The following is a 72089-nucleotide window of genomic DNA, read 5'->3' as shown; positions in this document are numbered from 1 at the left end:
AAAGAAAAACGAGAAGAAGAAATAACAATAAAGGTGTAAAGAAGAAGAAGAAATATACACACATATTAAGTCAATTTATGAGCCAAACGAATTGAATCTATTTTTATTCAAGTTCTACTTACATGAGCCTAACTTTTTAAACTATTAATGAGTTGAGTTTAAACTAGTTCACAAATGCAGTTTCAATAAATCAAACTTATAACTTAGCTAAACTTGTGAGAATAAATGTATTAAAGTAATTTTATATTTTATAGTAGAGTAAAGTCTTTTCTATATATGTTAGTTGAATTTATATATGATGCAAATCTTTTCAAAAGTTCCAATGCTATTTATTTTAAGTAATGGAAGATTAGATATAAAAACATAGTCGGCTTCAACCTCGTTATATCGTAGATAGATAAGATACTTCTTAAAATACTTTATGAAATCAACCAAATTATATTGCGATTTAACATACTTCGCAATAATAGAGTGCGAACCTTTATATCAAAAATTTGTCTTAAATTCTGCAAAAAAAATTTGCCTCGAATATGTGCAGTAGTCCATATATACCATATATACCTTTTCTCATATATGCCAATAATCCAATTTCTTTTAGCTACACAAAATTTCTCAACCATTTTAAACTACTTCTGCTCGAAGACATTAATCCTGTAATCGCCTAGCATGCACTTTTTAAACATAAATATGAAATTTGAGTTTCCAACATTACTTGTGGCATTTCGAGTGAAGTGTCAGACACATAATATATAATGGGCATTTGAAAATACCATCTCAATGAGAAATTTCAATAATGGAGCACCATCTGTAATCATAGATACATGTATTTTTCTTTTATAGCTGTCAATAATTATTATAATAACCACACATGGACATCTTTATTCTCATTAGTGACTAAAGCACTTTCAAATACCATTGTTCAGTTGTGATGATTTTCACTGAAAAATACTACTATCGGATACAAGTATTTGTTCTTATTGTATGTTGCATTAAAAGCTAGCACATCTCAAATACTTCATATTCTAACGGGCTTCTTCCATCACATTAAAATTGAGTTTGCAACACCCCTTTAACATCAATCATGTGCTCATAATAGAGGTAAGGATTTTCAATTTTCTGGTTTTTGAAGTATTGCAATACTGCTCTAATATCACTTAGGAGATGATGCCTTCACCTAACAATTTTATTATACATATCTCTTAAGGTATAATTAACATTCTCATCAGAGACGGACTCACGTTAATTTATGTGGGAATAATTATCCTTATTAATTTATAAAAAAAAAATAATAAATATATATGTATATAGATAATTGCCCTCATCGTTATAATTCATTTGCCTTCCGTACTTTAAAAAAATGTAAAAAAAAAATTGTTATTAAATATTAATACAATGATAAGAATTATTATATCATATATATTTAAAACAAATAATAACAAAAATAATAATAATTCAATTAGCTAATTACTTAAAATCAAATATAGCTTTTTAAATATAAATGAGATTATTGGTATTTAATAGTTTATATATATATTAATTACTTATATATTTTTTATTATTTTATTTAATTTAGTTTTGGTCTTACATATAATAATTATTTTTGTCGAAAATTTTTTATCATAAGTATTAAAAAATATCAATTTTGCAATTAAATGCTAATAAATTATTTGAATATTTGTATAATATAAAAAGAGACATTATCTTATCTATACTTATATATAAAAAAAATGTGGTTATTTGATTTAAATTTTTATTTTTCTCACAATTTTTTGTCTCTCACAATTTTCATAAAAAATTAAAATTAGTTAATTCGAGTTATATTCCTAATAGATTCTTTAATTATTGAATTATATTTTTTTTGTATTAGATAAAAAAAATCAATAAAAATATAATTTGACGAATATAAAATACTTAACAAGGCACTGATATTAATAATAAACATATCACGCAATAATACCAAAACATTGAAATGAAAAAAAATACTTTTAATATAAATTAATCTTTTTTTTAATGTGTTAATTATATTTATTAAAAATTTGATTAACTAACATATTCCCAAATTTAAATATCTAAATATATTGATATTACTTTTTATTATTTTTATATATTATTTTATTTTTACTATTATAATTTTCTGGATCCATTATTAATTTTCATAACCACCTATTTGATTAGCTAATATATATATATATATATATATATATATATATATATATATATATATAAGGTGTGCTAATGTCTGCTTTTTTTTTCTATTGTTTGTTTTATCAGCATCAACTTTTGTCATTTTTCTGTGTAAGAAGAAAATCAATTAACCTAAGATCAAAACAATTATGATTGTGCGATTCAACAAACAAAAGTATATGCCATCTTCCAGTGTAAACCACAAAACGAACAACAAAAGCACATGCCATCTTTTATTTTTATGTTTGGCAACCACAACAAGTCTTAGATTTTAGCTCCCTTTTCTTATTTTTCATATTATAATATTTTTTTGTTCTAAATTTCTCACGAAAACATATAAATAATTGTTTCACATATATATTCTCTTTTATTATTTTTTTAAGTATTATATTTTTTAGCACCAAAACCAGCAAACTTTGCATTATCATTGTAGAAATCAAATGCTATTTAAAGATGAAGAAAATAAAAATATTCCATCTCTCAAAAATATATATTTAAAAATTCAGCCATGATAATACTTTTAATATTATTTATTTGATATACTTAATTCACCTGATATGAAAATTCATTTTCATTAAACATTGTTTAAAATTCTTGCTCCCATGAACATCAGAATTTACAATTTTCTGCTCAATTTTATCTTGATACATTTTTTAAAATTGTTCTGTATCAACTGACCAACTGCCTCTTCTATCATCTCATTAAAAAAATATTATTCACTTCAAGATTCTACTCACTAATTTCATTTGCAATCGAATTATTTATTATTTGCCTCTGGCTCTCTGCAGTAATAAATTCAAATCATTTAGATTTTTTTATGTTCTTAATTTAATATTAACAAAAAGATAAAACAAATTTTATATGTCTAAATACTAATACTATTATTTCTAGCTCAACAAATAGTACTCTAATTAAAAAAAAAAGTCCACAAACCAATAACAAAAAAATAATAATACCGTTTTGGCTCTTTAAGGTTTTCTGTTTCTAGTTTTTTAAGTTTTGAAAAAAATAAATAAAGAAAGCGTTGAATCTTAATTATATGCCTTGTAGAAAACAATTTTTCTTATGCTATGAAACACTAATGTTGATTAACTTTGAAAAAAGTAAAATGTGAACTATACAAAATAAGTGGGAAAAATATCAATAACAAAATCACAGAAAAAGAAAATTTGTGAAAAAATAACACAGAACCATTAATGTGCAAAGAAAAAAATATTATATGATAAAATATAAAATTCATACATTAAAAAAGATTTAATAGTTATTTTTTTTTTTCTAAATCATCATCATCAGTTTCGGTAAAAATTGTGTTCTCCATATAAATTTTAATGGCTAATTAAAAACGGTCACATACGTTTCTATTGTCTTTAAATTTGAGAAGACATATTATTTTATTTTATTTTATTTTTAAATTAGTATTTAATATAGACTTAAATAACACAATAAAATATTAAAAATATAATCATAAATGATCCAATATTGAGTTATTATTGTAATTAAGAAAAATGTAATACTAATATTGCAATAATAAGCTAACGATTCTTTTGCAAATGAACAAATTTAATTATGTTAGACAAAATAGTAAGAACTAAGGAAAATACTACCGTCGAAGACAGTTGAGTTATTCAATATTGAGTATTTTTTTTTTTTAAAGTTAATTATATATTCATTTATATTTGTAAAATGAATATACAAAATATAAGAGTCCTATCTGGACAGCCAATGAAATAAAAAGGTTGTTTATTAACTCATTATACTATTAACCCATTACAAATATTAAAATATGACAACCTGAATTTATTTACTGTAGCCACTACCTTTCATTTCTCTTCTCAAATTCTTCTAGGAGTTCCACGGCAGATGAATAGAGCACATCAATAGAAGAGTCCTTGGCTTCAAAGATTTTAAGGTTTCGTGCTATCCAGTTCTTCTAAGAGAAAATTACAGCAAGAGCAGTGTTCGTCTTTCAATCGGATCTTCTCTTCAGCGCCTCTATAAGCTTCATTCAGCGCCTCCAGAAATTTTCAGAGCTGTTGAAGGTGAGGAAATTTTCAAATTTAGCTTTTCTCCAAATTTCTCTTGCAAGCTTGCAGTCCAATATGCAATGATTTACTGTTTCCCCTAGTTTCTAGCACATCGGACAGACATCCTCGATCGTCAGCAATCTATTGTGTAATCAGTGTCGGACAGGCAGACCATCGTGGAGAGCTTTCCAGAGGAAGACTTTGACCTTTGGTGGACACCGCAGTTCCCACAAGCTATTACAAACTCTCTTCTCTCTGTACACTTCCGAGAGATGTTGAATTAGAGGGTGAGAAAATCTAAAAGCAGTATGGTACCCAAAAGCCACCGAGTAGTGTCCGTTTCGTTCCCACTTCTAGGTAATGCTATCTTCCCCATCTTCTGAAATAGATGTTTGTAGGATCTCAGTAGCAATATCGGTTTTGAATATGATTTTGACTAATTCTTCTTGCCAGTGTCTGGAGTTGTTGATGAGTTGGTTTACCCATATTATGTTTGGATTGTGATTGTTTTGCTGGTAGTCTGAAATAGGATTAAACTTCCTTAGCCATGGGTCTTCAAATATCCTAATCTGATTGTCTCTTCCCACCTTCCATTCGATTCCTTCCTCCAGGATTCTTCTTCCGTCTAGTAGACTTCTCCAGGCCCATGATGACTGCTGACTTGTTGGGGCTTGTAGAAAAGAGAAATATTTGAAATATCTGCTTTTGTAGATATTGCTTATTAGGGACTCAGGTTTGGTAAGAATCCTCCAGCTTTGCTTGACTAACATAGCTAAATTGAACGCTTTAAGATCCTTAAAACCTAGTCCCTATACTTCTTCTCTCTATAAATTATATCCTATCTCACCCACTGTAGCCTCCTTTTTTAGCCTCTCTGACCCTACCAGAAACTCAGAATTTTCTTTTGTATTTTCTCAAGCAATGAGTCAGGGAGCTTAACGCAGCTCAATGTATAAATAGGCACTGCAGTAGCTACCGTCTTCACCAAAACTTCTCTGCCACTAACAGATAGGAGAGATCTCTTCCATGTTTGTAGCTTCCTTTCCACCTTTCCTTTAATGAAATTGAAAGTCTGCCTCTTAGATCTATGTACAACTGCTGGAAGTCCCAGGTAGTTATTCTGTCTGCCCACATGTGAAATTTGTAGAGATTTGGCTAGGGCATCTCTAATCTGTGTTGGGGTGTTTTTGCTAAAGAATACTGAAGACTTCGAGAAGTTAATAAGTTGCCCACTAACTTTTTTATAGTCTTCCAAAATCTTTAGCAATCTCTGGCATTCCTGCTCATTAGTTTTGCAAAACAGGATTTAGTCGTATGCAAAGAATAAATGACTAATCGTAGGACATCTACCATTGAGTCATAGACCTAAGATCTCTCTCCTCTGTTCTTCTCTGTGGAGTAGATAGGAAAATTCTTCTGCACAAAGAATGAAAAGATAGGAAAAAAGAGGATCGCCTTGCCTCAATCCCCTGCATGGTTTAAAGTAACCATGAGGTTGACCATCCACAGTAACAGAGTAGGACACCGTGGTAACACATTCCTTGATCCAGTCAATCCATTTAGAGCAAAAGCCCAACTTCTCCATGATTTCCCAAACAAAACACCATTCAATCCAATCGTGAGCCTTGCTCATGTCAAGCTTCATTTCCATCTCATGATCACCATGGTTCTTGTTTTTAAAAGAATGCATAAACTTATGAGATATTAGTATATTATTACTGATCAGATAACCTTTAATAAATGCACTCTGGTTAGCATTTATGATTTTATCCAAAATACCCTGCATTCTGTGGACAAGAATCTTAGATATAATCTTATAGAGGACCGTGATGAGGCTAATGGGGCGGACCTGGCTCATGGTTTATGTGCCTTGCATCTTCGGGATTAGGCAAATATGAGTGTGATTGAATTCCCTTAACATCCGACATCCAGAGAAAATGCTCTTAATAGGACTACATAGATCACCTTTAACAATCTCCCAGTAATGTTGATAAAACTTTGCAGTGAATCCATCATCTCCTGGGGCTGAGAAAGGATTAATGGAGAATGTAGCTTTCTTGATCTCTTCCTTCGAAATGCTTCTAGTAAGTATTCGATTAATATCATCAATTTTCCTCTCCAAAGATTGCAATTCTGCCGAAGCAGTACAGGGGTTAGAGGAAGTGAACAACTCCTTAAAGTACTCAGTGGCAATTTGAGCAATGCCTCCAGGATCTGTGCTAAAATTACCCGAGCTGTCTTGTAGTCTGAAAATCTTATTTTTTCGATTTCTACTTTGGAATTTAGCATGAAAGAATTTTGTGTTTTGGTCACCCTATTTCAACCATTGAATTCTAGCTTTTTCCTTCCAATACCTCTCCTCCTGTAAGTAGGCTTAAGCTAATTCATCCTCCAGCTGTAAAATAATTGATCTTGTTACTTCTGTCCCCTTTTATTTTTCCAGCTCCAATTGATTTTTCATATTAGAGATTAGTTTTTGCAAATTGCTAGAGCCGAACTTCTGCCATTCTGCCAAAACATGCCTACATTTTTTAGTTTAGAGAACAGCTTGAACATTGAAGAGCCATTAAATTCAGTCCTCCATGTTTCTTTCACCATATTAAGAACTTTCTCATTGTCACACCATCTTTCTTGAAATCGGAATCTTCTTTTTGCCTTGTGTTCCTCCCTGTCCGCTAGTAGCATCAAAGGACAATGGTTCGAGCCTGTATCGTCTAAATGTAGGATTGTTGCTTGTGGGTAATTTGCTCTGAAATAATGTGTAGAAAGGTATCTATCCAGTCATTTCATAATTAGCTTGTCACCGTATTGTCTATTGCACCAAGTGAATTTTTTCCCTTCGAAACCCAAGCCCACCAAATCACCATCACTAATGAAGTTATTAAAAGTCTCTATTGATAAGGCCGACTTCATTCTTCCACTCTCTTTCTCATGATATGTGGAGATGGCATTAAAGTCACCTATCACAAGAAAATAAGGGCTGGCTATCATTTTGAGCTCAATAATTCTTTGGTATTGATTAAACCGAATGTTGTCATCACAATGTAAATAAACAGCAACTACTTTCCATTTCCTTTGTCTGGTAGGGTCTGTCCACTCAAAGAAAATAAAGAATTCATCGCTAGAAAGAATTGAGACAGCTGCATTATCCTTCCATGCCAACACTAACCCACTAGATTGATCCCTAGGATCCACACAATATGCTTGCTGAAAACCTGCTTTGTTGCATTGATTTGTAACATTTGTGGTAATATTCTTAGTTTCACATAAAAACATTACCTCGGAAGAATGAGATCTAGAGATCCCTTGTATGTTGTGAACTATCAGGGGATTCTCTATATCCTGACAGTTTCACATCATCATCTTCATGGGTCACTGGGTGTCCAGTGTGGGGTGGCACCCTCTCTCTCTTTCGCTTGCACCTTTTCCTCTGAGCATAATTTCTTCTTATTGAGTGGGACCCTTTCTCTTTGTGAACTCCTCTTAACTCCTGACACTGTGATAATTTTCCTCGTTAGTTGCTTTAACTTTTGTCTCTTATTGGTAGATTGTGTAAGTTGTTGCCCTTGTTCTCCAAACACAAAGCATGTTGTTGCTTTAATCCCCTTCGCATATTTCTTTTCGTCTCTTTCTTCAGCATTGTTTCTTTGTATTTCTGAGTCGGTACTGATTTGTGAAAAATAGTTTACTGCTTGTGTCTTCTTTTGAACGATAGCATTGCTCATAACTTCTTTTTCCTCACTACTCTCATCTCTTTCCTGAGACTGCATTGATAGATTGGCCAGTCCCTTAATTAAGTTTATTAGAGTTGGCTTTTTGACCATGTTGTGTGAGTTGTCTTCCCCTTTAGACAGATTAGTGTTAGGATTATCGTTCGTAGCACTCTTTCTTCTTCCCGTCTGGTCGGCTTTCAACCAATCCTCCCCACTTTTCTTCTTCCACCTCTCCCTTCAACGAATCTTCAATTTGAAAATTGCAAGCTCTTGTCTCATGTCCAATGAATCCACAATAATTGCAAAAAGTGCCGATCCGTTCATACTTTAGTGCAACTTCAAGTTGTTGGTTTTTGAGGCCAGCAAGCTTGCTGTATCTTCTGAGAGATTTTGTTACATCCAAGTTTACCTGGATTTTAACAATGCTATGCTCCTCGCCTCGAACGTGGAAGAGATCAACATCTAGCACCTCTCCAAATGAGCCTCCTATCTTCCTTCCTGATTCTTTAGTCTTGAATTGTTCTAGCAAACCCCTAATTTGTATCCATATTAGCACGTGGACAAAATATATTTTTGCATTATTCTCATCCTCCTTCCATCTCCTAAGATTCTGGATATAGTTTTTGAATAGCCAAGGGGCACCCCTCTCAAAACGAAGCATATCTTTCTCATCTCCAAAAAAGAATTGAAATATATTTTCTCCATGATCTACCACTTTAAAATCCTCCGGTTGTCTCCATATAGAGTACATAGCTGCCTCCACAGTACTGCTTGAAAATGGTTTATCCGTCAAAAGTCTCCCAACTAAACTTTTTGCACAACGTTCAGTCCTAACCTACATATCTTTCTCGTCAAAATTGATTATTGTGTTTTCTTCTTCAGGTTGCAGTCTTGAATTGCTAGCAGTGGTATCAACATTTGCTACCATGGTGATCAAGTTGACACAATGACGCTAAATTACTCGAATAAATCGATTAATCACAGAAAAATTATAGATAATAGAATTTCTTTGCTAAACCCTAACTGAGCACATTAAACCTCAACCTCAAAAACACAGGTTAATTGATCATAATTAGATTGACTTTTAAGTTTCAATCAATTATATTAAGAATAAATAATTATTTTTAATAATTAAAAATTTAAATACTGATAAAACTAATTATAAAATATCAAAACTAATAATATACCCAAAAAAAATATTTAACAAAAATATTACATCACTAAATTTTTGTTGACTACTTTAATTTTTTTTTTAAATTTTTAAATTATCCTTCTATCATCTTCAATCTCTTAATTCTTTAGTCCATCTCAATCCTTCAACCTCTTTCATCAATATTACCAAACTTTTTCAACCCTGACTTTCTTCTTCCTACTTCAAAAGTTCAAAACCCTGTCAGCCCAACCACCACTCACATCCCAAAATAAAAAACTTTCAGCCACCGCATGCATGAAATTTAAAACGAGATGCCCACATTTGTGAGCAATGCAAAGGGTAAGGAATCGGAAATTATACAGAGAATGAGATTGGGGCTACAGATTTCAACTGCTATGAAACAAAAACTATCCCTTTGGATCAACAATTCAGGAACTTCTCGTTGGCATATTTGGTGGAGCTACATGTAAACTCACTCTGCGACTTGGGTACTAAATCAACATGCCATATGTAAATATTAAAAAATTGAGAATTATGTAAAACCAATAGAATTAGCATAGGATTGAAGAAAAACAACAGCTTGTTCCGAAATCTACGGTCTTAAGAAATATTTTTTATTTTTTTGAGGTTGTTAGAGAAAGTTAGGGTTCAAAAAGTTGAAGGAGATGATAGAAGACAATATAATTTAGGAATTTAACATATTATTTTTGTGTAGTCAATGAAAGATTTAATTATTAGATATTTTTATCATATAAAACATATCTTTTATAGATATATTGTTAATTTTATTTTTATATAGTTAGTTTTGTGACTTTTGTCCACATTTAAATTTTTTATGATTAAAAATAATTAGTTATTAAATTTTTAAATTAGTATTTAATATAGACTTAAATGACATAATAAAAATTGGAAATATAATCATAAATTACCAATATTGAGTTGTTGACTTATTGTTGTAATTAAGAAGATTATAATACTAATATTACAATAATAAACTAATATTTTTTTTTTTTTTGCAAATAAAAAAAATTAATTGTGTTAGACAAAGAATAACAAAGACTAACGTGTAAATAAATGTCATCGTAGAAGACAGTTAGGTTACTCAATATTGAGTATTGACTGGATTGACTTTTAATCAATTTCATTAAGAGTAAATTATTGTTATGCTAATAAATATACAGATCAATGTACACCGTAAAAAATAAGTCTAACTAATAACTACGAGAGCTATTTAGATAAAGACGCTGAAAACGTTTTTTATAAAGATATTTTTTAATAATTAAAATTTAACATATATAATCAATTAAATCGTATTATTTTTGTCAAAATTAGGTTAGATAAATTGATCTAATCGAAATATGATGAATCAAATCTTGAACTGCTCTAAATTAATATTATTTTTATAGAAAATGACTAAAATACTTCTATTATATATATTAATTTTGAGAATTCTAAATTTTAGTCCTTTATTTTTCTATGGTAGAGTTAGGATTTAGAATTTTTAAAATAATAATAATAATAATAATAATAATAATAATATTTTAATCATTCTTTATAATAAGGGTATTGTAGTCATTTTTTATAAAAAATAATATTAATTTAGATCAATTCAAAATTTGATTTACCATTTTTTTGGTTAAATCAATTTATCTAACATAATTTTGACAAAAATAACATGATTTAATCGATTATATATGTTAAATTTTAATTATAAAAAATACTAAAAAAAAAAGACGTTTTAAATATTTTTATTTAAGTGATTCCAATAACCTATCCTCTTCCAATAGGCTACATCAATAATTCAATATAGTCATATACTATTTTCATTTAAAAAACAAAAAAAAAAAACAAAAACAAAAACAAAAGGAAGAATGTGATACGGAAATATCTGCAAAAGATTGACTTTTTGTTCGTGGTACAATAAATATAAATCGTCATGTCGCGTATTTATGGATGACAAAAAATAGTTGTCTTTATTAAGTATTTAATTATGAATAATGCATTATGCACCTGAGGTTTGCAAACTGAAAGCGATACAAAGCGTTGGGCAGAATCGATTGTTGACTTCTTCAAGTTTGAAACCAAGGGAGACAAGGAAGTTGCGTGCCATCTTCGTCTCACTTTCCCTTTGACTCGTGATTTTGCCGGCTTCCTTCGCTGCTTCCTCTTACGTTCACTTTCATTTTCATAACTCCACATATTGACATTGCCAATATAATTCACTTGTAAAATATTGCACAATTACTTTTATCTTTGTGACATTACTTTAAAGTTGAGATCAATGTTTTATCTTAATTCAGATGAAACCACAATATAATATAAGAAATGCTATCTAGGACAATATTTTTAGCGAAAAAACAAGAGTAGGTTAATGTTTGAATGTAAGATTAATATAAGGAAAAACATTACTTACCTAATATTTTCCATATGATATTGTACAATATTTTTAAGTTTAATCTATCCTTTATAACTCAATTAATAACTATCTTTTTATTATTTTTATGTCTTTTTAACCAAATTTTATATTATGTACATTGTGAGTCAAGTCTTAAAGTGGTCTTTGAAGTTGTACTTGAGGTTTAAAGTGGTATTTAAAGTTAATAGTTACCCAATTATGTCGTCGAACTTGCACTCCAAGACTTATAGTAGTTCCTCAGACAATTTTCGTCCATTAGGCCCTATCAAAAAGCACATGTGGCATCGGTCCTGACACGCTGACAAGCCTAACAGCTATTTGATGTAGAAGAGAAAAGTTTGTTGTGGTAATTTGGTCCCTAAATCAATTTAAAAAACCCTAATTCCTAAATTTGATTCAATAACTGCAGTCCTCCTCTTCTCTTTCCTTCTCGTCGCAGCTGTGCTGCAGACCTTCTCCTCTCTATCTTCACAGAAATTTTACAAGCTTGCAGTATTGATCACCATAATTCCTCCTCATTTGTCACCATCTCTTCTGACAACAAATTAAAACATTTCAGTCAAGAAACCTATAATCTAGAATTGTCTTAATGCTTATACTGATAGCTCAATGAATGAGTATACATCCATACAATAGCATCTGATGTAGCACCCCTGAATAAACAAAAATTAGTGGCTGAATATCAGTATGTGTGGTATGTCTCAATTTCATCCACCCATCAATCCTCCTTCCTTAAAAGAAAGGTAAGATTTCTAGAAAATAGAAGCAGAGAATAAACAAGAACAAAGAAATCACACCCCAACTTTGGACATCTGTATGAGCACTTCATCAGGGGAGAATCCAACAAAATCTAAGAACACAGGAAATGGCTCCTTAGAGAAAAGCATACAAATTACTCAGTAAATTTCCCAACCACACTGATAAAAAATTTAATTACCCAAATAAAAAAAGTTATATAAAATCCACAATTACAATTACAATACACAAATTGGGAAGACATGGTCGTTGAAGAGAGAGTTAGAGCTAGAAGCTTTTATTGGTTCTTCTGAAGATAGTAAAATCAATTTGGAGATTAGAGACATAACAACCTAAACAGCAGCAATCACAAAAATAAATAGCAATAATCAGAAGAGGGAGAGAATCGAGCCAGATGAGAGAAAACAATCAGCAGCAACAATCACCCAGAACATTAACAACAATGATTGAATAACTAAAAAAAAATTAAAAAAAACTCACCTTGGTCGCATGCAGAAGGAGAGAAGAGGGAGGCAGAGTAGAAAGGGAGGCTACAGTGAGTGATGGGATGTGAGCGCGACAAGTAGAGAGCGAGGCAGCAACGAGCAGTGAGGGTGAGAAACGAGATGACACGATGATGCAGAGGGTCCGACGACGAGATGGAGGCCCGTGAGAGGCGACGACACAGATGGTTGAGGCTTTGTGCTCTGCCTTTGTCGTCTTTGAGTAATGTGAGTGTGAGAGACTAGGTTAGGGAGGGGGCGAGTAGTGTGGCGCCGAGATGGAGGCCGGCGAGAGGTGGTGACAGAGAAGGTTGAGGAAAGCTCTGCTTTGCCGTGTGGTTAGTGCTGTGAGTGAGATAGTAGGGTTAGGTAGGGGCCTAGAAGGCAGTTTTTTTTAATAAATATAAAACGATGTTGTTTCAGTGCCAGCATGGTATGAATCAGTCATCTTATCTTTTCGATGATAAGCGATGAACAAAAATTGTTTGAGGCACTACTATGAGTTCCGGAATGCAAATTAGAGGATATAATTGGGTAACTATTAACTTTAGAGACTACTTTGAGACTCGAGTGCAATTTTAGAGACCACTTTGAGGCTTAACTCGTACATTGTTTAATTTATACGAAAAGCACTCACAAGTTTCCAAAATGGAAGTGAGATCAACTAGTAAAATAAGAACTACAAAAACATCAAGAACATTCAAAAACACCAAGGACTAACTAATCAACAACTCCAAAATAGCAAACAAGAGTTTATCAGTTAGGAAGTGAAAGTGAAAGTGGAACTATGGGGAATTCTACACGGCTTAAGGATGGCTTGGGAGCTAGGCATGAAGAAGATGATAGTGGAATGTGATTCTAAAGAAGCTATAAATTGCATTAATGAAGAGGGTAATCAAGCAACAAGCAACAAGCCCAAATCCTGTGATCAACAAAATTGCTAAATTTAGAAGGAGATCAGGGGAAGTTCACTTTATCTTCACATACAAGGAAACTAATAAAAGTGCATATCACCTGACTGCTTTGGATAGTTAGTAGTAGAGTTAACTTAATTAGCATAGGTTGTTATAGGCAATTAAAGACTGATAAAGTGTAGTTATTGTTGGATTTTTTTGTTCGTTATGGTAATTATATATGTAGTTGTAATGACACTTCATTAAGTGATTTTTGACATTCACTTACTAATCAAAAGTCACCAACAATCTCTCTCTCTCTCTCTCTCTCTCTCTCTCTCTCTCTATCTCTCTATCTCTCTCTCTCATCTTCTTGCTCTCACTCGTCTTCTTTTCGTTTCTCTTTCTTACTTCCATCACGCGTAGAGCTTAAAAGCATTTCTCATGGTGCGGTGAGTATGGAACGAACACACGACCGCTGCATGTTAATGTCTACCACCTCCACTAAAGCTCAAATACCAACCACACAAAGGTATCCTCTCTCTGAAGCAATATACTATGGTGCTCTTTCACAAAATCACAAACGTTTTGTGTTACATCTATCTTCTAACCCTGAACACAAATCATATCAAGAGACTATGATGCAAAAATGTTGGAGAAAATTAAAGCCATTCAAAAAGAGTTATTGGCACTTGAGAACAATGGCACTTAGAATCTGATCGATCTACCAACTGGAAAGAGGCCAATTGGGTGCAAGTGGGCATTCAAGACCAAGTATAACTTGGATGGCACAGTAAAATGCCATAAAGCTCAATTGGTTGCACGAGGTTACACTCAAAGACTTGGATTTGACTTTCTTGACACTTTTAGCCTGGTGGTAGGAATGACCACCTTGCGCATGCTGCTAGCTGTTGCGACTAATAGGAATTGGTTTCTGCATCAACTCGACTTCAACACAACATTTTTACATGGGGACTTGCCTGAAGAAGTCTACATGCGGGCACCTCTAGGTCTCAATGCTCCAGAGGGAAAGGTTTGCAAGCTGGAGCAATCCTTATATGAGTTAAAAGAGGCGAGTAGAATGTGAAATTTAAAGCTCAGAGGAGTTTTACAACAAGAAGGTTTCATTCAATCGAAGCACGATTACTCTTTGTTAACTAAAACCACAACCAAGGGATTCACAGCCATCTTGGTATACGTGGATGATCTCTTTCTCTCTGAAAATGATATGGATGAAATTAACACTGTCAAGAGAGTCTTGGATGTAAAATTCAAAATTAAAGATATCAAACGATTGAAGTACTTTTTAGGGATGAAATTTACTCACAATTCGAAGGGACTAGCCATTTTCCAACACAAATATACTCTGGATCTTTTGGAAGAGTTTGGCATGTTAGTAGCCAAGCTGACAAGCACACCCATGCAATACTCGACAACCCTTTCCAAAAATTCAGGCACCAAATTAAATGATTCCTTGAGGTATAGACAACTGGTTGGGAGATTGTTCTATCTCACTAACACTCGACCTGACATCTCTTTTGCTATTGGATGTCTGAGTTAATTTTTGGATTGTCCCACTCATCAATACTTCCAAGCAAGTCTTCATATTCTCAGGTACTTGAAGAGTGATCCTAGCTCTAGCTTATTCTTTCCCAAAGATACTTCATTGAAGCCTAAGGGATATGTTGACTCAAACTGGGCTACATGCCCAAACAAAAGAAGATTTGTGACCGGCTATTGCTTCTTCTTGGGCAAGACTTTAGTGTGCTGGCATAGCAAGAAACAAACTACAGTGTCATGTTCTTCATCCGAAGTCGAATATCGAGCAATGAGCCAAGCAACCAGAGAAGGACAATGGTTAATTTATCTTCTTACGGAACTTCAGGTGGAACACAAAACACCTTTTACTCTCTTCTATGATAACCAGTCCGCTTTACACATAGCCGCAAATCCTGTTTTTTATGAGAGAACAAAATATTTGGAGGTGGACTACCATTTGGTTAGGGACAGATCCCAAGAAGGGATGGTGAAGTTACTGCCAATTAAGACTACCCAGAAAATTGTAGACATTCTTATGAAAGCCTTGTCTCCAGCGCCCTTCGCTGCATGTCGTAGCAAGCTGAGACTTTTGAATCTCTACCCTCGCAGCTTGAGGGAGGGTATCACTTGACTATTTTGAATAGTTACTAGTAGAGTTAACTTAATTAGTATAGGTCGTTCTAGGCAATTAAACACTAATAAAGTGTAGTTGTTGTTGTTTTATTTAGTTTGTTGCGGTAATTGTATATGTAGCCGTAATAACACCTCATTAATGATTTTTGCCATTTACTTACTAACCAAAATTCACCAACTCTCTCTCCCCCTCTCTCTCATCTTCTTGCTCTCTTTCATCTTTTTTATATTTCTCTTTCTTACTTTCATCACGCACAGCGCTTCAAAACATTTCTCAGTGTAGACATGCTAGCCAAGAAGGGAGCAGAAAACAACATTAAAATTTCACTTTGTAGATCATCCTCCTACTAAATTAGTTCCTCTTCTATTTGATGATTGTAAAAGGAAGTTACATCCCTAATAGTGTCTGTGATGTAGATTTTTTTTTCTTTTTCTTGGGCGTTAATTCCCGTTTTCTTAACCCAAAAAAAAAAAAAACTACAAAGCAAATACTACAAAGCCAAAACCAACACTAAACATAAACATAAACAAAACATAAAACACAAGATAATATTGAGTTTAATATTATCTCTCTTTAAACTTTTAAGTTAAACTTAGCATAAATAAATAAAGCATAAAACACAAGATAATATTCACTTTAATATTACAATAAAGCTCTACATCCAAGTCATTTAACTAACCAAATCCAACTAAGTTGCTATAACTTAATTCAGCTCCATGCGCCACTATCTCTAACAACCTTTTAACTTAACACACGAGTATATATAACTGTCTTTTTTTATGCGGATTTTTTTTTTTCAAATTTTCTCAACATTTTCTATGTTATCTATGTTCTCTTCCTTCTCTGCGTTCTCTACATTTTCTTTCTTCTTTGCATTCTCTTCGTTCTCTGCGTTCATTCACGATCAATGCTCTTTCATCTAATTTGAAGATTTAGATCAAATTTTTTTGAAATCAAAATGTGAAATCGGGTTTGAATATGTATTTCATTTTCGAAGACAATGAATTATACAAGTTCACACTGGTAGTTGAACTAGGTTGAATTGGATTATAGTTTTAAAACGAATCAAGTGGATGAGGTTTGGTTCGAACATCGTTAATGTAGTTCGTTAGTAGTTGATGCTGGTGTAGTTGTTTTGTCTATGAGTTGAATATTTTCGTTTTTCTTTGTAAAAATCAGTGTTCATGGTTGAAGGTTTGAATTTGAATAGAATGTTGGAGTTTTGAATTGTTTTTTCAATGAATCTATTTATGTTACGTTTAATGGTAGTTTCGGTGTATTTTGAAACACAATTTGATGTAATATAGAATTGGTTTCGGTGTTGTGCTTATAAGTTTTTGGTGTTTTTTGTGTCCGTTTGTCTCAAAGGTTGGGACACACTTTAAGAAGAAGTTGCTGCTGCTTTTTCTTCTCCCTCTCCTTTTTTCTCATTTTTCTCTTTCATTATAGTTATTGTCATCATCGTTATCTTCTTTTTATATGTATAACAATTCAAATCCATAATTTATCAAAATTCCTTAATGATGACGACACACAAACAAACTCAGTTTAAAACCAGTTCAGACTACAAGTACACCTTATTCAAATGCAAAATGCACTGCAATTACCTAATGATGACGACACACAAACAAACTCAGTCCAAAACGAGTTTAGACAAAAAATGTACCTTATTTAAATCCAAAATGCACCGAAATTACCTAATGAGACGACACACAAAAAACTCAATTCAGAACAAGCACAGACAAAAAAATTCACCTTATTTAAATCTAGAATGCACCAAAATTACTTAATGATAACTCAAAACTCCTCCTCTTAAGTCACCAAAAAAAAAACTCCTCCTTTTCCTCCTTCTTCTTCTTTATCATCATTATCATCTTCTTTTTTTTGTTCAATTTTTTCTTCTTGTTTTCCCTACTTATTTGCTCTTTTAACAAGAATAAAAACAAGAAAAAATTAAAAAAAAAAAAACGTATAATGATGCAAAATACTAGGAAGAGGAGGAAGAAAAGAAAAACATGTAGCAACAACAATAAAAGAATGACGATGGGAAGGAAACACACGAAGAAGAAGAAAGGGGAAGAATACGAAGAAGAAAGAGGAGAAATGCGAATAAGGAAAAGAAGATGAAAGAGAATAAGAGGTATGCGAAATCGTTTCACATAGTTGGAGCGTCTATTCACGCTCTACTAATGAAATTTATTTTTGTTGAATTTGGACTAACATAATTAGACTTGATTACTAAAAAAACTTAAATGTATAACATAATTGTTAATATTATTTTTCTTTATACTTCTAAGTTAAACTTATTAAATAATAATGTGTAGACAGTTAAATAAGAATGTATTTACGCACACACACAATACAAAATATATTTCTATAATGATGTCAAACCTAAAATGGTCATCATTAACACAATTAAATCTAAATATATCAGAAAACATTTAATGCATTTTATAAATAACTATTTCATTATAGACACAATTAATGAATTAAATACAAATGTCATAAAAATATTTAATTCCTATTATAAATAACTAAAAAGTCAAATGCAACTAAGGTATAATAAATAATTTATTTATAATAAACTATAAATATTTTACACCGAAAAGCAAATAAAATGTGGTAATATAGTTGCCTAAAAACGTTTTCCTTTGCTAACAGAGGACTAGTCACGTTTTTATGCTTATATTATCAGCAATAAGTACGGAAATGATACTAATTAATGTTGCAAAATGTATAGTGCATTGTAGACGGTCACGTTTTCTGTGTTATCTGTGTTCTGTGTTCTGCGTTTGTTTTTAAAAAGAGAACAAGACAAGACATTGAGAATAAGACATAAAGGACAGATACATAAAATTTTGTATTCTTATATTCTATTTGGTGATAAAATAGAATAAATTATGAAAATTCAATTTATTCTCATCTTTTTTATTTAAAAAATTTGAGAAGAAAAATATAATTATAAAAAATTAAAAAAATAATAAAAGAAAAAATAAAAAATAAGTTGTGTCCCTTGTTAGTGTTTCTGTATTCTTTCTGTCAGGATGAACATAAAATACACTAATTCAGTGTCCCTGGACACAATGTTTCTGTCCATGTCTCATCTGTCAAACACGATTTTGTGTCTCTGTGTCCCTGTCTCAGTGTCCTGTCCCTGAAAACAATCGCAGCCTTATTTCTCTGCATTCTTTTTTTTCTGTATTCTTTTTGTTCTCTGCATTTGTTCACGATCAATGCTCTTTGATCTGATTTGAAGATTTGGATCATTTTTTTTAAAAAAGCTGTGAAATCAAGTTTGAACAGATATTTCGTTTTCGAAGACAATGAATAATACAAATTCACACTGTTAGTTGAACCAGAGCGAATTGAATCATTGTTTTGAAACAAATCAAGTGGATGAAGTTTGGTTCAAACCTGGTTAATGTAGTTCGTTAATGGTTGATGCTGGTGTAGTTGTTTTGTCTATGAGTTGAATAATTTCGTCAGTATTCATGGTTGAAGGTTTGATTTTGAATGGAATGTTGGAGTTTTGAATTATTTTTTTGCTGAATCTATTTATGTTACATTTAATGGTAGTTTCGGTGCATTTTAAAACACAATTTGGTGTAATATAGAATTGTTTTCGATGTCGTGCTTATAAGTTTTCGGTATTTTTTCTGTTTGTCCCAAAGATTGGAATAACTTTTAACACACTTGAAGAAGAAGTTGCTGCCGCTTTTTCTTCTCCTTCTGCTTTTTCCTCATTTTTCTCTTTCATTATAGTTATTGTCATCATCGTTGTCTTCTTTTTATATGTATAACAATTCAAATCCATAATTTATTGAAATTCCTTAACGATGACGACACACAAACAAACTCAGATAAAACAAGTTCAGACTACAAGTACACCTTATTTAAATCCAGAATGCACCGCAATTACCTAATGATGACGACACACAAACAAATTCAGTTCAAAACAAGTTCAAACCAAAAGTGCACCTTATTTAAATCTAGAATGCACCGAAATTACTTAATGATGATAACACACAAACAAACTCAATTCAGAACAAGCATAGACAAAAAATTCACCTTATTTAAATCCAGAATGCACTAAAATTACTTAGTTAGCGTTTGTTTTAATGTACTGGGACAGAGACTGGGAGACTATGACTCAGTATTATGTTTGTTGGCTTAAATATTGGTACTAAAATGTCGGTCTCTGTCGCCAAAATTTTAGTATTTCAGTACCTCCAAAATGTAGAGGCATAGGAGACTGAATTTTGGGGATAGAGACTGAAACTTTAATAACATTTTATACCCTAAAATATTTTCATTTCAATTAATTAATTCCAACTTTACCCTTTGTGTAAATTAAATTAGGACTTCATTCTTATTTCAATCTTTGTCTTTCACTTTACACCAAACACAATATTGAGACTTATTTCAGTTTTTGTCTCTCAGTCTCTATCTCTCAATCTCAGTCTTTCAGTCTCTGTCTCTCTTCCAAACGTTACCAAGAAAAAAAAAACTCCTAATCTTAAGTCACCAAGAAAAAAAAAACTCCTCCTCTTCTTTCTTCTCTTGTTCATTTTTTTATTCTTATTTTACATTTTCATTTACTCTATTAACAAGAATAAAAACAAGAAAAAATCAAACAAAGAATAAAAAGAAACACATAATGATGCAAAATACTAGGAAGAGGAGGAAGAAAAGAAAAAAACGCAGCAACAATAATAAAAGAACAACGATGAGAAGGAAACACACGAAGAAGAAGAAATCCGAAGAAGAAGGAGAAAAAACGCGAAGAAGAAAGAGAATGAAAGAAATGTGGGAACTGTTTCACGTAGTTAGAGCGTATATTTAAGTTTCACTAATGAAACTGATTTTTGTTGAGTTTGGACCAACTTAATTAGATTTAGTTACCAAAAAGATTTAAATGTGCATAATTATTAATATTTTTTTTTATACTTTTAAGTTAAACTTATAAAATAATAATGTGTAGAAAGTTAAATAAGAATGTATTTACGCACACAATACAAAATATATTTCTAGAATGATGTCAAACCATAAAATGGTCATCATTAACACAACTAAATCTAAATATATCAGAAAACATTTAATTCATTTTATAAATAACTATTTCATTATTGACACAATTAAATACAAATATATCATAAAAATATTTAATTCCTATTATAAATAACTAAAAAGTCAAATGCAACTAAGTATAATAATTAATTAATTTATAATAAAACTATAAATATTTTACACGGAAAAGCAAATAAAATGTGGTAATATAGTTGCCTGAAAACGTTTTCCTTTGCTAACAGAGGACTAGTCACGTTTTTATGCTTATCAGCAATATGTACAGATATGATAGTAATTAATGTGGCAAAATGTACAGTGCATTGTAGACTGTCACTGTATGACTGTAGTACTGGGTTTTTAATCCAAAACAAAAATTATACAAGTAAGTGAACTTTTTACCAACTTTGACCATGAATCTTGTCCCTCGCAAAGACCTTTGCAAAAAGAATTCGAACGTTAATTAGGCCTAAACATATAAAGGAAAAAAGAAAAAAAAAATATGATGCAAAGTGGAAAGAAGGAAGGGAAGGGGATGGGTGTGTAAAAACTAAAAAAAGAACTAGTCCCTCTTGAATCTTGATGGATGGTGCAAAAACACAAAAGGAGATTGAGTCAAAAAACAACAGGTCCACCACTTGAGGGGTAATTATGTCCATTTAGAAGGGCTAAGACTGTAATCGTGCATACATGCCGGAAAGCATAGCCGTTTTATTTCCGTGTGTGAATGCTTGAAAAATGAAATCGAAATCCACCCGTTGCTTGCATTGCGTGAGACCAATTCTTATTATACAAAAGCCCTTGGATTCTTCTTTTATTTTCAGAATTGCCCCTCCTCGCTGCTCTCTTAACCTTTGATTTAGTCTCTTGTTTATTTTTTCTCCCTCTCTATTTCTCTCTCTTCTCTTCTTCCTCTGCCCGTGACCATGATTGGAGGTAAGGAACTTGGTAATGGTGGTGTTGACTCTGCGGATGAAAGCTCAAGAAGCAAGCTGACAAGGCCGAATTTTGAGCCCAGCAGGGAGTACCCGGATAAGAAAGGTGTTGAATTTCTGAGAGATTCAGAGATGGGTGGTGTTCACTCAAAGGCCACAAGCAGCAGCATGGTTGGTGGTGCCAGCTCAGGATTGCAAGAACTCACCCTGAGCTACCTCTGCGATGCACAAGGGCTGGGTCTTGCTGCTGATAAGGATATTCCTATTCCTGGTAAGAGCTTCTTGCTGAATAATCATTGTTTAGAAAAAGTTGTTAGCCACAAGGGCAAAGAGATTCTTGTTTCCGAGAATTCAAATCATGTTGATGGTGGTAAATTTGTTGAAAGAGATTTCTTGAGCCTGAGTGATACCAGAGAGAATAACTCCTCAAAGCGATCGGTTGAGGAAGAAGAAGAGGAGCAAGAGAGTAATAGGGAGAAGAAGCCAAGGCTTGAGACACTGAATCTCTCTCTTGCTTTGCCTGATGTCTCACTCTCTCTCACCGCTTCAAACGCCTTACAAAACGGTGCTGATCAGCAACAACCACAACCGCTTCGGCCTAAACCTACCAGGCCCTCAACTACAACATGGTCTAATAATGATTGCACAGCAACAGCTTCTTTGTCTTACTCTTACTCTCACCCTTTCTCACACAACCCAAGTTGCTCGCTTACCCGCAATTCAACTGATAATTTTGACTACTCTGTGAGTAAGGATGACCAAATTTGGAATTGTGGGGAGGGGACTAACGGTTCTGTTCACAGTAGGTTCAAGCCAATTGGAGATGGGGTTGGGTTTTCCAATCATGGTGGTGGTATTAGCTCCTTTATGCAGGGAAATAGCCAGTTTAAGACTACTAGTTCGGATAATCATTCCTTTTTCCCTTCTGAATTGCCTGCCAGACCAAGATTTGAAGCTCAATCTGGGGACTCGAGGGGTAGGAATTCCGAGAATGTGAGAATCTTGGAAGGGTTAGATGGTGGGGGGAAGATGAAGAAGCTCTCAAGGCCTGAGAGGATCCTGAGGGAAGTTGTTTCTGAGTCTGTTCCCGCCGCAGCACTGATGATTCAGGAGCTTGCTGATGAAGTCATAGCTTCAACCAAGGAATACCTGAAGAATCTCATTGAGAAGCCTGACAAGAAAGATGAATTGGTCAGCCTACAAAGCAGGCTTGAAAGAAGATCTGACCTCTCCAAAGAGACTCTTTCCAAGTGCCATAAGGTGCAGTTGGAGATTCTGGTTTCTGTCAAGATGGGGCTTGCAAGCTTCTTATATGGTAAAATTCAATTATCTGAGATGGTAGAGGTTTTCTTATATAGGAGATGTAGGAATGTTAACTGCAAGAGTCTGCTTCCTGTTGATGACTGTGACTGCAAGATTTGCTCAGGGAATAAGGGATTTTGTAGTTCGTGTATGTGTCCTATTTGTTTGAACTTCGATTGCGCAAGCAATACTTGTAGTTGGGTTGGTTGTGATGTTTGTTCCCATTGGTGCCATGCTGTCTGTGGCATTCAGAGGAACCTCATCAAGCCCGGTCCGAGCTTGAAGGGACCTGCGGGGACCTCAGAAATGCAGTTTCATTGTATTGGCTGTGGACATGCTTCTGAAATGTTTGGGTTTGTTAAGGATGTGTTCATGTGTTGTGCAAAGGATTGGGGACTTGAAACCTTGATGAAGGAGCTCGACTGTGTGAGGAAGATTTTTAGGGGAAGTGAAGACCGTAAAGGGAAAGAATTGCATGTCAAAACTGATGACATGCTGTTAAAGCTTCAAACTAAAATGGCTTCTCCTTCAGATGCCTGCAATTATATCACACAATTTTTCAACTGTAAGTGTCTGAACTATGGTGTTTGGTTCTATCCAATTTGCTTGTTCTTCTCGGAATTTGTTTTGCCTGTGTTCCTTACCATGTTTGCTTGTGTTACAATCACTTGACTTGAATAAAAAGATTCTTGTTTTCCTGCATCGAAATTAATTATAAGTATTCATGTTGGATATTTATTTTCATCCTAGGCTGTCATTTTTTAAGTGTGTCATTGGTGGTAACATATACTCCTGACATTCGAAGAGGAATGTTCTATTGGTATTATTGAAATGCCTATACACAAATCAAATTTAACTTGGTTATTGCTTAGCTTTTCTGTTACTTAATCATCACTCTTATGTATGTTCATACGCATATCTAAACCATCTAACGATGATTTTGCTGACAAACAGATGCAGATAACTTGCCAGACTTTCCCCTTTCTGCCATATCTGCAAAGGATATGGCATCATCTCAATCCAACATTACGAAAGACACACCATCTCTTCCAAAAACTAGTTCCCTAATGCCTAAATATGCTTATGACATGAGCTATTCTAGGCCACATTCTGGTGCCTTGCCAAATGATCTTCATCAAAAGGACTTCAAAGCTTCCATATTAAGCGAACTAAAAACTGAGGCTGATTTCCAACTGGGGGCTTTGCTAAGGAAAGGTGGACTTGACAGCTTGGAGAGCATTGTTCGGATAAAGGAGGCGGAAGCGAAAATGTTTCAGACGAAGGCGGATGAAGCAAGGAGGGAGGCAGAAGGGTTCCAGAAGATGATCAGGACAAAGACCGCGCAGATGGAAGAAGAGTATGCCGAAAAGCTAGCCAAACTGTGTTTGCATGAGACTGAGGAAATGAGGAGGAAGAAACTAGAAGAACTCAAAGTCTTGGAAGGTTCCCATTATGATTACTATAAGATGAAGAAGAGAATGCAAGATGAGATAGATGGTTTATTGGAGAGAATGGAAGCAACAAAGCAGCAATGGGTTTAATTTTTGTTTTGTCTTATATTTTTTCTTAGTTCAGAATACTCCTAAAAATGTGTGTAATTTATTGGTCTGCTGCTATGGTATTCTGGTTATTCCCAGAATGAATTATTTTCAATTGATAAGCTAAACTCTTTTAAGTTTTTGGTGTGTTGGTTTTTTTATTTATTTTTTTAATCATAAACTGAGAGGGGGCATAACTGCATAAATCTGAAGCTGAACAAATTCTGTGCTTCCCCTGCTCTGTCTTTTGGTCTTCAACACCATTAGTGTTAATGATGAGGGTATGTGGAGGAGAAATGTACATAATCTATTTCCTTTAAAGAAGTTGAGTTGTCATAATCTACTTTTGTGCACTTAAAGAAACAAATATACTGTGACGAAGCTGCAGAGAAGAAAGCTGTTTGACATGATTAGTATTATTTTATTACCAGTGTTGGTGGATGGAGCATAAAGGAGGATAATGCTAAGCAGCCACTTTGGCCTACATATTAATATTTCTTTGCTTACCGATGATTGTGGCTTCTGCACCACCACCTTAATTAATTAACAAGATTAAGCAGTGTTTTTGCACTTGCAGCATTGGAACATGTTCACAAAAGTAGATAATGAAAGAGAATCTGAATACTTTCTTGGTTGCAATCATATCAGTACTGTGTGGGTGTGGCATTTGACCTATCAAATCAGATTGTATTTCATATGGCTTTTATTCTTGATTTTGACAATAAATCTTACATAAGTATTTGTTTTATAAAAAATACTATTTATTCATTAACATCCCTCGTTAAAATCAATAATTATGTATCTGACTATAAATATATATAATTTAATTTATTTTTAATATATATTTTATATTTTTTATATATTTTTTAATGGTGACTAATTTTAATATATATCTAACATAATCATTTTATAACATTGAATATTCTCATTGAATTGTAGTACTTAAATATTAGTGGTATTCCCGATGTGATTAAAATAATGCTCCACCATAATAACAACATTGAATAAACTATTGTTTTTTTTCTTAATATTTATGAGGGTAAAGTACTAAATTGGTCATTTATGTTTGAGCGTATTTCTGTTTTGATCCTTAAAGTTTAAAGTGCTCTATTTGAATTTAAAAAAGTTTTATTTAGCATCAATTTAGTCCACAATGAGATCAAAGTTAAATAATTAACGGAATGCCCTACATAACAATAGCACAAGAACAAAATCGATAATCTAGAGAACAAGTACAAGTTCTAGAGGCACAAAATCAACCGTAGATGTAGTAATACATTTATTTATTATTTTTTATAATATAAATAAAATATTTTCTATAGAACTAAAGAAAATAATAAATAAATGTATTGATGTATCAACGGTTGATTTTGTGCTTCTAGAGCTTGTACTTGTTCTTCGATTTTGTTCTTATACTATTGTTATGTAGGACATTTTGTTAATTATTTAATTTTGACTTCATTGTGGGACTAAATTGATGCTAAATGAAACTTTTTTGGATTCAAATAGAACATTTTAAATCTTAAAGACCAAAACAGAAATACGCCCAAACATATGGGACCAATTTAATACTTTACCCTATTTATGATGAATTCTAAAGTTGTTCCTAATTTTAAATTTATCTATTTAAATTTTTAACGTTTTAAAATTATACGGTTAATAATATGTTAACAGCGTAACATCTCAATTTTTTAATTATGTTTATTATTAATAATTAATTAATTAAATTTATAATAATTTTAATTTTAATTTCATAATAAAAACTAAAAAAGAATACTTAAAAAATTAACATATCTAATTTAAAATTTAAAAAAATCAATTTTAGTGAATTTTTAACTAAAAATAACAAACTTGTTAGATATAGACATATAATCATAATTAATTCCATATTTATTAGATTTAAATAATTTTTGGCTATATAAAAAGATAAAAAAATGGCTTTATTCTTTGAGTTTAGTATAAAATCAAATTTAAATTCAATTAGGTAGATAAATCTGCTATAAGTTTATAGTAGAAAATTGCACTATAATCAACCAAACTGACATACTAACAGTATTTCATAAATATATCTCAAGCTACTATTATCCGATTGACTTTTTTAAAGTTCTTTTTAAAGGTAACTCAATTCTCTATAAATTTTTATCTAATAAGTATTTCCAGATTCCAAATGTAGAAAAATTTATAGGACTTACAAAATGACAATTCAGATTGAAGATTTCATCTAAATGTGAGTTAGATTTTCATAACATAATAAACACATACCTAAAAGCTATTTGAATCCTTTCTTTCTCATTTTATTCTCATTTTCTATATAAAAATGCTAAGTATTTATCTCTACAGATTGTCATTCGCATACTTTCTCCATTTTATTATAAAAAAAAAATCCTTATCTTTTCTCATTTTCTTACTCTCATTCTAAATTTTTCGCCAAACTATTTACAAATTCTATTCATATATTATTTGAGAAGGTATGCTCTATGAACTGTACCAACTATGGAGACTAGGAATATAGAAAATTCCTTTCTACAATAAAGCCAACATAGACTCAGATATTTACATAGGATTCATATCTTCTGCGGTCTCGATATTTATATTGAATTTATTGATCAAGTAAGATGTTTTTATCATCATAACTCATCATTTATTTGTTCCTCGTATGTTTTTATTAATAGTTTATGATCTATCAGCTTCTAACCAAATTCTAATCATTCTTAATCTTAATCTCATGTATGTATTTAGAAGAATGAAATATATCTCTTAACCAAAAAATTATACCTACATCAAAACACACACAAAATATGGCCATAGAACAAATTTCTCTTTGTTAATAAATTATGTCTATTTAATTTACATTGAAAAATATGTAGGATTTCTACGAATTTTACTGTAAATAGGGATTTTAAACTATTTTTTTATATGTGTCATATCTTAAATGTTTCTTAAAATATAAATACTATCATTGCATGTCATGATATAATGTCTTTTTATTACATCCACATTAAGCATTATAATAACCATCTTATGTGTATTAAAAAACTCAGAAAATGATCATTCGTTAAAGGATCCTAGGGTGCGTTTGTTTCTAAGAATAGGACAAGACAAGACACTAAGAACAAGACATAAATGATAGAGATACAAAATTTTGTGTTCTTATATCCTGTTTGATGATAAATTAGAACAAATTATAAAAATCTAATTTATTCTCATTTTTTTATTCAAAAAATTTGAGACGAAAAATATAATAATAAAAAATATAATTATAAAAAATTAACAAAAATAATGAAAGAAAAAATAAAAAATAAGTTATGTTCTTTGTTAGTGTCTCTGTGTCCTTCCTGTCAGGATGGACACAAAATACACTAATTTAGTGTCCCTTGACACATTGTCTCTGTCCATATCTCCTCCGTCAAACACGATTTTGTGTCTCTATGTCTCTGTGTCTCTGTCTCAGTGTCCTGTCTCTGTAAACAAACACAGTCCTAAAGGCAGGATAATCGAAGTAATTCTTCAATAAGGGAAGATGATCAACAAGCTCTTGAGATAAAAATTTTCAGTAAAAGAAAGGAGCTCCCATAAATTTTATACATTGTTTGAGTTCAATATCCTCCAAAATTAAAGTAATATCAAAAGAATGTTTAAGAAAAATAAGATCATTTTCATGCGTTGTTGCATTAGAGTTTATATCAACAAGAGATTCTTTTCCGTTCAAATAAGGAGAAATTAGGAGAATGTCAAGAGAAACCAAATAAAATTTTTTGTATGATTTAACATAGGCATTTCAATCCTGAGTCACATAAGTAGCATAAGTAAATGAAAAATATCTAAAAATTACACAACTTCCAGTAACAAGAACTTTTGAAAATAATAATAGAACAACATTGCATCTTCATTATTTTTATTTTTAAAACTTGAAGTGGCTAGGATGGATACAATGAAACCATATAGATAAACTATTAAAAAAATTTTGTTTCTTACCCCTCTCCCAGTAAATCTTTAAGAGCAATACGCTACTTGATTGAGTTAAAAAGACCAATATATTGTAAGATAACTAGGAACTGAATATCAAGGACATAGATATGGAAGATCAAGTACTTGCTCAAATTCATACTAAGAATGGAAGATAAGCGATTATTTTAGTCATAGTTATGCAAGGTGAGAGAGTTAGAATTTTTTATATGTCCTGTTTGATCTTTATTGAGTGGCTACAATTATAGCCATGCTGTTTAATTTTTTTTATATGATTATTTGATATGAGTAAAGTTTGTCATTATTTTTGTCTTTATAGTATCTTCTGATTTAGTATCACTAGATTCACTTATATTTTTCAACTCGTAATGATTCTAATGATTAAGATTCTCACTATTTTCAAATGGCTTTCAAAAATAAAAACTAATTATCCACTATTTTTTTATATAAATATTTGAGTATTAACAACCAATATAATTCAAATAAGGCTTAAGCCTAATTTGAAAATATTAGCGACTTAAATAGGATCAAATGTTGGGGACAAAAACGATACATTATTCTTAGAGAAATGATCAAATCAAGAAAAATAAAAGTAAATTTTAATGGAATGAATTGCATTAAAAATTCAAAATTTTTACTTATCATAGAATATTAATAGAACGACTACCAGATAAACTTTTGGAAAAGAAAAAAAAGCATGATGCATATATATAATACTTTTTTAATATTTAATTTAAATAAATTTTAATTTTATTCTTTAATAATATCAATTTTTTCAGTATATAATTATTCAATAATTTTTTAATCATATCTAAATAAATTAATCATCATAAAATACTTGTAGAATGATTAGTACATAAATTTATGCAAAAAAAAAAGGCCAGATAATTCTTCTAATATATTATCCTGTTCCTAATGTTTTTATCTTATTTAAATCATTTTAATATTGTCCTACTAAATTCTGTTAACAGATTATTAACCGCATATAATATTGAGACGATTTTAAAAATGTTAAGAATAAACTTATGTTATCCCAAACGTTATTAACAAAAACTATATTTTATTCTAACAAAAATTTCGTTATCTTTTTATTTGCCAATGATCACTAACACTAAGCTAGTTGTGTCATGGTGATTCTCAACCCTCTCCAAGTGTTTGGAATTGGTGAGAAAAAATTAGAGCTAAAAGAAAGAATAAGACTTAAATTAATTTATAGGTCAATTACATATTTAAAAGTCACTAAAAAATAGAATAATTTTATTCTTATTTGACATTTTTTTTCAAGTTGTGAACGCATCATGACTGAATTTAGTGTGTATGCTGTTAGTAGCAGTGGCGGCAGCAGCTAGCATTGCTTATGGTGATTGGAGCTACAAATAGAATCAGAATATGGAGGAAGGAAAAAGTAAGCAAGGAAGGGATGATATTGTTACAGGTGTATTGAGAAATCAGGAAGTGGGAGTAGGCATCCAAATCCAAATAATGTAACTGTATTGTATGCGAAGAATGCAAAATTAAAAATATTATTTGTATATTAAAATTAATTATTAATATATATTTATATTTTAATATATATTTTATAATAATAATTAATTTTAGTGTATTCATAATGTAATCGAGGCCAAATATATGAAATCGAGAAGTTGGTGAGTTGAGATTTCCGCAGAATGTGAATGAGTTTGCTTTCAATGTAAAAATAATCGGTGGGGACCACTTTCTAGGTAATGGAATTGGAAGTGGGGCAGGGGCAGTTCCACCAACAAAAGAAAAGAATATATTATAAGCCCAATTAAAAATAAAAAAAATCCACATAGTTTTGTTTATTTGACGAATTTAACTATTATGTATCTGACTTATTATCTTATCAGATTATTTGTATTTTGTATATAAAAAAAATTATTTGTATTTTAAAAAAAAAATTATATGATAATAAATTAATTCAAACATTTTATTAATTTGATAATACATAATTAAATGTTCTTATCAAATAATACTGCTGTATCTACAAATTAAATCTGTTTTAGAAAAAGAAAAAAATTCTCTTTGAAGAAGTTTTTTTTTTTTTTTTTGGTGAACCTCTTTGAGGAAGATTTTGATTCGGCTAAACATATTATGTGTGAATTGTAACGATCATGCTTGGGCCGTGTTTGGTGTGGGTTTTTTTCTTCAGAATTGCCCTCAGGACTCCTTTGTTAGGCCATACCCTTAAGCTCACAAAATATAAAAAAGTAATGGAAAAAATGCGGAGCTTTGGGGCATTTTTTATGGCCTCAAAGTGGCGTACGAGGTAGGCATGAGGAGAATGGTGATATTAGTGCATTCCTTGGAAGTTAATGAGATCACAAAAAGTCAGCAAGAGTCCCAAATTCATGATACTCTCCTAAGAGACATTGTAGAACTTAAGAAGAGGCCCTGGCCTCTAAAATTCCAGCATACGTTAAAAGAAGATAATTCTTGTACAGATTGGATAGCTAAATAAAGCCTTAAGAGCCAACATGGGATGCAGTTTTCAGTAGGGGTGTGTATGGTTCCACCCGATCCGAAGATTCGATCCGGTTCTAAATATTTTAGGGACTAATTTGGTGTGATTTTATTGGGTCTAAAGTCAGGTAAGGGATTCAAAAATAGACCCGATCATTATTTCAGGTCGGGTCTGAGATATAGTTCGGGTCACCCGAATCCGGCTCGATGGTCCGGTCATCATACACAATTAATATTTTGTATTATTAGTGATAGATGATGGCTATTCTTATGTAGAATTTAAGTATTGTAAACCTTAATATTTTGTGTTATTAGTCATTATAAGACTATAAGTTAATGTTTTATGTTTAAAATACATAAGACTTTAGACTAATACATAATATTGTGTTATTTATATTGATTTAAATATTTGGTGTTATTAGACAATATTAGTATTGATTATGGTTATTCTTTAATTTTAGAGAATGGTTGGTTTTTGTTATATTTTTCTAAGTAAATTTTACCATGTCAAATAATGGTTGGAGTCTTGAAAATTTGGATTTTTTTACATGCTAGCTTACAAGAAGATATCAAAGTAATGTAATGTTAATGACTCGGTTTTCATCCGATTTTATCCGGTATAATCATGGCCCGAAAGTGTTTAGGTTTCATCAGATTTAAAGCCAGATTCAAGTTTAACAAATAAGCCTAATATATATTTCGGGGTGAATTTGGATCACATCCAACCCAGTTTCACCCGACCCATGACACCCTTAATTTTCAGACACTCCATGGCTATTTTTCTTTTTTGGTATCTTTCAATCTTTCAGACTCTCCACCGTTACGAATTAAAACTTTATTTAAAAATTTGTCATTAGTCAATAAATTGTTACATATATAAAATAAAATTTAAATTTTTAATACTTACTTAAATAAATTAATAAATTAACCACTAGAGTAACTTAATTTCTTTCCTAATAGATTATCTCACTGACTGTAGCAAGGTCAAATGGAATATAACTCCCATAAGTTAGTTTTCGTTTTTGGACTTAGGCCTGTTAGTTTACCCAAAAAAAAATCTAACTATAAGGGAGTAAAAGTCACGTATAATGGTGTACAAAAAAAAAATACATATAATTCAAATTACAAATTTAATCATGATTATCTTTTATTTTATCCTTTTACAGTTTTTCTTACTTTAGAGGATTTTTTTTTTCTTTAAAAAAAAAGTTTTTTAAAATCACTCCATCGCGTATAGAAATACTTATTTAACATATCATAAAAGTTTTTAAACAAATTTAATTATTCTATTATGAAAATTTGGTTATTCTAATATATTATTATTTAACTAAAAAATATATTAATTAATATTTATAAATATTAATATACACAAGTATATAATGATCGTTTATTTTTTAGTGCACAAATAATTATAACATTCGTAAATTGGTTATGTTAGGTGTACAACAAAATCAGCTACTAATATAAAAGAGAAATACTCAACAAGTATCATTAAAATTTATTATTTTTTGTTATTATTTTTAACTATCAAATATTAACCTAATTTTTTTAATCTAATAATCTAATAATATACTTCTAACTTATACTTTTAAATATTGATGATTAATTCTTGACAAAAAATAATAAATTTTACTGATTTTTTAATATTTTTTAATATAAAATTTATGTTAAACTATAAAATTTTTATTAAAAATGAATTAAACAGTATATATATTCATATATAAATATAAATTAGTTAATTTTAATAACTCACTTTGGTTTATAAGTAATATTTTTGTGGGAGCAAATAGAGAGTACAACCTTGATTCTTAAAGTTTAAGAAAGGAACCTCAATCAATAGTCCAAATAAAAAACAAATGATAGAAGGCATTTCGGGTATATCCGAAAAAAGAAATGAAGAGAAAATGGAAATAAATGTCAATGGCCATAATGAGCCAAACCAACTGAGATATCGACAAAGACACCAAACAAGAGAATTGCAAGGGCGGTGAAGTTGATCAAATGAGTCTCTCTCTGGTGCGGTAATAGTTTCAACATTGCATACCTATTCATGAAACCCGTCATTGCAGCACATATTGCCATGTACAACAGTGCTCTACCGCCAGCTATGTGCCATGGAGACATTGAAACTCTTGATTCTCGAGCTCCGAACATGAACATTAGTCCACCAAGCCACTGCAAGCCGAACAAGCAGAAGGTACCAAGGCCAATCCATGAGTGGAGGCTGTATACATCAACCAAGTTGACCATATCATGGTACTTGAAGACTGCACATATACCAACAATTCCAAGTACTATAGCAATCAAATGAAGCATTGCATGAATCGTCTTTCGTGTTGTCCATTCTATTGTTACCATGTGGTGTGTCATTATCGCTGCTCACATTTAGTTACCAAAATCAGCCAAGAATCAACACAAAAGAGCAAAAGGGAGATGAGAAAGAAAGAGAGTTAGATACCTTGGCCAACAAGGAAAATGAACCCAAAGTACATCAGAAAAGGGTGAACCTGCAGGGCAGAGTTACATTAAGTATGAAATGGAATGTGATTATTAACCTTTTCACAATCTTAATAAAAACCATTACATTGAAGACGCGATCCGGATCTTCAGAATCATACTCGATCCCGCCGCGGTAATGCAGCAACCAAACAAGCAAGAGGATGAGGGCAAGGAAGCCAAACAACTGTGCTAAAGCCAAGGTACTGCTAGAACGCATCGTGTTGGAAGATGATGGAGAATTGATATTTCAGAAACAATGAGCTTTTTCATAAACAATGTTATGCTGCTGCTTCTGCTGTGGTTCAGTCTTATTATAGAGTCTTCCTTTTGATAAAGTTCATTAATCAATAAAAGAGGGAATTGCTTGATCTCTGGTTTTGGAATTTCGAAAACTTTGTGCTTTAGCTAAGCATCTTCTTCTTCTAAAGCCAATTCTAGTAACGTGTAAAGCATATTCTTCTGTCAGATCATTCCATTTTGTCTTTATGTTTATTTCATATTATTCATTGGTCGATTAGCCGTATTCTTCTAAACAATTCTGGAAAGTAAATTTTACATAGGGATTAGTAGTAGTATTGATGATGAGTTGCAGATACATTTATTGCTTCAAATTATTAATTTTTACCTTCCATCAAAGAAAAAAGTAACTCACAAAAACGATCGATTGCTTAACAACTAGAGATGTGAGAAATATGAAGGAAAGGAAAAGAGAAGGGTAGCTATGTTGGTCAAGAAAGGAATGGGGATCCGAGATACAACTTTTACCAGATTTTCAGCCCACAGTAATTGCGGTATAAGTAACTTAGGGTTTTTTTTCAGTTTCAAATTTTTATTAGCACCCCACCCTATATATATATATAAATAATTATGTTATTTATACATTAAAATCAGTCACTAATATAAAATATATATTAAAATATAAAATATATATTAAAAATAATTTAATTAATATATATTTATATACAAATATATAATAACTAATTTTTTATATAAATAACATTTTTTATATATAAAATACACAACTACATTAGTATAGTTCAAAAATTAGAGATAAATTACAATTTCTTGTATATTATCAGGTAATAAATTTAATTGTATATATATTTAGAATTTAATTTTAATACATTATCAGTATAAAATAATTTTTTTTATGAGAAAAAAGTCAAGGACTCCAAAAAAAAAAAAAAAACTAAGAGAACCTTCTTGAGAGGGAAACACTTGCAGCATCTAACATAAGAAAATTAACTATATCAGAAGGTGCAGCTTCAAGAACGTGAAGTCCAAAGGGGAGGTTATGCCTTTTCTTTGCGAGATTGTCAGAGAGTTAGTTTCACGTAAGGTATGTGACCGTTGGACATTATGAATACGTCTAGCAAGGATGCCAATGTCAGCAACAAGGGGGCGCACGGGTGTGTAGTAGGACAGCCTTTCTTAATAAAATTGATAGCTGCTAAAGAGTCAGACTTAACCATTAAATTAGTGAAGTTGTTTGCTAAGGAAATTTGAAGCCCACAGATTATCCCCCAAAGTTCGGCATGCATAATAGAGCAACTGATCAAGTTACAGGTGAAACTTTTAACAAATTGGCCAAAGTGATTACGGAACACTCCTACTCACGCAGCACTATCAGCTTGAGACAGAAAAGAACCATCGAGGTTAACTATTTTATACATGCATCGAATTACATAAAATTAATTAGAAAAAATAACTACCTTTTACATTGATTACGTGAATAGTCATAAAAAAAATAACTGTAATTCTACAACTGTATAGAATATTTTACGCTATTAGTGTATTAAAATTAAACTCATATATTTAACATATGAAATAAATTTTTTATATATTTTATTTGACAGGTATAATGTTTGAATTAAATTTTAAATAATTAAATATTATATTATTTTATCTTTCATGAAATTATAAAATTAATAATAAATACTTAAATAATTTTAAAATATATTGAATGAATGTATTAAAAAATTATTCTGATCTAAACTTTAACTATATATTAGATAAGTTAAATATACGATTATTTCATAAATAAAATGGTGTAAAATAAATTAATTATGCAATAATATATTAGAAAAAGTAAGTATATAAAATATATAGAATTTTTTAGATAAAATATAATAATATTTTGATATTTTTATCAAATATAAATTTTATTTTTAATTATATAAAATATTTTGAATTTTTTATAATAATAATTAATAGCACATGCTCGTTCATACTATTTCTACACTGTTCAACAAAAACATACTATTTTTAGTTTTTTACACTAATTATATATATATTAAGAAAAAAATATAAAATTAAACAAGTGGACATGTTATCGTATTAACTAAAAAAAACCTTAATAAATCAGGTAATAATAATAATAATAATAATAATAATAATAATAATAATAATAATAATAATAATAATAATAATAATAATAATAATGCGCAAACTAAAAAAAGATGAAGCGACAAAAGTATTCCTAAGAAACAACAAAAAAAAAAAAAAAAGTAAAGATTTAATTCGATTTTTGTCCATTTTTACGAAGAATAAGATATTTTTTTTATCTAAAAAAGGAACATTTTAGTCTTTAACTTTTTAATTTTAGGACAATACGATTTTTTCTGTTAAAAAATTTATTAAATAGTAACGAAAATTGATTTTGTAGGAGTTTTATTTGTAATTTGTGAGAATTTTAAACCCTCATAAAGTTATGACTACTACTACTTCGGTACCACTACCTTTTTCATCTTCATCATTATCACTTCTACTTCTACTATTTGTATTGTGTAATCATACTTTATCATCATTATTATCTCTTCTACTATCATCATCACCAATATGTTATCATCTTTCATTTCTTATTCGATGCTATTTTTTCCTTTAAAAAGTCTTCATACTGCAATTATTTTTTCTAGCGACATCATTTCAAACAATGGTCTTTCTCCACGTAAACACCACTGGTAAAGAAATTTTTCAAAAATAATTTTATTAATAGTTTGTGAGAGTTTAAAACCCCATAAATTACAAATAAAATCCCCTACAAAATTAATTTTTGTTATTATTTAACGAATTTTGTAATAAAAGAATCGTATTGTTCTAAAATAAAAAATTGAGGGTCGAAGTGTGCCTTTTTTTGGACAGAAGATGCCTTGTCTTTTGTGAAAATGGACAAAGACTGGACTGAGTGTTTACTCCTAAAAAAAGATAAAAAAACACACTGACTACATATAATGAAGAACAATGTTAGGGACAGGCAGGGGTTAAGCGTCAAACAAGGCAGACTAGCAACGACGACCTAGCCAGTTTGATCGGGCTTCTAACGAGGAGCAACTGGCTGATCATATTAAGGTATGTATTTTTTTTTTTTTTTGTACGAAAGGAGATTGGTTCTATTGTGTTTTGTTATTTTTGCAAGGTTTTTTCTGTCTCACAAAGAGAAATTTTTTGATCAATTTTGTAGTTTTGAATATGATTCTTTGAAATTGAACTATCAAACCAATTCAACCTAGCTCGGTTTAATTGGATAAAAGGAACCCAATGAATTGAATAAACTATTTTAAGATCGGAATCAGTTGATGCTTTGGTTTAAATTAAGAGTTCAATTTTGATGTTTTACACAGTGTACAATCACAACCGTTCTTTTAGATGATCATTCATGCTGTTAATATAAAAGGTAATTATTTTTGTTAATGTGACATTGTGTGATTGGATGTACGTATAAAACGGTTTTACTTAGTGCATCAAAATTAAATAAAAGATAGACAAAAATACGCATAAATTTTCACACGGTGGACAAATATACACTCTATTTTTTAATGGGTTATGGGCATACACCAATATCAAGTTCGTTAGTCATTTCTACTATTTTGTTGCCTGAGGAATTTTTCGTATAGTTGTTGCCTCCAGATGACACCTTATTTGCCATGATGACATTGTGCATTATGTGACGTGGCCCTTTTGATGACGCAATGAAAAATAATTGTCAAATTATTGAATTTGTTAAATTAAAATAAAAAAATTTACAAGTTACAACGTCTTTTCATTTTCTTCCCGTCCCACTCAACTTCGAACAGAGTCCTAGTAGAGTAGAGAGTGAACAAGAAATCCTTCATTCTCTTCCTTCGTGATCTTCGTTCTATGAGATTAAAAGGAAATCATCTCTCTAAACCTTCTTCGCGGCTCTCATAATAGGGATTGTAAACCCTAAAGTATCAAAATGTCACAATCTCAACGAAGGAAGAACATACCTCATGTTTGTGTGAGTGGTTGTGGTGCTCCTCTTCTGCGCTGAAGGATAGAAAGAAGAAATTTGACTACAACAACGACAAGTGTCTGCATGGACTTAATGCAGTGGTGCTTGGGTCTGTAACAGAGTGAACCCAAAAAGATTATTTTTTCATTGTCCGTTATAGGAGGTATGTGATTTCTTGTTATGTTTATGATGATAAATGCTATGCATCTTATATGAAAAAGGCTGAAATTGTCCTTGGATTCATGAATGTAGAAGGTTGAATTAAGGTGTGATTATTTCATTTGGTTTGATGAAGTTGTTGATGTTAAAAAAAAGGGATTCAGGAGCAGAGTGAAAAAAGCAAATGAAAATCTGTAGAGAAAGTAAATGGAAAGTGAAAGAAGAGATGAAGAAGATGTAGCAGACAATTGATGGAATTAATGAAGAATTGAAGAGTATTAAAAATTAGATTCAGTGTGTATGAAGTTGAGAGGAAAAGAAAGAGAATGAAGAGACGTTGTAATTTGTAATTTTTTTTATTTTTTATTCTAATTTAACAAATTTAAAAATTTGACAATTATTTTTTACTGTGTCATTAAAAAAGTTACGTCACATAATGTACAGTGCTATAATGGCAAATAAGGTGTCATCTGGTAACAACTACGTCCGAAAAAGTTACTCTGGTAATAAAAAGGTAACAATGATCAATGAATTTGATATCGGTGTGTACATATGACTTATTAAAAAATAGAGTATATATCTGTTCATTATGTGAAAATTTATGTGTACTTTTATCCATTTTTCTAAATTGAATTATTAAATTAAATTATTAAACCCTGGCTAATTGGTTGAATAAAAAAATCACCTGGCAAAAAATCTATAAAAAAATTGGTCGAAGTGGCAATTACTGATGAACTGGGAGTAAAGTACTAACCCGGTCCCTATCCATTTTTTTGAATGACAACGCGACCCTTAACAAAAAACGCAATCCATTTCGGTCCCTGACCTCTGTGCTCCATCTGCCAACGTGGTCCTTCTGTCACTTTCACGGCGAAAACTCAACGGAAATTGCTAATGTGTGTAGGCGAGTGGATGACATGGATGGCTTGGGTGGTTACGTGGAAGATGGAAGCCCACGTGGCTAGGTGAAATGGACAAGGTCCTTTCTGTCCTCGTCCACAACACAAAAACACCATCGTTTTGAGGTTTCCAGGCGTCTTTATTAGACGAGTCTGGTCGTCTATCTCCCCTGTTTCGTGTATGGAACCGATACCACCATGAGCAATAGCAGAGATCGTGGGAGTGGAAGAGATGTGTCGAACGATGAGGGTAGGAGTATTTCTGTGAGTTCCGTTGGCAGTGCTGGAGCGAGGAAGAAGAAAAGATTCGTTGCCCCGAAATGTAATTATGGGATTCATGCAATTCTATTCATGTCGTCAACACAGTCGAACCCTAATATGCTATTCTTTGGATGCCCAAATTTCAAGGTATGAAATAATTAGTTATGTTCATATTCCTACCAAGATCTGTAGCAAGCATCTCTTCATTGCAATACTAGTTTTTCCTTTTTTTACTCTGCAGACTGCAGAATCTCATTGCAAATATTTTCTATGGCTGGATAAATATGTTTCACTATTTGAAGAGGAGCAAATAAAGGATGACAATCTTTATGGTCGGAATCCAAAGCAAAATCATTTGTTGGATGCAGTCGTTTCAATGGAGGAGAAAGTGACTAAGCTAGAGGACAGAGTTTCTGGGTTAGAGTTGCAGATGAAAAATTCTAGGCACGTTAAGTGTAATAGGGGTTTTAGTTATTCATTGATGGCTGTTGTGTTTGTATTTGGAGTTGTATTTGCAAATTATCTCCGTTAAACTGGATAGCAGATAGTAAGTCTATGATGTTATTTTTTATTTGGAACTGTCTGTTGCTGAAATAGTTGTATCACTTAATAGTGTAAATCCGAATTTATTAAATGAAATAGTTGTATTTGTTGTTTGGAAAAGATTGACTGTGTCAAAAAATAGAATGTGTTATACTCGAATTCTTTCATTCCATGAAAAGCAATTCAATAATAACTAACAATAATATGTAACATTAACAACTTCATATAGTAACCAAATGTCAACATCTTGTGCACAAGGTGACTCTAAAAGTGGGCAACATATAGCCCTATACCAACATAAGCAACACAAAGATAAATAGAGTATTATAAATCCTTAATTCACACAGGCTATCAAAACAGAAAGCAAAAGACTGTTTGTTGTGCCTGTATGTAAACTAATTTATCAAAAAGACAGCATCTACTTGTTAGAATATAAACCTTCTAGTTCTTCCTAAGAGGCCTAAATCCAGGAGTGGCAATGAACTTGAATAGTCTTGATGCATTCCTGGAAGTTGCTGCGGTCATTGTCTCAGCACTAAGTCCATGTTGTGTGCTAGTAAGAGTGGGAGGCCTGAAGTGAGGTCCAATGATTGGAGGACTCTGATTCACCATAGAAACTTGAACAAAGGTGGAGGAAATTGGTGGCCTAACAATTGATTGCTTCATCCTTTGTGTAGGTGGGTTATTCAAGTTGGGGGTCTCAGATGCTCCCTGTAAACCAACAGTATTGCATTATGTGAAACAAAAGATAAGATTAAGACATTTCTATTTATAATGCAATTGTGAATTATGTCACTTATAACCTCTAGTTGGGGAGCAGACTGTGAAAAAGGAATTTTATCTCCTTGTCCCACTGTTGTACCTTCTTTTGGTGTTGATTTAGGTAGCTTTTTTTTTTTTTTTTTTGCCTTTATCTACATTCATAAATAGTATACATCTCAATCTATAGTCAACAATAAAACTCATGAACATATTTAAACTAAGTAACCCTACAAACTACTTACCACAGGATCTAGAGAAGTTCCTTCAACACTAGCATTCAGATTGTTTTCCTCACCAACATGGTTCTGTGTGGGTTATTATACAGAGATGGCAATTAAATGCTTCATCAATTTTTACAATGACAATTAAAACCCTGACCAATCTATCATGTGACACTTAAATCATTAACCATTATGATTATATGACAATTCGAACCCTAAAGAAGCCATACCTGTGTGGTACTAGCAGAGTCCACTGCTAGAGCAGACTTCTTTAAAGCCCTCCTTTCTTTCTTGGTCATAGGCTTTCAATTAGGACCTTTGGGTGGATTGGAGCATGTTTTGTAGTAATGACCTGTTTGGCCACACTTGTTACAAGTCACCTCGAATTTCTTCTTGGCCTTGTGGGAATGCATCTCCGTCTCCACATAATCGACTTTTCTCTTCATTTTTGGATGATGAGCAGCTTTCTTAATTGGGGGAGGTAGTGACTGTAGTGAATTAGTTGGAGTCCAGTATTCTTCACTGTTAACTGGACTAATGCAGTGTGAGTAGGCTGATCTGATAGCATCCATTGTGAGTCATTTATGCACAAAGTCCTCTGGCTTCAACCCCATCTTAGCCATGGCTGCAACTGCATATTTGCAAGGCATGCCTGCACACAAATTATGTAAAAAAAATATCAAGTATTTAAAGACTTTACATGTACTAAATAGACCATCCATATAAGAAGATGAATTGTATACTAGTTAGCAGCCACACATTGCAGGTACATATCCTGCTTTGTAAGTTTACTCCAACCTTGTGCCGTTGCATATGAACTTCAAACAGTACACTATCAGAATCACCATCTCAGATTGCGCTCCACTTGGTACTCTTGGGCTTGATAAACTGATCAAGTCTCTTCTGCTGTATAGGGGCCAAGATACCAGTGTGGTTCTCCAATCTCTTCTTGTGCATAGCCCTTTTTCTCATGATGTAACACCTCAAGTCTTCACACATTGACAAATTTGGCTTCTTCTTGTATTCAACAATCTTGGCATTCCACACCTCACACATATTGTTCGTTATGTTGTCAACCTTGAGCCCATGGCTGAAATAGGCCTTGCACCACACACCCGAGTCAAACCTCTGCAAATACTCCCAAGCTCCCTCATTCAGTTTCTTTAATTTCTCCATGGCACTGCTGAATTCTTGAAATGTTATACAACGAGAGCACTCCCATACCATCTGCTTTGTTTGTTTATCCTTCAAATGTTTTATAAAGTTCTTCCAAATATGAAGAACGCAGTTTTGGTGATGGGCAGTAGAGTTCACTTCCTTCATTGCCAGCTCCAAACCCTATGACAGATTCGTAAACAATAGCATTGTGTTTAATTAAATAAAAAGTAAACTCAACTTCTAGCTACAAACACCACAAAAATTATGTAACATTTGATAGAATATGTAATTAAGTTAAAATAAGAAAGTGTAGTTCTAAACTGAAGAAACTTACTTTTTGTTGGTCAGAAATAAAGTTCCACCCATGTTGTGGAACTTCACCCAAGTCTTCTTTCAAGAATGTTAAAAACCACTTCCATGTGTCCTTGCATTCATTCAGGACCACTGCATATGCAATGACATAGAAGTGGTTATTTGCGCCTTGTCCTACCACACTTAGAAGCTGCCCACCGTAACGGCCCTTCAAGAAGCAGCCATCCAACTCTATTAGTGGCCTACATCCCTCCTTAAACCCCTTCTTGCAGGCATCCAAACTAATTTATAACCTATCAAATAGTGGTAGGGATTCAGGTTGAAAATTACTTCCATCAAGGCAGTTGATCCTGGGTTACTTCTATGCAATTTCATAAGGTAATCACGTATCTTTCCATACTATGTCTTTTCACTCCCAATGACAACCTCTCTCGCAACCTTCAATGCTCTATCTACCATTTTGGGATTGATTTCACATTGCATTCATCTATCATGTAATTCCTGGCTACACTTAGCTTCAGGTCAGGCTATGTGAAGGGTTCTTAACTAACTTATCAGTCACCCATGCTCTGCCAGCCAAGCTGCTACCAAAATTTCGTCTACAATTGTGTTCATTATAAAGAGTCTTGATCTGAAAGCAACCTTTTGAACGGTTCCAAGAAGTAAAAAATTAGCCAAAGACATTCTTCACCTGCACAAGTTGCCCTCACCCTCAACTTCTCATTCTTAATGTGTAAAACATCTTTACCTTCGTGCACAAAATAATCTTTCAGGGCTTTCTTGAATGATTCCATAGTGGGGAACAAATGTCCAACCTTAAATTGGACCTCACCATATTCAGTGTCCTCATCAAAAGTGTCATAGGCTGTTTTACCCTCATCTCCAGATGAAACTGAATTGTTGAACACCTCACTTTCATACTCATAAGGTTTCTCATATTCACTATCCAGCTCTGCTGCAGCTGCGTCTGGTACATGATCTTCAGCTCCATCAGCAGCATTTGTTGCATCCCCTCCAGCAGACCCATTTTCTCTAGAGCTTCTTGGGCCTCTAAGCTCTGGCCTATGTCCGCTGTTCTCCCTCTATATACCTTGCTTACCAAGCCCCTCCTTTAGCACATGTTTTCTCCTAGCACTAGAGTATTTTCTACTAGCCCTTTTCTTAGCTGTTTTAGGGGACATCTATCCTCTGCTGACTTAGGCCCTTTCTTCTTAGCCACACCAGTTTTATTTCTTCCTTTAGGTGACATCCTCTCCTTAACTCAAGTCTTCTGCTTGTTCTTCTTCTTATTCAAACTGTCATCAGACTCATAACCAAGAGGAGGCGGCTTATAAGCCTCATTCTCAGCGCTTTCGTATCCATCATTCGAGGAAGATGATGATGACGACTTAAGGGAAATGCCGTCACTGGAAATCACAACTTCCGCCCCAACCCCATCACCAACTACCTCTGGCAAGTCCACAGGATGATCAAAGTATATATAAAATTCATCTGTCTCCTTGTTCTTATTAATACCCTCCCTCAGTTCATTAATTTCTTTATCCCCGTGAATGGCATGAAGTTCAGATTCCATATCAGAGGCAGTCATATCACACCAGTACATTGCCTTAAACTCCATGTAACCTAACTCTTTAAATAAAGCAACCAAATCAAAGTAATTAATCAGGTCAACATCCATTGGTAGTCACCTATGAACTTTTTCATGCATGTAGCTAAGAATTCCTTCACTGTCCTTCTTGAAATTCCCACATGGTGAAACACATGGATTATCAGACATTCAGACATCTGAAAAAGTGCAAAAAAATTTGTTAACTCCTAATTAAAAAATTTAAACATGCAACACAGTTTCTTCAATCTTACATCAATCTAAACAGCCAATCCTAATAATCTGTTTCAACTTTCAATAATTTTTTAACACATCTTTACACTTTCATCTTATTTAAATACATAAATCTCCAAAGATATGACAACAGAAACAATATTTTAACCTCTCTCTACCCCCACCACAGCTGAATGCAAACAACAATTGTAGAATGAGGACCACACACAAGCAAAATAGTGAAAGGGACAGTAATGACACCAACCTCAGCAATCAGTGCTGTGTGCCGAACCATCCAAGTTCCTTCAACAGCGCCGTCTAACAACCGTCTACGTCTCCGTCAGAAGTTTCGTCAGCAACCTTGTCACCAAGCTTTTCACCACTCACCCCTGCCTTGATGGAAAAGAGAGTTGTCTGCTAGGGTTTAGAATGTAATTGTGTTAGAGGGTCAAGGGTCTTTGGGGGATAATATATAAGGCGCGAAACCAAACGACGCCTGAAAACCTCAAAACGATGGCTTTTTTGTGTTGTGGACGAGGACAGAAAGGACCTTGTCCATTTCACCTAGCCACGTGAGTTTCCATCTTCTACCTAACCATCCAAACTATCTATGTCATCCACTCGTCTACACACATTAGCAATTTTCGTCGAGTTTTTGTCATAAAAGTAACAGAAAAACTGTGTTGGCAGACGGAATACAGGATCAGAAACCAAAATGAATGGCGTTTTTTGTTAAGATTTATGGTTTTCAATTAAAAGAAAAAAAATTTTCAGAACCACCCTCTTTTTCTCTTCCCCCTCTCTAAACAAACGATGAAACGAAACCCTACGCAAACCCTATCAGAAGCTCAGAGTTGCAGCCACATTCAAACTTCGGAAGGCCACCACTATCGCCGCCGGCGGTGACAGCCAGCGGTTACCGTCGTCGCTTCTCGAAGGTCTGCTCGGATCTCTTCTCTTGGATCCGCTTCTCCTCGACGTCGCTAAAAGGTCGATTTGGAGCTGTTGGCGTCGCCGTCTCTGTCCTCGCGTCAAGCCAGTCTCCGTCGCCGCCGTCGTCGTCGTCGCCCTGAACTCGTCGTCTCTATCTTCGTCGTGAAGCCTGTCTTCGAGCCCCCTCTCTCTCTCCCGCTCTCTCTCTCTCTCTGTGTCCGAGCTCACTTCACTTCCTCCCTCGCTGTCACTTCCGTTCCTCCATCGCCGTCACTTCCGTTCCTCCCTCGCCGCCGGTAAGCACAGCTGCTTCAGTTTATGTTTGTTAATTTTATGAATTCTGAGTTGCTGTTTTTCTTTTCTTTTTTTTTAATTTTTGCTTATTTTGTTAAATTTTGAGGGATGATAGTTGATGGTGTTTTGTTAAATTTTCTGAAATAATTTTGTTATTCTGAGTTGCTGTTTTTCTGAAATAATTTTGTGTTCTGAGTTGGGATTGTTGCTGATGTGATTCTGAATTTAGTTTGGATTCTTTGCTTAGTTTATCTGTTTTTGGATTTTCTGGCTTTGGATGCTGAGAAGTTTTTGGATTCTGAGTTTTTGGTGAAAACTTGATTAGTATTGAGGATGCAAATGTAGAATAAGATTCAGTTCAAGAAAGAGTGAAAGAAGAGTAGTTAGACTCTTGATTAGTTAGTTATTCTGTTTCAGGTCAATAGCTTCCATATATATAGTGCAGACTTTGTATTTGGAAGTGTGATTCAGTTTTTAGTTCAAACTAATATGATTCGTGTGTATTGATTCTCAATAATTCTGTTCTCAATTTTAAGTCTTTGAATTCATTTCTTTGTTTCTTATATCACAAGAATTCCTCTCTTCTTTCTTCTGCTCATCACCATTCTGTTCTGATTATCTTGGAGTGCTTATCTTGATTGTCAAGCAATTGAGCTTGATCTTCTACAACTAGAAGTCTTTGTTAAATTTTTTGTGATTCTGAATTCTTTGTTGCTGATGGTTTGAGTTCTTGTGTAAGTTTGTTTTTTCCATTGTTGCCGAGTGATTATTAGTAGTTATTGTTGAATTTTTTTTATTCTACATTTTTGTTGCTGATGTGATGAGTATTGTTGCCGATTACTTGATTAGAACTTAGAAGTTAATAAGAAATTTTTTATTTTGTGAATTATTAGTGATAAAATATGACCAAGTTATTATGTAAAATGGTAAAACTTTGAATTTTATTAGTTTAAGAAACATTGAATTTGAATATTTCAAATTGTATATTGAATTTTTAATGATTTTATTGTATATTTGATTAAACCGGTTCAATTACGGTTCGACCTTGGTTGGACCATTGAACTTGTCACTTGACCAATTTGGTTCTAGCAAATAAACTAAAGTCTACATAGGCGCCAGTTTTGTTCTTCATATGTTCAATCTATGCTCCACTGGTTAAGATGGAAAAGATGTTTTATTAATTAAATCTCGGCTCTCAAGTCTCTCTACATATTAAATAGGAAATACCTTCAAGCTGCCATAATCCATCCTCCTGATGGCAGACAGATTTACAATCTTGCTGATGCATTATTATTGTCCATTGAATCTTATTATAAGTTCTCATCAAGATCTTAAACTGTGTGATACAGATCTTAGAGCTTTCACACTATCATTGGGGCTTAATTTGTTTCTCTGATGTATGATTGGATTAACCTCAGATTCAAACGGTGTTTGTAACTCAAGGATCTCACCATGCAAGCAGCAACTTACGGTTCTGTATTCTGTTTCTCTCACAGGTTCGAACTTACTCTTATTCCCTGGTTTTATGCAGCTTGAAACAGTGTCTGCTTAGTGCTTTGTGCAAATTATGTTAGATTGATTCTAAAATAGTATATAATTGTATAACAGAAACTTAAGAATAAATGCACAGACAAGTTTGGTGAAATTACATGCACTACATCCCTCTCAGCTTGATCGGAAGTTTGAACTAAATTTGGGACCTCATATTCATAACTTTCCCATTAATAGAAAACCAAGCAGATTGTATGTGCTTCCGAACACAAATGATGGCCACCCTTCTGCTTCTACTGTAGATGATGGAATGAACACAAACCATGCTCCTAGTGGCACGTCCCCAACGTTTCTCAGCAATTGGTCACCTCCAAGGTACCTGTGGAGGGGCTTGTCAGTTTTAATCTTGGCAGGACAGGTAATAATGAAGACTTTAAAGGGAAAGGTTCATTGGAGGAATACTCTTCAACAATTGGAGAGAGTTGGTCCAAGATCAGTTGGGGTATGTCTCTTAACTGCGGCATTTGTCGGCATGGCCTTCACAATTCAATTTGTTAGAGAGTTCACTAGGTTAGGATTGAATAGATCCGTGGGTGGAGTTTTGGCTCTGGCTTTCTCAAGGGAGCTAAGTCCTGTGGTTACATCAATTGTGGTTGCTGGACGCATTGGAAGTGCGTTTGCAGCAGAGTTAGGAACAATGCAGGTTTCTGAGCAAACTGATACATTGAGAGTTCTTGGTTCAGACCCTGTTGATTATCTTGTAACACCAAGAGTGATAGCCACTTGTGTTGCCCTACCCTTCTTGACTTTATTGTGTTTTACAATAGGGATGGCATCTAGTGCCCTCCTTGCTGATAGTGTTTATGGTGTGAGCATTAACATAATTTTGGATTCGGCTCAGCGAGCTCTTAGACCATGGGATATTATTAGTGCAATGATCAAGTCTCAGGTTTTCGGCTCTATCATATCTATAGTGAGCTGCGCATGGGGAGTCACGACTTTAGGAGGCGCTAAAGGTGTTGGAGAATCAACAACTTCAGCTGTAGTTATCTCTCTGGTTGGGATCTTTGTTGCTGATTTCGCTCTTTCTTATTGTTTCTTTCAAGGAGCTGGAGATCAGCTGAAGAATTGCATTTAAACAATTAATGGTATGTCTGCAGATTTGCTCATATGTAAAATGTGAATAGCCTATTTGCTTGATATGCTAGCATGCTCTGATCAATGTCTTTTCTTTGAGAGCTGCAATAAAATATCTGTACAATTGTATCAGTTATTCAGTTGCATAAGTTATCATGTTCTTTTCTTTAGCCGCCAAAGATCATTTTAACAACTCCCATGTCTGTTTCTGCTCCATGCATGGACTTGACCTTCCATTATTGCTTAGAAAATGAGAGTGGATTTCTGGATTTGTTGCTTTAGGGTGTGTGTGGTTGGGGGAATTATAAATAATCCTTAGGAATTTTAAAATGGAAATATCATATTCCCATGTTTGGTTTAAAGTTTGAAAAACTATTTCCAAACAGTTTGATTCTAAAGAATCAAAATACCATTATTTCAATTCTTACCTTCCTCTGGATATATTTGATTTGATTCCCATATGGGAATGAAATCCGCGTAACAAAATAATATTTGAACCACACACACTCTTATAAATAAATCCCAGTGGCAATACTTTTTTCAGGGAGTAAGGAGCTCATGGAAGGTTTTCAATGGCCCTTTGATACATGGGCTGGTACTTGTGAAGCCCAATTACTGTTTAGTCCGTTTTAGATTGCTCAAAAACCCCCGGACTAAAAAAAGGGAAAAAGATTGCTCCCAAAACCAAAAAGGTAAAAGTGCCTATATTGTTTTTTGTCCAAAACTTCAAATATATATATATACACACACACAATACATACCCTGAACCCTAAGATCATTCGATTGGTAAAAACTGAAGAGCAACTAAATAAGGCCAAAATTTTAAGGCAAAAGAAGGGCCAAAATTTGCTATTCCCCTTTGATTATGAACCATAGATAGTAATACAAATATACAATAGTCAAAAGCTGAGTTTGATTATTTTGCAACCAAGACAAAATCTATTTTAGTATTTTACATTGTTTTCTAATTCTCTAAGCTTTTTAATTTTTTTAAAATAAATATATTTACCCAATAAATTTTAAAATGTAAAGTCGTGTAAAGTTTAATTTCAACCGCAAGATAGAGACAAAAATAGTGATGGGATTCCCAAATTGAGAATGCATATAACTAACATCAGCAGCAATTAGTTTGAGTTCTTAAGTCCCTGGTAATTATCACTAGATTCTTTTAAAATAATTTTTTATGTGCATGATATTGCCAAATAAAAACATAGGGTGCTTATGATTTATATTTTATACAATACTCAGATCGAGACATTTGCTTCAATCACCTTACTTCTGTATTACTCCTAAGTAATTATCTGCAGGCTTGGCGCCATATTCTATTGGCCATCTAGTTGTCTAAGTGGCATAGAAATCTGTTTCTAGGTTAACTCATGTTTATTTTTGGATATCAATGTAAGGGGTTTTACATAAACTTGCGATGCACGTTTATGTAGTCATATTTAATATGGATACACTGCATATTCTTTTGGAAATTCATAAGCGTTTACAATATAAAACTAAGAGTTTCCATTCCCAATATTGTGCGAAATGTAAAAGCATAGCATGTGAGCAACAACCGTTTAACTACCACATATCTTGAAGCTATAAATGGCAAATTAAAATATGATAGTGATATGTATATGTGCATGTAATTAGTGAACATCCATTTAAGGCATAATATATGTGAGACTGTGCGCGAATTAATTAGAATTGGAGGATAAGAAAGGTGGGTGATAGATTTATATAGCGAATGAGAGTTGTAGACCCCAGAAACCACATAGTAGAGAATACATATATAGTACGTCACAAATCAAGAAACAGACGCATGAGTATAGGCATTTTGTGTTGTGGTGGTGCCACTTATTTATTTAGGTGGATACTACAATGAAGATGGCATAATTGTCTTCATATGAGTATATTTCTTTTTGACCTTTGGATGATGGATTGTATGGTTAGATTTTGATATTTATAAAAGTGTTGTTTTTGTTTAAAGTGTGGCTAAATAAATAAACCACACTTTTAACCAAAGCATCTTCATGAGAAGATATTTTTGCCATCTTCATTGTAGTATCCACCATTTATTTATGTAACCATATCAACCTCTTTGTCATGTTCATAAAAAAGAGCCACCAGGGTTATTTTGGATCATTCTGATCTCACTATCAAATACTTGCCTCTGACAGTTGTGTAAGAAAATGACGTTCTTCACATCTGATCCTCTCACTGTATCTTCATTTGCACACCATTCAATTCAATTTCAATTTCAATTAATGTTATGTGGATCACTTTCGGCTATCGCAATAAGAGCCAACTCTTTCAGATGATGCCCTTTAAATTTCAATTATTATTACTTTTTAGCGTGTGATGTGTAAATAATAACTGTTTTTCAAACATCTTATTAATTGATATGTATATATGAATTTAATTTTAATGCATGTTTAGTGTAAAATACATTTTTTCATAATGACCACTTGAATAGTGATTCAAAAAAACGCAATATAAAACATCTTATAATGTAGGCAGTGCATTAAAATAAAACTCATGAGACGGATCGGAGCAGTTTAACATCGTAAACATTGTTTATAAACATTGAAAACGTAGAAGTTGAAGTTCAGGGATGGGGTGATTCGGGTGACCATTGCCAGCGCCATATAACAACGTGTGGAAACCATATATATTATGTCTACTCAGCAGATAAGACCCTAGAATGGACCCAACCTAATAATTAACCACATTGGCATACAACATATACTATGTTAGCGTATCCCAATCAAGGTCCACATATATGCTTTAATTCCCCAACCATACCAATATTGCGCAATTCTTCAAACGAAATTCCGTATATCCCCACCATAAATCCAACCTTCTTCTTTGTAGGAGCAATTAAAGGCCCTCTTGTGGAAACTGCCCCCATCCATCATCCATGTGTCTCCATTTATGTTTAATGAGAAGAGAAAAAAAAAAAAAAAAAACTACCATTATCAATTAAATATTGTGTATGTGATGCCATTGGGTGGCTTATTGTTGGTGCATATTGATGTGTATAGATAGAATCAATCATTAAACTTGGGATATAAGCAAGGAATATTATAATATAGTAGAGAAAATGTCATTTCTCTCCAATGAGATATCTAAATGATACTCTCATTTATTTATATGGATATTTTAGTTAAGCAAAAAAAAGTTTAAAGTATATATTATTTTAATTTTATAAAAGAGAAGAGTGTATATTTTATAAATAAAGAGAAAGATAATTTCATTTTGATAATATATAATTGACTTATAAAAGAGCATGTGTACAATTTTTTTAAATATATATAATAATCTAAAACAAAAAGAGTAGAGTTAAACTCATGACACTTGAAATTTAGTATAACATACTTAACATCTTGGTTAATCTCAAATTTTATTTTTTATTCTTATTAATATGATTATTATCATTTATTTTTAATTTACAAAAAAGTAACTAATAGTAATACATTGATAATATAATAATAGTAGTGCTACTAGAATAATAGAATTTGTAGGTAAATAATTTAAAATTGTAAATATTGAACAACGACAGTTTAAAAAAAATTAAATTAATTATTAAAATCAGATTCTCAATTTATTAGAATAATCAATTTTTGAATTTAAATTATCAAGATTAGGCAACGTAACCTCCTCTTAATATACCATCACATTACGTTTTCATTTCATCTAAACCGTCCTCCCCCTCCTCTTCTCACACTGTCGTTCATTCCGACGGTCCTCCCTTCTGCTGCTCTGCTCGACACGCCTCTATCTCTACCGATCAGCCCGATGCGTCTCTCCTTCTGGTGCTCAACCCAACACGCCTTCCATCCACTCGCTCATCCACTACTGTCACTATTTTCGCATCACTCTTTTTTGGCAGCGTTGCTGCAGTGTTGCGCCCCTTCTCATGGAGTTGCTGTTGCGTCGTGCCAGTTTGTCGTTTCGAGGCACCGTAATTTTCGGTAAAAATCACTAGAGAGTGAACCATCGATGGAGCCATCAATCCATTCATCTCGTCGCGCGCGCGTTCTTGGGCGGCGGTGTTACTGTCTCGTCGCCATCGTCCCTCCGCTGTTGTGGTTCTCATCCTCCTATTCTTTCTCTTCCTCTTCTTTTTCTCTTTTTTTGAATATAATTCTCATTAAGAACAAACATTTCATTTGCAGGAAAAATAAATATCTAAATTTGATTTAAATAGATACGATAAAATTTGTTAGATGTTTATTTTATTAGGTATGTGAATAGTTATTTTTATTTTAAGGTGGATGTTTATTTAATTTGGATTGAATTTAAGTAGATACAATAAAATTTGCTGGATGTTCATTTTATTATGTATGTGGATGGTTATTCTCATTCTAAACCGACATTTTTTATAAAGAAAAAGTTCGACAGCGCTGAGAATGACTAGTGAGATAAGGACCACGGCACAATGAAGATTTAGTGAGAAAATATGCGACGATAAAAGAATTATAAAGTGGATGATTAAGATGTAAAAGATAAAAATAAAATTTTTAAGAAGATAATTTATAATAGACCTTTTTTTTCTATGAACCGATCGAGAATACAACTTATTTGTCTAGCGAAATCGTTTGCCAATTTACAAAACCCACAAATGCATGATAGAGAGAGAAGGGGTGGCCTCGATGGTGAGTTGGATCTTCGATTTCTTTTTTAATTATTTTATGTTTTGTGTTTGGCATGTCGGGAATAAATGATGTGATGAGGCCCTACATACATTAGTATTATTATTCTCGTTCCTGAAATACTATAGCCCCACCATGAATGGAACCACGTTCTAGAGACATTGTTATCTCCTTTCTGGCCTCGTTTTGGGTATGTGATTTTCTTGATCATCGAGTATATATACTTGAATCTAATCACATATGTATTGAGTGTCATATCATATACATATAGGTATACATGTTAAACTATACTATACATTATGAACTTGCATGTTGCCTTTCTAACATACATATCATACTTTTTTCTTTTATTTTCCTCTACTTTAACTTAATTGCTTTCATACTGGTTTTCAGTTTTTTTCTTAAATATTGAAACATATACATTGTACATTTTAAAGACACATTCTCCGCAGTTGGAATAAACATGTGAATCAACTATATATATAAAATATTTGACTTTTCCAATATTCCAAACTGGTATATTTATTAACTATTACTTCAATTCCTCTTAAATATATTTTGTCGCACATACCAATGTATATACGCATATACATACAAAACATAATAGCACGGGGTACAGCATAAAAGCTCACAATCTTTGACTTCTTCATATACACCAATTTTTACAGCCCCGAAAGTTGCTTTCTAAAAATTTTTACAATAATATTTGAAAAATAATAAAATAAATTAATTTAAATAGTTTAAAATTATTTTATTTATTAATTATCATTAAATTAAAGGATAAGTATTGTTTTAGTCCCTAACGTTTAGAGTCATAATCAAAACCATCCTCAATATAATTTTTTATTTACAATTATTTTTAACGTTTTTTTTCGTATTAAAATCATTATTTTTAATAAATTTTTTTATTTTATTATTAAATTACTCCTATTCTAATAAAAAATTATAAAATAAAATAAAAAAAAAAAGAAAAGGACCCGAAGGGGAGGGGAGAAAGGAAAGGGGAAAGGACGCGGGGGTCGGGGGAGGAAAAGGGAAGGGGAAGGGGGAGCCCCGGCGGCCATCGTCGTAAATTCCAGTGTTGTCGCCACCTTTGGGTCCTTTGCCACCGGACATGAGCCAGCGAGAGAGAAGATCCGAGAAAGAGAGAGAACGCTGGTGGAGGGGAGGAGGCCGCTGCCATAGCCGCCGCCACCACCATCGCAACACCTGCATCGTCGCCGGTCCGTCCATGAGCCGCCGCTAGAACCGCGAACAGAGGAAGACGTCGCCACCGTTCATGCATGTTTCTGCTGCCATGGAGTGCGTCGCCGGGAAGGAGAGCCCGACACGAGGAGGGCGCCGCGCGAAGGAGAGAGAGGGGATCCCAGGCTGAGCTAGGTTCCTACCACCGCCAATCCCGCCGTCGCACGCTCTGTCGCCGCCGCTGGTGATGGGTGGCCGAGCTGCCGCTTGAGATGACTGCCGGATGCATTTGCTTCTTCTTCTGCTTCTGCGTCTGTGTCTGTTTTTGCTTATGTTTTGTTTCTGATTTGTTTTTGTTTTTGATTCTGCTTCCGATTCTGATTTTGATCTATTATTTTTTTATTAATTTTATTGTTGAATTTGAATAATGTGTTATTGTTGGTGTTCTTGAATAGTTTTTAACTTTTTTTTGTCCATAAAAAAGTTAAAAAGACAATTTTAATACAAAAAAAAACGTTAAGGAAGATTCTAAATAAAAAATTACATTGGAGACGGTTTCGATTTTGATCCTAAACGTTAGGGACCAAAACAATACTTATCCTTTAAATTAATTATATAAATTTAAGTATAATAAATATGTAATGATAAATATTATGTATATAAAATTATAGATATTATATTATATAAAATAATTTTAAATATTATTTTTTTAGTATTATCAAAATTTTTAATGAATTCTCGTTAACCAAAGACAAATAGTATTTGAATTTATTATGTTATATCCTGCTTAATTAATTAGCTTTATGCATGTATGTGTATATATTATACTCTATTTTTATTATATATATGCTTTTTGTTTGAGTCGCTTAATTAGCTTGTTGGAAAATACATGTAGGTGAAGGGAGCATGTTCTTCTTGGTGATGAATGCTACCAATAATTCTATTTTGGGGTTAAATGAATGGCAACAAATAATATCATCGACGAATGCAATTATACATACAAATTATATAGGAAAGACATAACTTATTGTAATAAGGCTTAATAATGTATGTGCCACGTTGTCTAGGATCTTGGTGTTGGGAAAACAGGGCACAATTTTGTGTAGGTTTTAGACTATTCGCCGTTATCTAAGATGCACCACATGGATCCTTCGGCTTATTATTCTTGTTTAGTTGCTTATTGTGGAAGGTAATCAAACTTAAAAAAAATTAGTAAAATTTATTATTTTTTATAAATATTTTTAATTTAATTATTAATTTAATTTTTTTTAGTTTAATAATTTAATAATATATTTTTAGTCTATATTTTTAAATATTATTTAATTAAAAATAATAAATTTTACTGATTTTTTAATATTTCTCTTCTTAATATTTGATTTAGCCAAAGATATTTATATTACCCATAAATGATTAGAGAGCGAGATAAAACCGACCAATACTGTTTCTTTTTTCTTTATGTGGTATCTACGTAATGTTAATAATTATTATATATAAGTTGATTGCCCATTACTTCAGCTGTAATTTTGCTACTTACTATAATCAAATACTAAGAATAATAACAATTTGATGCTTAGCCATAAAGTTATGAATGTTCCAACTTCCAATGCAGTTGTATACCCCAAAATATATTTAGAGGAATAAATTACTATTTATATCTATAAAAGATAGACAAATGTATTCATACGAGAATAAAACAACAATTGTGTTACGGTGGGTAACCGGAGATTATTGGGTTGGATTCGTTTGGCTGGTCCAATCGTTGGAATGAGGGAGTATCCAAGCGGATTGATGCTCCAAGGCCCCCGTCCGACTTCGGTATGAGAGAATGGGGGGGTGGTACCTGCAAAGACACTCCGATGCCAAAGTCAGCAAAGGGAGCAAAACAGGTCTAGAGAGTATTGGGCTTCTGAGATACCTGAGAAGTGTCAGTGTATTTATAGTAGTGAACCCATAACCACCGTTGGTGTAGTTCCGTTATTCATGGGGAATAACCGTCCCTTTATCTTAGGGAGGTTGAGATATGGCTCCAGGAAGTGGGTAGAGAGATTTTAGGGGCAGTTACTCATTTGAATGGGTGCTTATATGCCAGCTAATCTTCGTCCCGACTTCTTTAGAGAAAATCGTGGTAGGAACCGACTTCGTGGGGTGAAGGTCGGTGTAGAGCGAGGCTTAATCCTTTGGATTGGGCCTTTCGTTTGGACCTGGGCCTTATCATTGGGACAGGGTATGAATAGTGCCCCTACTCGAGCCCAATTTCTTTTAGGACTTAGGTTCGAGTATTCTACTCGGGGTCGTAGCCGACTTGTTGGAGGACCGACGTGATGGTTTGGAACCGACGTGACTTTTCGTGACTTTTGATTTTCACAGTTACGTCTAATCAAACGTCGCGTCCGTTAGAGGTTTGCGTAGGTTTTAATTACCTTGGTAACGGTGCGCCCATTAATGACCGCTTTTCATTTTTACCATTATGCCCCTAACGTGCCTATAAATGCATTCCCTCTCTTTCGTTGTTTCGTTTCTGCGTTTTTCAAATTTTCTTCTCTTCTGTACGTGGGGCATTCTTTGTTTGAAGGCTTGCATCTTCCTCTACCTTGTTTCTAGGCAAAGGTTAGTCTTTTTCTCCTCTTCTCTTTTATGAAATGCTTCTGTTTGCATGTCTTTATTCTTTAGATAGAGAGAAGTTGATTTGTAGGCTCTGATTCCGTATTCTCCTTAGAGACCATGTTTTTTATTTTCTTTTCTTTTTACTTTGTAGGTTTCACTCACCTTTTTAGGAAAAGAAATGTCTTCCGTAGAAATTCTTGCTCAGTGGGTCGATGTCACAGTCTTAGGAGAGGAACCTCTGGTTGACACTGATTTTATTACTGACCTTCGCACTCGTCACCGGCTCTGCACCTCTGATGAGGATGAGCCAAAGTATGAACTGCTTGCCCCGGGTCCGGAAGACCGGGTTTGCTTCGGGAGGGCTACTGAGACAGCCCCTCATTTCTTCTTTATGTATGAGAGCATGATTACCCGTTTGGGTGTTTTCCTTCCATTTTCTGATTTCGAAATTGCTGTTTTACGTCACTGCCGTGTTGCACCTACCCAGCTTCACCCCAACTCTTGGGGTTTTCTGAAAATATACCAGTTCATCAGCCATACTTTAGACTTTCCGACCTCTTTGAGAATTTTCTTTTATCTCTTCCACATGACCAAGCCCTTCAGTGGGCAAAATAATAAGCAACAATGGGTGTCTTTCCGAGCTATACAAGGTCGGAGAGTTTTTACTCTTTTTGATGAATCCTTTCATGACTTCAAAAATTATTTTTTCAAAGTTCAAGGCGTAGAGGGTCACCACCCCTTTTTCTTGGATGAGAATTCTTCCCCCCGCTTTCCCTTGTACTGGTTAGAGGCTTCCCCCTGTGAGAAATATGGTTTGGAGGATCTGGATGAGGTGGAGGCAGCCATTGTAGGGTTCCTTCGAGAAGTATGGAGGAGGGCCCCATATCTGGATACCAAAAAATTTCTCCAGGGGTCGTCGTCTTTTGTCCAGACACAACTAGGTAGCTTTTATCTACTTTGTTTCCGACTTGTTTCTACCGACTTTACCGACTTGTTTTACTAATTGTTTTCTTTTACAGAGATGGCGAGGAAGAATTCCAATGAGTCTTACCAGAGAGTCCAGGAGGCCAAGGCGAGGTCTCGCGCCAGAATTGGTGGTGCCAGGGTAACTAGCTCTCCTCTTCCTCTTCCTCCCCCTTCTTCCAGAAATTTGGGAACTCCTTCTCAACCCATTGTTATCCCTGCTTCGGCTTCTTCTCAGCCGTCCCCTCCTCCCCGACCTTCTCCTAAGCCAGAGAAGAAGAAGCGCAAGGCTTTAGAGTCTGGCTCTTCTTTTGAAGGTGAGGCTAAGGTGGATGCTCCTGCATTTATCCGAAAGTTCATCTATCCCCATACCCGTATAGGTATGGATGATGTTTCTATTCGGAACCACCTCACTATTCTGGCTGAGGAGAGCATCAGGGCGGCGGGGATTTGTGCCAAGTTCCTTGATATTTTTGAGAAGACTCCTCTTAGCTCTCTGGGTTCAACCTCTAAGGTTGAAGAGTTGGAGGGAAGGCTTCTCATATATCAGGAACATGAGAAGGAGTTGAAGAAGGAGGTTGCCAAATTGAAGGAGGAGAGAGATGGCCTTCGAGAGAAGGAGAGCAAGTTACAAGCCCTATGTAACAAGGAGGAGGGCTTGAGAAAGAAAGCGCAGGAGAGTTATCAGAGTTTATTTGAGGACCTTGTGGTTGTAAGGAGGGACTTGTTGAACTCTTGGACTGCCTATGCCGAGTTGGAGGACTCTATTACTGAGGGGGACGAGGAGGCATGGAGGATTTTTAAGGAGCAGGTCGGAGTTCTTGCTCCCGACCTGGATCTCTCTCCTTTGGATCCTGACAAGGTCGTTATTGATGGTGCCATAGTTTATCCCCCAGCTCCCGAGGTCGTCACCGAGTCAGATTTGAAGACTCGGGGGCAGAGAATCATTGAGTCCCCTCCTCGTCAAAAGGATGTTCCGAGTTCCTCAAGACCTCACGGCACCTCTTCTCCGACTCCTATGGACACTTCTCTCCATGGTCCTGATGGCGCTCCGACTTCTCTTCCCGACTCTGGTGGTGATCCGACTACTCCCTTTGGCCCTGGTGGTGATGCTCTTTAAGAATTTGTTGGCTATATGGGGGCCCGGCCTGTGGGTCCCCTCTTTTTTAAACTCTTTATATTTGTGGTGGTGGTATGTTGACATTTGCCTTGGCCTTTTATGGCCGTAAACAAAAATATTTATAATTGCCCTTTTTTGGATAAGGGTTTTATTTAACAAAAATACCCTTTTTGGTATAAGGGTTTCAGCTACCTTTTTGTGCGCATGCTTTCTGATTTTGATTTTTCGAAGTCCCTTTAATCTTTTCTGAAAACCTTTTGCTTGTCTATCTTTCTAAGCCTTTTCGCTTTAAGGACTTTAGGACAACCTTTAAGCTTTTTCCTAGGTTTTTCGATCTCTTTTTTGTTATTCCTTATACTCAACTTTGTTTTATTGAGTTCGATGACTTAGGTTATTTTTGCGATGCGTTTTCTTTTCTACTCGGTTTTTCATTTCGACTTATGAGTCGGAATGTCTCCGAGTTTCTCACGATCAACTTTTATAACCTCTTTACACCGACTTGTACCTCGTCGTTTTATCCTGACGACCATCTAGATTGGTTCATGGGATTTTCACGTTTTGTCGAGCTTAAGTCGGCACGTTTCATAGGAAGAAAAATAAACGAGAAGGAATTTATAAGAGATATTGTAAAAGATCTTTATTAATTTGGGAAGGTACTTTACTGCTACTAAGGGTTTTTAATAATCTTTTCCCCCTTAGCCTCTACTATGATGCCTCATTAAAAACCCTTCTTCAAAAAAAACCCTTTAATGTTTGGGAAAAAATCGTGAAGTTGGGAAAAGAGTACATCAGGGAGTAGAGTTCGCTTTTAACTATAGTACCTTTTCATATTACAAGCATGCCACGATCTTGGTAACTCGGCGCCGCTTAGGTCGGTCACCTTATAATAACCTTTTCCTAAGACCTCGCTAACTTTGTAGGGTCCTTTCCAATTAGCAGCGAGTTTTCCTTCCCCCGATTTGTTGACTCCTATGCCGTTTCTGATTAAGACCAGATCGCTTAGTGCGAAACTTCTTCGAATGACTTTCTTGTTGTATCTGGTAGCCATCCTTTGCTTCAGCGCTGCTTATCTTATCTAGGCTTGTTCTCGAACTTCGGGGAGCAACTCGAGCTCCTCTTTGTGCCCCTGTATGTTTTCGATTTTATCATGGAGAATCACTCTTGGGCTTTGCTCACTGATTTCCACTGGTATCATAGCTTCTACCCCATAGACAAGTCGGAAGGGTGTTTCTCCAGTTGCAGATTGGGGTGTCATCCGATAAGCCCACAACACTTGGGGGAGCTCCTCTGTCTAGGCTCCTTTTGCATCTTGTAGTCTTTTCTTTAGCCCTGCCAGTATGACTTTGTTGGCTGCCTCGGCTTGTCCATTTGCTTGTGGGTGTTCCACCGAGGTGAACTGGTGTTTGATTTTCATACTGGCCACTAGGCTTCTGAAGGTGGAATCGGTGAACTGGGTTCCATTATCTATGGTAATAGAGTGAGGTATCCCATACCTTGTGATGATATTTTTGTAGAGGAACCTCCGACTTCTCTGGGCGGTGATGGTGGCCAATGGTTCTGCTTCTATCCACTTTGTGAAGTAGTCTATTCCCACAATTAAGTATTTGACTTGTCCTGGCGCCTGGGAAAAAGGACCTAACAAATCCATTCCCCATTTTGCGAAGGGCCATGGAGAAGTTATACTAATGAGCTCCTCGGGGGGAGCCACGTGGAAATTTGCATGCATTTGGCAAGGTTGGCATTTTTTCACAAATTCTGTGGCATCTTTCTGCAAGGTCGGCCAGTAGAATCCAGCTCGGATTACTTTTCTGGCTAGCGACCTGGCTCCGAGATGGTTTCCGCAGATCCCATTGTGGACCTCCTCTAGCACTTCAATGGTCCTTGAGGTCGGTACGCACTTCAACAATGGCGTTGATATTCCTCTTTTATAAAGGATATTTTTCACCAGAGTGTAATATTGTGCTTCCCTCCGAATTTTCTTGGCCTCTTTTTCCTCTTTGGGGAGGATGTCGAATTTTAGGTATTCGACCAGAGGATTCATCCATCCGAGATTTAGCCCGGATACCTCAAGGACATCTTGTTTGCCCTCTGCTTTTACTACAGAGGGCTCTTGGAGAGTTTCCTGGATCAGGCTTCTATTATTCCCTCCTGGCTTAGTACTCGGTAACTTGGAGAGGGCGTCTGCTCTGCTATTGAGATCCCAAGTTATATGCTTAACTTTGGTTTCGGCAAAGCGCCTGAGGTATTCCAGAGTTTTTTCCAGGTATCTCTTCATGTTTGGGTCTTTGGCCTGATACTCTCCATTTATCTGGGAGGTCACCACCTGAGAGTCACTGTATATCATCACTTTTGTCGCACCGACTTCTTCGGCCAGCTTCAGTCCTGCAATCAGAGCTTCATATTCTGCCTGATTATTTGAAGCTGGGAATTCAAATCTGAGGGATACCTCTATTTGAGTTCCCCTTTCGTCGGCCAGTATTATACCTGCACCGCTTCCTGTCTTATTTGAGGATCCATCTACATAAAGTTCCCATGTAGTTGGCTTTTCCTCTTGATCTCCCGCGTATTCTGCTATGAAGTCGGTGAGGCATTGGGCTTTGATTGCTGTCCGAGTTTCATATTTCAAGTCGAACTCGGAGAGCTCTATTGCCCATTGAACCATTCTCCCCGCAACATCCGTCTTTTGGAGGATTTGCTTCATGGGTTGGTTTGTCCGGACTTTTATTGTATGTGCTTGAAAGTAAGGCCGTAGCCTTCGTGAGGCTATTACTAAGGAGTAGGCAAACTTCTCTAGTTTATGGTACCTTAGCTCAGGGCCCTGTAGAACTTTGCTGATGAAGTAAACTGGATGCTGTCCGACCTCGTCCTCCCTTATCAGGGCTGATGCGACAGCTTTGTCTGCTACGGACAAATAAAGGACGAGGTCCTCCCCGACTAGAGGTCGGGTTAGTATTGGTGGTTGGCTCAAGAATCTTTTGAACTCCTGGAACGCTCCTTCGCATTCTGGAGTCCATTCGAACTGGCATCCATTTCTTAATAAAAAAAACAGTGGAAGAGATTTTAGTGCCGATCCTGCCGAAAATCTAGAGAGGGCTGCGAGTCGGCCATTCAGTTGCTGAACCTCTCTTAAGCAAGTCGGGCTCTTCATTTCCAGGATAGCTTTACACTTATCGGGATTTGCTTCAATCCCTCTCTGTGTTAGCATGAATCCTAGGAATTTTCCGGCCTCCACCGCGAAGATACACTTTGCGGGATTTAGCCTCATCTCGTGTAACCTTATGGTGTCGAATACTTGCGCGAGGTCGGCTAAGAGGTCGGCTTCTTCCTTGATTTTTACTAGCATGTCGTCTACGTAGACTTCCATTAAGCCCCCAAGGTGGGAAGCAAACACCTTGTTCATCAGCCTTTGGTATGTGGCCCCTGCATTTTTTAATCCAAATGGCATGACCACGTAGCAAAAATTTGCTCTGGGCGTGATGAATGATGTTTTCTCCTGGTCTGGCTCATACATTGGGATTTGGTTATATCCCGAGTAGGCATCCATGAACGACAAGTATTGATATCCCGAGCTAGAGTCTACTAAGGTATCAATACTCGGGAAAGGATAAGGGTCTTTGGGACATGCCTTATTTAAGTCGGTGTAGTCAACGCACATCCTCCATTTGCCGTTTTGTTTCTTGACTAGCACTACATTTGCTAGCCATGTTGGATATTTAACTTCTCTAATGAAGCCGGCTTCTAGGAGTGCCTAAACTTGCTCTTCCACCACCAGGGCTCGTTCCGGGCCGAGCTTGCGCCTTCTCAGTTGTACAGGTCGGGATCCCAGATGTACCGAGAGCTTGTGGGACATGAGCTCGGGGTCTATCCCGGGCATGTCGGAAGCCTTCCAGGCAAAGAGGTCGGAATTGTTTCTTAGGAGCTTAGTCAACCCTTGCTTCAGGGTTTCCCCTAGGTTGGCTCATATGCTGGTATTCTTCCCTTCCTCTTCGCCGACCTGTATTTCTTCAGTTTTTCCTCCGGGCTGTGGTCGTAGCTCTTCTTTGGCCCTTGCACCACCGAGCTCTATGGTGTGAACCTCTTTGCCTTTTCCCCTCAGGTTCAGGCTTTCATTGTAGCACTTTCTTGCCAACTTCTGGTCTCCCGCCACTGTTGCTATTCCCGCAGGTGTCGGAAATTTCATGCAAAGATGGGGGGTAGACACCACTGCTCTGAGTCAATTCAGGGTAGTTCTGCCGATTAGGGCATTGTATGCTGACTCCACGTCGATGACTATAAAGTCTATGCTCAGAGTTTTGGACTTTTCCCCCTTTCCAAAGGTAGTGTGGAGGGGTAGAAATCTCAGTGATTTTATTGGCGTGTCGCCTAGCCCATACAAGGTGTCGGGGTAGGCTCTCAACTCCTTTTCATCCAGCCCCAATTTGTCAAACGCGGGCTTGAAAAGGATATCCTCCGAGCTTCCTTGATCCACTAGGGTTCTGTGGAGATGGGCATTAGCTAGGATCATAGTTATTACAACTGGATCGTCGTGTCGAAGGATTACTCCTTGCCCATCTTCCTTTGTAAATGAGATGGTGGGGAGGTCGGACGATTCATTTCCAACCTGGTAGACTCGCTTGAGGTGTCTTTTACGAGCGGACTTGGTGAGTCCCCCTCCCGCGAATCCGCCTGAGATCATATGTATATGTCTCTCCGGAGTCTACGGTGGTGGGTCTCTTCTATCCGCATCGTCTCGCTTTCTCTTCCCATGATTGTCCGACCTTTCTATGAGATATCTGTCAAGTCGGCCTTCTCTGGCCAGCTTTTCTATCACATTTTTAAGGTTGTAACAGTCATTTGTTGAGTGACCATATATTTTATGGTACTCACAGTAGTCGCTGCGACTCCCCCCTTTTTTATTTTTAATGGGCCTGGGAGGTGGCAGCCTTTCAGTATTGCAAATTTCTCTGTATACGTCCACTATAGAAACCTTTAGAGGAGTATAAGAGTGATATTTCCTGGGTCTGTCAGGACCGAGGTCTTCTTTCTTCTTGGGCTCCCTTTCTCTTTCTTTTATTGAGGGAAGGTGCCCAGGTCGCCAGCTCGACTCTCTCAGCCTGGCATTTTCCTCCATGTTGATGTACTTTTCAGCTCTTTCTTGTACATCACTCAGGGAGGTGGGGTGCCTTTTTGATATGGACTGTGAGAAGGAGCCTTCTCTAAGTCCATTTACTAGCCCCATAATGACTGCCTCGGTGGGCAGGTCTTGAATCTCTAAGCATGCTTTGTTGAACCTTTCCATATAATCTCGTAGAGGTTCTCCGACCTCCTGCTTTATTCCCAAGAGGCTCGGTGCATGCTTTACTTTATCTTTCTGAATGGAGAACCTCATCAGAAACTTCCTCAAGATGTCCTCGAAGCTGGTGACCGACCTTGGAGGGAGACTATCGAACCACTTCATCGCTGCTTTTGATAAGGTGGTCGGAAAAGCTTTGCAGCGCGTTGCATCAGAAGCATCAGCCAGATACATCCGACTTTTAAAGTTGCTTAGATGATGCTTTGGATCGGTGGTTCCGTCATAGAGGTCCATATCGGGGCTTTTAAAGTTTTTTGGAACTTTTGCCCTCATTATGTCCTCACTAAAAGGGTCCTCTCCTCCCGGGGGCGACTCTTCTCGATCTTCACGGGAGTTCCGACCTCTGAGGGAGGATTCTAACTTTAAGAGTTTTTTCTCTAACTCTTTTCGTCGATCCATCTCCTCTCTTAGGTGCTTTTCTATCTCCCTTTGTCGCTCCCATTCATGTTCCAGCTGTTCCAAGCGACTTTGGTGGACATGGACTAGCCCCATTAGTTCAGTTGCGTGGGGTGGTCCATCCTTTTCTGACTCACGCCCCTCCGAGGAATTTGTCTTCGGATTTTTAAATCTGGAGGTTCCTTCCCTGTGTTGGTCGTTGGTTTCCTGGTGGAGGGTCAAGTCTGCGTCGTGGTTTCCGGTATCCAGATTCTCTTGTTCGGAATCCGACGCCACATGACCATCTTCAGGGGATACATCCGCCATTACTGGCTGATCTCTCGGGTCCCCGGCAACGGCGCCAATGTTACGGTGGGTAACCGGAGATTATTGGGTTGGATTCGTTTGGCTGGCCCAATCGTTGGAATGAGGGAGTATCCAAGCGGATTGATGCTCCAAGGCCCCCGTCCGACTTCGGTATGAGAGAATGGGGGGTGGTACCTGCAAAGACACTCCGATGCCAAAGTCAGCAAAGGGAGCAAAACAGGTCTAGAGAGTATTAGGCTTCTGAGATACCTGAGAAGTGTCAGTGTATTTATAGTGGTGAACCCATAACCACCGTTGGTGTAGTTCCGTTATTCATGGGGAATAACCGTCCCTTTATCTTAGGGAGGTTGAGATATGGCTCCAGGAAGTGGGTAGAGAGATTTTAGGGGCAGTTACTCATTTGAATGGGTGCTTATCTGCTAGCTAATCTTCGTCCCGACTTCTTTAGAGCAAGTCGTGGTAGGAACCGACTTCGTGGGGTGAAGGTCGGTGTAGAGCGAGGCTTAATCCTTTGGATTGGGCCTTTCGTTTGGACCTGGGCCTTATCATTGGGTCAGGGTATGAACAAATTGTATTCACAAAAAATAATTTTTGTGTGCTAAAAATATTTTAACGGACTAATTGTGTAACCAACATCCGGATACTCTTGGCATACAAAAACTATCTTCCGTAATTATAATTATCGTTTTATTTTTATATGAGTATAGTTATCGGCATCTATGTTTTTGATGGTACAAATAATAATTTATTCTATTTAGAGAGTAAAGAGTACACTTATTCTTATGTATATAGCGCTTCATTTTCTTATTCTTTTCCCCTAATTAAAACGGCAATGAGCATCTGCGTGTGTGATAAAAACTTGAAGTTAACTAAAAGTGTGAATTTGGATAGAACCTCTTATAAAAGTAAAATATTCGTAATCCTCTTGTGAAGCCAAAAATGAAATGTTTGTGGTGATGTTTTGAAAAATAGATAGCTAAGAAGGTTTCATATTTTGACCATCGAAAATTTGTGTCCAGATCTCCATTGGCGGAGATTGATAGAGTAATCCTCATTAGCATGTTGCTCGTTAATTTTAATAAGCAGCAACTATCGTAATTATAATTAGCAGACATCCTATTCCATTCTTCATGGATAATAAACCATTTCTTTGAGTTAAGAAATTCTTTGATGGCCACAAAAACTGTATTTTAATTCGGTTGACTGTTTGGTTATACTTTAATTTTATCAAAATTCAAAATTATGTTATTATTCTTGATCGGTTTAATTAATTTTATCAAATTTAAAATTAAATTTTTATATTTTTTTATTTTTAATTAAATCTTTAAACTGCTTTTAATTTTGTAATTAAAGTTTTGTTTTACATAAAAAAATATTAAAATTAACAGAATATATTTTTTTAAAAATATGTGATCAAAGATTTAATTAAATTCTTAATTATAGATATTTTTAATTTACAAAAAAAATTAATTAATTTTAATATTTTTTTACGTTAAAAAATTTAATTACAAAATTAAAAATAATATAAAAATTCAATAAAAAAATATAAAAATTTAACTAAAATTTTGATAAAATTATAAAAATCAATAAAATAATTAAACCTTCTTGATCCCGGCATTATTAGTTTATAATATTATTGTTTTAGCATGCCAATGAATGGTCTAACACTCTAGCCTGAGTCTTTTGCTAATTATTTTATTTATTTATTATTATATTATTTTATCAAAAAGATACTATTCTCTCAGTTCATAAATACTAATCATAGTTGTTTTAGGCATGTAATTTAAAAACAAATTTCTCCAAAATAAAAAATATTACTTGTACACAAATAGAGTATATTAAAAAAGATTTTTGTGGATCGATATATTGTAGATGTTATATATTTTGAAAACAAGAGCATCAACAATATAATCAAACGCAACAAAATCATGTTTGAGAAAGCAAAGTGAATATTAGATTAAAAAATAAAATAAAAAACGTAATAATTGGTTTTTGTTCTAATAATGTGATACAATAATGTTGCTTGACATTGAGAAAGAAGGTATATATATGGCTTCATGGGGCAACCACTTTATGTGTTATGTGTATGTTATTCAAAGCATGTGTGCATGCATGGCAACAATGCTTTGACCCTGCAACTCAACTCAACCTAACCTTACCTTTCAAATAATTTAAGTACATCTCGTGAAGCTACCTTAGCTTAGGCTTTAATTAAATTTCACCAGCCATATATACCTTAACTTCTTCGCATGTAGCTCCGCTTTTTTATTGCCATCAAACATAAAATAGTTCTTAAACATTTACTAATAATGAGAATATCAATCATCCTATGTTTTCTCATTGAAGAATTTTAGTGACAATCATATAGTATATTGATAAAATTTTTGTTCAATAATTACAAAAATCTTATAATTAATTTTTCATTATAACATATAATAATAATAAATATATAATTGTCACAAAAAGTTAAATTAATTAAAAGAAGAGATATTCTCCAAATCCAACCAATTTTGGCATTCAAATCATCCAAGTAATTTTAGGTCACGCGCCGCTTTCTTCTTTTCTCATGCTTCTTCTCTTATTCTTCTTTTTCTCACACTCATTTACGCACGGAACTTCTTCTTCTTCGCATTTACGTTCCTCCTCCTCCTCCTTTTTTGCGTCCCTTTTTTTTTCACGTGTTTTCTCCTTATCGTCATTATTTTGTTGTTGTTGTTGCTGCATTTTTTTTTTGTCTTTTTCTCATTCTCTCTGGTGAAGAAATAGTAGAAGGTGAGGAGGAAGAGTTTTAAATTGTGCAGAACATAAATGAACCGAACATATTATTATGGTGAAACAATTGTATAGTACTAAATGAATGAAACATTATCCATTATATAAATTTAAATTCGAACAGCTGAATTTCTGCATAATGAACCGAAACACGTACTCATGGTGAAACAATTGTATAGTACTGAATAAACAAAACATAATCCATTATATAAAATCAAATTCGAAACATCTCTTTCTACAATTTAGAGGTTATCAATTCAATTCAATTCAGATTCAGAACATCTGTGTCCATTCAATTCAATTCAATTTAGTAATTGCATTCCATTCAATTCGATTGAAAAAATAATCCATTATCAAAATGTTGGTATTGTTGGTGATGACGATAACGAAAGAGGAGGGCAAGAAGGAAGAGGAGAAGAAAGAGAAGAGAAAAAGCGCGTGTAATAACATTCTTTTAATGAGAATGATTTTTGTTGATGTTTGACCTATTTGAATAAAATTTTAATGAAAAAATATTTGGATGAGTAACAAAGTTCTTAAAAAAAATAATGATTATAATATTATATATTGCCATTAAAATTTATATAACTGTCACAAAAAGTTAAGCTAGTATTCTGAATCATATGAGAAATAGCTAGCTCCAGAAGGGGGGAAAAATGGTCCAATACTATAATAATGTAACTTTGTAACATTTTAATGAATAAAGAAATTGCTTTTGTAACATCTAAAAAGCTAGTATAGGGTGGGGGTATCAAAGTCAAACACAACATATATATTATAGGGGTGTTTGAGGAAGTGCCCAATTAACTTCTGTATGAGGATTGGTTATGGTTGGCCACAGACCACATGTGATGATGGATAAACCCCATTTATTATTATTTTTTACTTTTAATAATTTATATTCGGCGTTACCAATGGGTGAGGGATAACTTGAATACACCCAAAACCACAAAATAATACCTGGAAATAGGGGGTGGACAATGTTCGGTCCGGTCTAAATTTGAAGTATTTTTTTTTTTTTTGGATATATTAGTCCAGATTTAAAATGGCTCAAATTTGATTTAAAGACAAAAAATAACACGAAAAAAAATATTTTAATCGAGTTGGACTATAATTCGGACCACTCAATTTGATTTGGTGAAGATACATATTCTAAAATTATTGTTTTGTATTTAAGAAGTATAAGATTATAGATTAATATATAATATTTTTGTATTATTTGTATATGATTTATATATTTAGAGTTATTAGTATTGATTTATAATTATATTTTAATTTTAAAATTTAGTTTGTATTTATTATATTTTTTAAGTGAATTTTATTCTTTAAAATAATTATTAAAAATTTAAAGTTTTGTTTATATTAATATTTAAAAGGATAATACATTTTATCATGAATTTGTGTTTTCTAATTAATATTGTGTAATATTAGTTATAAATTAATCTATTTATTTTTAATAAAAATAATTACGAAACTAAAAAATATAAAAATACATAAAATTATGAGTAAAGACCCAATTTTTTACTTAATTTTTACTCAATATAATTATGGTGAAAACTCATGTACAGTCGACTTTACGTGAAGTTAATAGTTGAGAGTCGTTAAGTAAAAATTTAGTCAAATCAGTTAAATTATTTAACTGCTTTCAATTATAAACTTCACGTAAAATCCAAATTATAATTATAATCCAAATGTTTATAAATTTTATCAAATTTAGAATCGAATTAGAATAAAAAAATAAATTCGATATATATTTAAGGCTAAATTTAAATTAGATAAATCAGCCGGCCAAGTACCCCCTACCTGAAACCGAATGGCTGAAACTGAAGCACACAGATAAAAGATGCCGCGATCCGTGAGTCGTAGAAGAAGAGAGATAGAGAGCGAATTCCTTCTGACGTGGCACTTTAAGCTCATTAGCCATGACACGTGGCAAAGATACACTAGCGGACCCCATTCCCCCTAATTTTGCGGCCCATCATCCACTTGAAGCCAACCCGAACCGAAAGACCCACCTTAGAGAGCGCAGCCAAACATGGCCTTAACGCTGTGCTTGTGCGCTACATTTCTTGTTTGGCATTTTCTTCCTCCAAGAGGCAGGAAACCAAACCAAAGTAGTATTGAAAATTTGAAACTTCCGAACCTTGATTCTCATTGAAGGACAAAAATATCCCTCCCCATTATTGTTTTTACCTTTGTGTCACTCACAAATCACAATCTCTCTCCCTCACGTGCCAAGCTTGAACGGTCCTCCAACACAGAACTTGCCACTACCCCACTAATCTGTCCGTGACTCCCTTTTTAATTTCCAAACATTATTATATTTCAATAATTCTGTAATTAATTAAGTCTTTGGTAATATTAGTCATTTTTTATAAAATTATTTTTTATTTCAAATTTTAAATTTTAACATACTGAATATTAATTTTAAATTCTTTTAAAGTAATAATTTAAAAAATAAATTTAAATTAAAATATTAAATAAATAAAAATTAATTTTTTATATTTATTTTATGAAAAATATTAGGAAATCAATAGTTTATATCAATATTAATCAACACCTTGTCAAAATCTTTATATGAAATGATAGGATATCTTTTGAAAATTAAAGGATAAATTATTTTTTTATTATCATATTAGATTTATTATATACACTTTTAAAGAACCAAATAATTATTTTAATCAATTTAACTTATTGTTAAAGTTTGGATAAAAACAAACTTTAAAACATGTTTTAAATGTACTAAAAAAAATTATTACATAAATATTTACCAAACTTTTATACTTTTATAATAATAAAAATAATACAATAAGTAAATTTTTTTTTTTTACCAAAAATAGGAGACTCGAACCCGCAACCTCTTAATTGAGTATGGAAAGACTATGCCATTTGAGTTATTACTCATTGACAATACAATAAGTAAATTAGTTAACGGTGAATTCAAATACGATATTCATATCCAACTAAAATATATCAAAAGATCTATTTAATGTGTTAAATAAATACATAATTAAATTTATTGTACGATGTATTAATATAAAAAAATATAATTTATCCTCTCATTTTCAAGATATCGAACATATTGCTTTTTTTATGAATTTAAATATTTTAAAATGAAAAAGTTAGTAAAATAAAAAATTACTCACGCACCATTAAATTTATAATTTTTATAAAATATATATTTAATTATTTTAATTTAGAAATAATTAATTATTTACTTTATTATTTTATCAACTTCAAACTAACAAAAATTTGGAAAAGAGGTTGCGGATTCGAATCTCCTATCTTTAGTAAAAAAAAAAAATCTAACAAAAAAAAAAAGTCTTTGTTAATGTATACGTTATCACATGTAAGTGTTATCGTAAATTGGCAGCAAATAGCATTGATAACTCTTGAGTTTATTAATTAGAAGCAATCATGCATGATTATAAACAGATTAAGGTGTATTTATTTTATTTTCTGTAACGGTCCAAATATATTTCATTAACTAGTATGCTGAGTAGAATATTTCAGAGACCCCCATGCTCCTGTTGGTCTGCTGCTGCTCCTATTTGGCAGTCAACAATATTAATGTGTCTTCAGTTTCTGCTACAATAATTCACCTCACCTAATCAAAACCCAACGAGCAACCGTTGGAATATCATCTCTATTGTCACATACTACGAGAAACATATGCATAGCATGATATCTTTCCTCTTAAATAATTTTTTATAATCAATATTTCTGAATTTCTCTCCTACAACACTAGAATAATTATTTGGAATTGGAGGATATATTTAATATGATATTATTATTTATTAGAAAATAGAAATCACTGCAAGAAGAAGATGATTTAGGTGAATAATGATTTGTTGGTTTTAATAATACTAATGATCATAGTAGGAAGATGAACGGCTGGGATTGACTACCCTAGGGATAACCACCAAAACTCACGTGCACGGCATCCACCCAATACAGCGTCATCAACTATGCGGCTTGGGATCCAGTGCGAAGATCCCATTTTCCCATCCCCAAGCACTGGTCACTCACAGCGTAGCTTAGGGACTTGGTGTTCGCGCGGTCTAAAATGCGCCATTTCATTGTAAACAAACGACACCGTTCCCTCATGGTTCCTTCCCCACAAAAGCGCTCGTTTCTCAATGAAGTGGAAAGAAAAAGGACAACTTTTCACCCTAGCCAAATCTACTTTTTAAAACTTTGTAATTACTATAGTTCTATTTTCTAATAGAAAAGGATCAAGGAGTAAATAAAAGGGGAAAATAGTTTATTTTATGCGCGTGAAATGTGGGTCCCGCTAAGCGATGAGGTGGGGATGAGTTGCGAAAAGATAACGGCAATGGGGACGAACGTTAAATGAATTGAAAGAGAGAGAGGCGGTGCAGGAGTGACGGCGTTAAGTACGGGGGGCAACGGCTACTTGAGGGTGGTGAGTGGTGAGGTGGAGGCGGAAGGGGACAGCCGGACAGCGTGTCACGTCAGCTGTGAAGCACCAAGTTGCAACTTGGCCATTAGAATGAGAATCAGGGGTTGATATGACATATATTTGGCAAAACAAGACAACGGCATTACAATGGTCAATTATTCACATCAATCAAATACTAAACTATTCATCCCCTTTTTTTAATCTCATTTTTAATTTAACAAAATTTTGTGATAAATATATTTTATATTAAAAGTAATATATATTTAACTTTTTAAGTGCTGAAAATATAAATGAGTAAATAATATAAAACACTAAGAATCAAAAATAAAAAATTGTTCCCATTCACATCGAGCTAATCATCCTACATATCAAGTTATCAATAACACTACACCTATTAATTATTTTCTTAAATTTTTAATAAAAATATTGATAGATAATATATTTGTAATGATCATAATAAATTCATTTGAATGCAATTTTTTATCTTTTTTTTAATTAGATAAATGTTTTAATATATTTGTAAAG

At 33.9% G+C, this 72089-nt stretch overlaps 3 protein-coding genes across 5 annotated transcripts; 2 read left to right on the top strand and 1 right to left on the bottom strand.

Moving 5' to 3' along the window:
• Positions 1-21362: 21362 nt before the first annotated feature.
• On the top strand, positions 21363-24770 carry LOC112734732 (protein OBERON 3). The gene is made up of 2 exons (XM_025784178.3): positions 21363-23660; positions 24050-24770. The coding sequence occupies exons 1-2, from the start codon at positions 21785-21787 to the stop codon at positions 24634-24636; spliced, it is 2463 nt and encodes an 820-aa protein (XP_025639963.1). The 5' UTR covers positions 21363-21784; the 3' UTR covers positions 24637-24770.
• An 8045-nt stretch (positions 24771-32815) lies between these two features.
• LOC112734730 (probable transmembrane ascorbate ferrireductase 3) lies at positions 32816-33878 on the bottom strand. Its single transcript, XM_025784176.3, has 3 exons — positions 33665-33878; positions 33539-33587; positions 32816-33455 (listed from the first exon to the last, which is right to left on the bottom strand). Exons 1-3 carry the CDS (start codon positions 33794-33796, stop codon positions 32998-33000), a joined length of 639 nt encoding a protein of 212 aa, XP_025639961.1. The 5' UTR covers positions 33797-33878; the 3' UTR covers positions 32816-32997.
• Positions 33879-44604: 10726 nt separating this feature from the next.
• On the top strand, positions 44605-47990 carry LOC112734728 (protein TRIGALACTOSYLDIACYLGLYCEROL 1, chloroplastic). Of its 3 annotated transcripts, none has more exons than XM_025784170.3 (3): positions 44605-45194; positions 46542-46688; positions 46801-47990. In XM_025784170.3, the coding sequence occupies exons 2-3, from the start codon at positions 46645-46647 to the stop codon at positions 47819-47821; spliced, it is 1065 nt and encodes a 354-aa protein (XP_025639955.1). In that variant the 5' UTR covers positions 44605-45194; positions 46542-46644; the 3' UTR covers positions 47822-47990. The 3 variants fall into 3 exon arrangements, with proteins under 3 accessions (XP_025639955.1, XP_025639956.1, XP_025639957.1); XM_025784171.3 differs by having other exon boundaries at positions 44655-45194; positions 46611-46688; XM_025784172.2 differs by having other exon boundaries at positions 44655-45194; positions 46986-47990.
• The last annotated feature ends 24099 nt before the right edge of the window (positions 47991-72089 follow it).

The sequence above is a fragment of the Arachis hypogaea genome, chromosome 3 (assembly GCF_003086295.3).
Source record: "Arachis hypogaea cultivar Tifrunner chromosome 3, arahy.Tifrunner.gnm2.J5K5, whole genome shotgun sequence".
Lineage (NCBI taxonomy): Eukaryota > Viridiplantae > Streptophyta > Magnoliopsida > Fabales > Fabaceae > Arachis > Arachis hypogaea.
This window is presented reverse-complemented; position numbering and strand designations above follow the sequence as displayed.

What these genes read in the sequence shown, in the direction of transcription:
- LOC112734732 (XM_025784178.3), top strand. Translation starts at nt 21,785, where the DNA reads ATGATTGGAGGTAAGGAACTTGGTAATGGTGGTGTTGACTCTGCGGAT. An exon ending in TATCACACAATTTTTCAACT is followed by an intron (nt 23,661 to 24,049) that starts GTAAGTGTCTGA and finishes GCTGACAAACAG; the next exon opens with ATGCAGATAACTTGCCAGAC.
- LOC112734730 (XM_025784176.3), bottom strand. Translation starts at nt 33,796, where the DNA reads ATGCGTTCTAGCAGTACCTTGGCTTTAGCACAGTTGTTTGGCTTCCTT. An exon ending in ATCCGGATCGCGTCTTCAAT is followed by an intron (nt 33,588 to 33,664) that starts GTAATGGTTTTT and finishes TCTGCCCTGCAG; the next exon opens with GTTCACCCTTTTCTGATGTA. An exon ending in CATTTTCCTTGTTGGCCAAG is followed by an intron (nt 33,456 to 33,538) that starts GTATCTAACTCT and finishes AAATGTGAGCAG; the next exon opens with CGATAATGACACACCACATG.
- LOC112734728 (XM_025784170.3), top strand. Translation starts at nt 46,645, where the DNA reads ATGCAAGCAGCAACTTACGGTTCTGTATTCTGTTTCTCTCACAG. An exon ending in GTATTCTGTTTCTCTCACAG is followed by an intron (nt 46,689 to 46,800) that starts GTTCGAACTTAC and finishes ATTGTATAACAG; the next exon opens with AAACTTAAGAATAAATGCAC.